The 72,089-nt window shown below is 45.4% G+C and overlaps 1 protein-coding gene and 1 long non-coding RNA gene across 3 annotated transcripts; one reads left to right on the top strand and one right to left on the bottom strand.

Annotated features, from left to right (window-relative positions):
• Nucleotides 1–6,891: 6,891 nt before the first annotated feature.
• Nucleotides 6,892–7,745, bottom strand: LOC114765363 (uncharacterized). Of its 2 annotated transcripts, none has more exons than XR_003742604.1 (3): nt 7,548–7,745; nt 7,134–7,236; nt 6,892–7,068 (listed from the first exon to the last, which is right to left on the bottom strand). It is a non-coding gene; the product is annotated as an uncharacterized LOC114765363 (long non-coding RNA). The 2 variants fall into 2 exon arrangements; XR_003742603.1 differs by lacking the exon at nt 7,548–7,745 and adding an exon at nt 7,335–7,369.
• Nucleotides 7,746–35,786: 28,041 nt separating this feature from the next.
• Nucleotides 35,787–69,325, top strand: hs6st3a (heparan sulfate 6-O-sulfotransferase 3a). The gene is made up of 2 exons (XM_028955318.1): nt 35,787–36,659; nt 67,478–69,325. Exons 1-2 carry the CDS (start codon nt 36,151–36,153, stop codon nt 68,229–68,231), a joined length of 1,263 nt encoding a protein of 420 aa, XP_028811151.1. The 5' UTR covers nt 35,787–36,150; the 3' UTR covers nt 68,232–69,325.
• The last annotated feature ends 2,764 nt before the right edge of the window (nt 69,326–72,089 follow it).

Below are 72,089 nucleotides of genomic sequence, written 5' to 3'. Positions count from 1 at the left end.
AGCTGTCATCCCTGTTGGACAACATCTCCCACCCCATGCAAGAAACTCTGACAGCACTGAGCAGCTCCTTCAGTGGCAGGCTACTGCACCCACGATGTGGGAAGGAGAGGTTCAGTGGGGCAGTGGTGGCCTAGCGGTTAAGGAAGCGGCCTCGTAATCAGAAGGTTGCCGGTTCGAATCCCGATCCGCCAAGGTGCCACTGAGGTGCCACTGAGCAAAGCACCGTCCTCACACACTGCTCCCCGGGCGCTGGTCATGGCTGCCCACTGCTCACACAGGGTGATGGGTTAAATGCAGAGGACAAATTTCACTGTGTGCACCGTGTGCTGTGCTGCTGTGTATCACATGTGACAATCACTTCACTTTATAAATTGTAAATTTGTACATATATACAGATACATATTTATGTTATTTTTTGTGATGCTATTACCTTCTGCTTCTGTCCACTTTCTGCCGTGACAAGTGCAATTTCCCACTTGTGGGACTAATAAAGGTTTATCTTATCTTATCTTATCTTAGCTTTATACAATTATATAAATATACACCAGGTGAACACGATCAGGGAACATTACACAGGACGAACATGAAACTCCGGTCCGCGGTCCGGACAGTACTCCCACCTCAAAGGCACTACCACTGGGAGTGCCCCACAAAACAGTCCATGAAAGGGGGGAGAAGTCCATAAGGATGAGTGGCGGCTGTCCTGCACCAGCGGCGTCAGGCCCGGGCCAAAGCACGGCTCGTCCGTGGGGGACTGGCATCCTGTCCGCCGTCCACAGGCACCCGTCGCTCCGAACATGGACAGCGTGACAGATCCTCTCGACTCCACGGTAGCTTTCGTAGGCCGCCGAGAGTCTGTCACGCTTGGGGAACCGATAAAAACAGGACATGGATCATGGCGGGGAACTGGTGATTACTGGAGGTGCGTCGCTGGAATCCGCACGAGATGGCGGCGTCAGGGGACGTCCATACATGGAACCTTGAACATGGGTCTGTGGGGCAGACGTCCTCCCGACCAACCATGGCTCCCTGGATCTCAGCGGGGCGTAGATCGGCTGCATCCACATGGTCGGGTCATTCTTCTGTCATGGTTGGGCTGGACATGGCGATGAAAGAGGACGCATTCACACGATTTCACGCGACAGGGGTTTAATACAAACTACACAAGACAAGGGAACATTAACACGCACAATGACCCGACGGTGAACAGACACGAACAGAATAGCTTTATACAATTATATAAATATACAACAGGTGAACACGATCAGGGAACATTACACAGGACGAACATGAAACTCCGGTCCGAACTCCGGATCCAGAGTCACCCCTGCCGGTCTGGATCATGACCGCCACTTTGTGATCGGGTGGCACAGCTATTGCTGTTGACCAGCTCCACCACAAAACGGGCACCGGCGTGGTTGAGTACCCTCACTTCCGCGTTGCTGACGTATCCAGCCTTCATGGCTGAATTAAAAACTACGTTCTGCCATCCGGACGTCGTGGAAGACGTCACGTCACAGCTCTACCATCTGCGGCAGGGTTCCTCATCCGTCAGTCAATTCACCGCAAAATTACGGGCCTTGGCTGCCAAGACTCTGCTGGATGCAGAATTATTTATTATGAAGGGCTGGCCCCGCAAAAAGAGATGCCGGACCCCCTCCATCACCACCTCGACCCGCTGTCACTTATACAGACAATCGGGGGAAACCCATGCAGCTCGGGCCCTCACCAATCAGTAGAGAGTGCGGCAATTTTGGGAGGGCCTGTGTGCATTCTGCGATTCCCCTTTACACCATCACGCAGTCTTTCCCATCCGTCCGGGAAATGGGGCACCCAGTTGATTTGAGCAGCACAATCAACTGGGTCTCTTCCTCCCCCCTCATTGACGTCGACATCCTGACTTAGGATAGACCATACCTAGACCATACCTTCGTCAGACTGCATAAAATCCCCACAGAACCCCTTTTATCTCCAGTCATCATCACCTCCGTGGACGGTCGGCTCGTTTCTTCGAGACCCATCATTCGGTGGCTCTGTGGTTTGTGTCTATTCCCATGTCCAAAACATCCATTTTCATATCACCACCATCATCACCTCACCATACCGCACTTCTCTTGGTCATCGGGCATGGTGTTGGAATGGGGAGCACATTGTCATCGACATTGTCTGCCACGGCCCTCTCCAACCTCCATGTCAACATCAGAGTCATCACATCCCGTCCTAGACACCATCCCTGCCTGTTACCACGACCTATCTTCAGCCCGTCCAAAGCTTCCCAGCTACTACCTCATCAGACAGGCAACATGGCCATTGACCTGCTACCAGGAACCACGCCACCTAGAGGTTATCTGTACTCCCTCTCTAAAGCAAAGCAATTCCATCCATGTGACCGGGAGCAACGCTGAGATAAATTGACAAGATGGCCACTGCCAGCCGCTCAGTCATTGATTGGCATCCGTCAACTCGACTCAACTCCTTCTTCACCTCCATCCAGTAAGACTTATCCTGCGCTCACATTCTTGTCCTGTGCTGGGACCATGGCAGAAGGCAAGAGACAACGAGGAGGAGATAAACAACACAAGGATCAGTCTTACTTTGAACAGGTGAGAAGGGATGGAGTTGAGTCATTCTGAGTGAAGTGGAACAATGACAGAGCAATGCACTCATCAGCTCTTCCACATTTCACACTTCCACATTCTCCGGGTCCCGTGAGCATGATCCTGTGACAAACATATAATGACTAGTTGGAGTAAGTACTTACTTCAGTAGTAAGTTTAAGTGTGGTAAGTGCTATGAGACCAATGGAACTAACCAAAATAACGAGTCTGACTTGAGATGAATAACAAGGTTGAAACTAAATTTATAACCATATCCTGTGTTCTGTCTAGACTCAGTATATGATTTTTTTTATTGGGTTAGTCACGATGCCTCAAGGCAACCCATGCTCTTTTCCAGGGTCTCATGAGCCATACAAGGTCTTTACTAGTTTCATGATAATATAATTATCAATTTTTTTTATTTCAGAACTACATTTTAATCGGGTAGCTTGTAACAAATGACATTTCCTAAATCATCTTCCCAACACGGTTGATTAATAAGAAAGATTAGTAAGATTAATAAGATTAATAAGAAAGATTTTAAAACAACAGGAGGTGAACCTAGAGTATTTCAGGGTTATTTTTCCTATATAAAGAATTTAATAATGATTTTGCAGCAAGGTATAAGTAAGAGTGACCGAGAGTTAAGTGCACTTTTAAAATTACACAGGTTGCTTTAGGAGATGCAAGAAAATACGCAAATTAAAACAGAAGTGGCTGAGCAGGGTTGGATCCTTGAAAGTCGACTTAATTAGTATTAAAATAATCTGGAGAAAATAAAAGCAAAGATGCAGGACCTGCATGAGGAAGTGTACAAAATGCATGTGGTGAGACAGTGGTGAGTGGTCGAAGGAGGATGTTCAGCAGGACGCAGAGGAGGCACAAATACAGGGAATGTATGATGAAGACATTGATCAGATGAAGCCCAACATCTTGTAGATGCACAACATAGACATAAAATCCCCAGTTTAGGACTATGATATTGTCACGACTACGGATTTACGAGGGAAGAAAGCGCAGAGGTCTGACATTCTGGGAATGGGTTTTTAATTATTAAACAAACAGTAAACACAAAAAAACAATGGCGCGGTGGCCAAAACGGGAAATACAGGGGAATAAACTTAAACAAACCCGCAGGCGTGTGGCGATTGCCAGAACTCAAAACACACATGAAACAAAACCAGGTCAAGTTCGTGCAGAGAGTCCACGAAAATGGCGTCCCTCCTGAAGGGGCGGAAAACAAGGGTATTTAAGCACAGCTGCAGTCAATCCTGACAGAGCCCCCCCTCCAAGGGCTACGTCCTCGGAGCCCCAACAATACCATCAGTGGAGGCGGCGGGGTGGACGGCGGCAACCACAGGGCTCCTGACCTGCTGTATCCTCCCTTTGGAGGACCCGGTCCCTCGGACTGGCTCCCCGGTGAGGTCAGGCGTGGCGGCCCCGGTCCCTCGGGCTGGCTCCCCGGCGAGGTCAGGTGTGGCGGCCCCGGTCCCTCGGGCTGGCTCCCCGGCGAGGTCAGGTGTGGCGGCCCCGCTCCCTCGGACCTGCACAGAAAAATCAGGGCTGATCCATCCGGGTACGTGCGGGCCCTGTCTCCGCACGTCCCCTCTGATGCGTTTTGCGTCTTTCCCTGCACCGCACAGAGAGGTGGTCCTGGAGCCTCCGGCGACCATTCCAGGCACCCCAGGCTGGTGCCTTCTGGGACCATACAGCCCCTCTCGCTGCACGGCACTGGTGCGAAGAGGGGGGCATTGCCGGACCATCCGGCTAGCCCCTTCTGCGTCCGTTGGGACAAGCAGACCCTCTTCCTGCCTGTCCCAGCTGGGTCCTCATGCCTACCTGGGGGCTCTATGGTGCTCCACCCCTCTGGAGGCGGACCCAGGCCCATGCCTGGCCCGCCCTCCGTACCAGCTACCGGAGGATCCAGCTCTGTCGCTTCCCCACCTACCCTCCCCTCAGGAGGAGCCCCCAACCCAAACTGCACCCCCCCAAAAAATTATTTGGGGGAGCACCCCCCCCCGGCTGGACTTAGGGGTACCTTGGGGCTCATCCACCTCGCCTTGGACCAGTGCAGTCAGGTTGGGAACTCCCTCTTCGGGGTTCGGCTCTGCTGCTGGTTCGCCATCTGGTGGAGACAAAGAGGGGAAGTGGGGGCAACATACGGACACATATGCCATGCACACACACACAGACAGTGACAGACAGAAAAGAGGGTCGTCTGGCTCCCTCTCTTGGGTCTCCGGGACCTCCTCAGGGGGCACAGCCAGGATCTCGGGGGGTGCGACCTTCTCGTCGCCAGCCAGTGCTGAGTCTTTTTGCCCCGGATCCTGACTGGCGCTGGATGTGGTGGGGGGGCAGAGTTCGATCCCTGGCTCAGGCTCTGGCCGATCAAACTCCACCCTCAGTTTCTGCAGGAAGTCCCGAAAACTCCATCTGTCTGTCTCTCCCTGTTGCCAGAGGGCTGTGCCCCAGCCCCATGCTGGGAGCCATCCCGGCACCGACTGCCCAATCGGCGTGATCCTCATCGTAGTCCGTGTCGATCTCGAACCCTCGGAAGTCACGTGGGTCTTCACGGATGTTGCGACAATCTCGGACGCGCCTGCTGGGCGGAGCCATCCCGGCCCCAACCGTCCAACGAAAATCCACGTCATTGTCGCTCTCATCATCCGTGTCCTCCCACCTGTGACTCCGAGGGTCGTCCACCCTGCGGACATCCTGGACCCAGGGTGCGATCAACTCCCATGGGCAGTACTCTGGCCATTCGGGCTGGAGCCTGCCCACCTGCTCTCTGGAGGGACGCCGCCGTTGTCGCTTCTCACCCCCCTGGAAGTGACGTGGGTTCCCACGGACCTCGCGACGATCATGGACGGGCGCGATGGGCAGAGCCCAACTCTCGTCTCCCGTGCTTTCATCATCGTCCGTGTCGTCCCAGTTCACGGAGAGCCTTGCCAGCAGAGCGCAGAGTTCCTGGCTCGACATGCCAAAGATGGTGGGGGTCGCATCCTCTGCGCTCGCTACCCATGTCACTTCCTCGTTGCTGTCGACGGCAACATCCTTGCTCCGCCCACTCACCTGCCGATGTTGTCGCTTCCGGGTTTCGCGGAGTTTCCCGGGGGTGACGTCATCACACGGCGCCGCATACCACGGGCGCCGCGTCTCTTCCGGAGTTTCATGTTAGTCTTGTGCAATGTTCTCTGATCATGTTCACCTGTGTATTATTATCAGTGTATAAAGCTGCCCTGTTGTGTCTGTTTGTCGTCCGGTCATTGTCTGGTGATGTTCCCCAGTCCTGTGTACTACGTATTAAACCCCTGTCCCGTAACGTTGTGCGAATGCGTCCTCCTTCATCGCCATGTCCAGCCATTGTGACATAAATATTTGATAAGGACATAGTTTCTAGTTTTTGTGCAGTCACACATTCTATGCACTTTTTCAACAGCAAATTAAAGTGGTGCTTAACAAGATGAGTGATCTATGCGTAGATTGGTAGTCAATGTTCATCGTGATGATGCTTCATTAGACAGTATTAGTTGCAGATCCATCCTGATTTTAAAGTGGTTTTCTAAATCAACACTTCCTTCGCAGCAACACGTCTTCTGAAAATTCTGGTATGTGTTCATAAAAGATGACATCATATAGCAACTTTCTAGGCTTTCTAGTGCAAATGTATATTGCGTACAGATATATATTGCATACAATAAACTAAATAAATAAACTACTTTTCAGGGTTAACAGGTAAAATAATGGCTACAATATACAGAAAACCTCATGCTGTGTGTGTGTAAAATGAAATATATTAATATTATTATAAATTCCTGAGTCAAAGTTGAGTCAAAATGTGCATTAAATATTTAGGGTGGTAGTAGCCTAGTGGGTAACACACTCGCCTATGAACCAGAAGACCCGGGTTCGAATCCCACTAACTACCATTGTGTCCCTGAGCAAGACACTTAACCCTAAATTGCTCCAGGGAGACTGTCCCTGTAATACTGATTGTAAGTCGCTCTGGATAAGGGCGTCTGATAAATGCTGTATATGTAAACATAAACATGTAAACATATAAACATGTAAAAACAAACATCATATTTTAATATATTTAATTCAACTGAACCTATTCAGCAGCTTTACTGAACTATTAAACAGATTTGAACATTGTTTTTAGGCAAATCACAAATACAGAAATTTCACAATGTGACAGTATGACAGGGAGATTGTCTAATTTATCTTCTTCTATATGTATGAGTTCTTGAAGAAATACGGATTCGGATCAAACTTTGAGTACTGACTTGCTGGACTTGGAAGACCGCCCTGACCCTGAAGAGTGTTCCGAATATTCCAATTTCCTTGTGGACCTTGATGAATGCTTGGGTTTGGACTGATACTTGACGTTTTTAGTGACCACAGGCTTGGCTTGTGCTCTGAAAACAACTACAACGGAGGACCTTCAGTGGCCACAACAATGCTTGGTGCCCTGAATAGGAAGACAAAATTAATGTCATATCAAAAACATTTTTTTGTCACACAGCAGAACCTTACCTGTGTTTTGCAGACCAGATTTCACACAAAGTGAAATAGTCCTCCTGTTATGTGGAACATGGAGCCACTAAAGCAAAGGAAAATTGGCACCCCCAGGACATACCTTCAACACAAACTGATTTAAATTTGCATATAAAAAAGATAAAGATGTAACAAACAAACACCAGTCGTAATTCCTCCCATCAGAAGTGCTCTGACTACCTGAATGTGATCTGCATTTAAAGCAAACAATTCTCACAAAGCCTGTCACAATACCAAATACAAATTCAGGATGTTACACATCACATGTCATTGCAGGACAATAACAGGAACTTGCAAACCATGTATCTCCACAGCAGAAGCCTAAGTTACTCTACACCCCATCCCCCAAAAGCCTCTCACTTTACCATGTGGAGAAGGAAGATAGAAACCTACCTTCTACTGACCAGAGCACAGGAAAATCGTACCAGTTGGTGACGGCTGTGAAGTAGGCCCTCCAAAGGCTGGACCAGTACCAGGCATGATGGCCGATCCACCCTGGCCGTCTATGGTAGAGACCTTCCAGCCCTCCATAGTCATAGACCGATGAACAGCCACCCAAACATGATGAACAGGAACCCCAAAATCTGTATTGCACAGATCTTCATCTTGATGTGGTGAATGAGGATGTTTGCCGCTAAGATGTGGGAGGGTCTGGTCTAACCAACATTTCTTGCTCTCCAGCCTGTTAACCACTGTGAATCAATGCTAGGTGGTTTTCCCACGGCCTGCCGAGAACTCTGCTGAAAATGCTTACCTCAACATTCAGATCGCATTTCCACAACACACAACAGGAAAGAGAGGCCAAGTCGCACTCAGATTCATGTCACATTCCAGTTTTCCACACTCCAGTTCGGAGCTCCAGAGGGGCAGAAATCACAGGCTTTTTAAAAGAAGTCCAGATTGGCTACAGCTGGCAACATCGGCTGTGGCCAATCCTTTATTTAGCAGACAATCCTGACAGAGTCCCCCCTCCAAGGGCTATGTCCTTGGAGCCCCAACAGTACCATCAGTGGCGACGGCGGGGCGGATGGAGGCAAACACAAGGCTCCTGCCCTGCTGTGTCCTTCCCTTTGAGGACCAGGTCCCTCGTGCTGGCTCCCTGGCGTGGTCCCGCATGGCGGCCCCAGACCCTCGGGCTGGCTCTTATATAGTAAAGGCTGTCACTTTGAACAACTGGACACGATTACAGTGCTTCGGACATAGACTGCATTTGGCAATTGGTATGTTAGATTTTATTATACATTTATTACACTTTACATTACTTAATGTATAATTTACATTAGGACACTTTGTAGGGCATACTTTTTTATTAAGAAACAAATTGCGCAAAGATGTTTAATATGAAAACGTATTATAATGTTTTGTAAAAGTATTTTCAACTTGTACCATAGTTGGTACCATAAGTCTGAAGGAAACCGACTGCCCTCAGAATTTTTTGGATGTCATTTTCTTTTTATTTTGCATGTAATGCCTGATAAAGCAGCCGAGCATTGCTTTGTTCATGTCAGTCCAGCTATTCATGTTAGTTCATTGTGCATTAACTAATGTTAACAATGACAACGTTTGATTTTAATAATGTATTAATAAATGCTACAATTAACATGAACTAACATTATTAGTATTGCTCATTGTCAGTTCATTTTAGCTAATGTATTAACTAGTGTATTAACTAACAAATAGCATTATTGTAAAGGGTTACTCAATAGTTGGCTTGTGCAAAAAGCTAGTGGGACATTTATCCCACAATTTGAAAAAAAAAGATGTTAGCCAAAGCCCAGGAAGAACTCCAGCTTCCCCAACATGCCCTCATAAAATCATGCCCAACAAGATGGGGCTCAATGCAACAAATGATAGAAAGGGTTTTGGAGCAACAGGGGGCACTGTCCCAGGTCCTTTCAGCTGACCGTACAACAAGACACATAGTGCCCCAATGGCAAGACACAGATGTTCTAGAATTGGTAAGTAAGGCATTGGGTCCAATTCAGGAGTTCACGCATGCCCTTTCCAGTGAAAACTACATTGTATGTATTGTACATTGTACCTGCTGAACACCAAGATACAGTGGAGGATGAAGATACTGTCTTGACAAAGACTATAAAATCAAAACTTCTGAACTACATCAAAAAACATTATGAGGATGAAACTACCCAAGAGCTTCTGGATACAGCAACATTTTTAGATCCAAGATTCAAAACCAGCTACACTGATGAGGATAAACTGCTTTCTCCATCCATTGACAGTGAGGAAGATCCCCTGAAATGGTGGAGACTCCATCAGATACATTTTCCAAGAATGAGCAGGGTTGCACAAAAGTTTCTTTGTATTCCGTTCATGCTTAAAACCAGAAATGATGGACATGCTGTTTTTTCTTGCAATCTGTTTTTGGTTTTGATTTATGTTAGTTTTTAATTATTGTTATTAACTAGAGTTGAGGTTAGTTAATCTTCATTTATTTTATGTTGTCTGGCTTAAAACACAATCAACAATAGCAAAAAAACTGTGCAAATCATATTTCAAATTAAAACACAATAAAAAAAAGTCACCTCGTAACACAGCACAATATTATAAATGCGTGATGAACATGACCCATAAATGACACACACTTGGCGGAGAAGCAGAAAAGCGGGGAAACAACAGCGTTTTCTTGGTCAGAACAGAGATCGACAAATATTGCATCTCCGATTGTTTTTTAAGATAAAGAAGCAGAAAAGGCTGCAGAAATGCACATATCCATCCCTTAACAGCAACCCAAATTCACTCGGCTCCATCCAGGATGGAAACATATTCGGAAATTCACAACCAAAGAAAAGACTGCTTCTAAACAACACCTGGTACTAATAAATAAATCCCTGCATGGTATCAAAATATATTCACAAATATGTACAATTATGATTGAGAGGGCAGTGGTGTAATAATGCATTAGTGCATTAGGTGCGCATTAGTGCAACAACTAACAAATATCTTGTGAAGTGCTGTATGTAATTTACTGTTGTAATGTAAGCAACATTTATGGGATGCCTCGCCATGGCAAAGTTAGACAATAAAGGCTAACCCTGCCTAACCTTGTCTCCAGTCTCAACAGCAAAGAATTAATTAGGAATGAATATCAGAACACATTTACATTTACAGCATTTACCAGACACCATTATCCAGAGCGGCTTACAATCAGTAGTTACAGGGACAGTCCCCCCCTGGAGACACTCAGGGTTAAGTGTCTTGCTCAGGGACACAATGGTTGCAAGTGGAGTTTGAACCTGGGTCTTCTGGTTCATAGGCGAGTGTGTTACCCACTAGGCTACTACCACCCATTCTTGTCAAATTTTTTTACCTCAACAATGTATAACCTGCAGCTCCCGATGGAGGAGGAAGACAAGAGAGCGCAGCCCAGAGGAAAAAAAATATTTTATACTCGACATTTGACTCCCAAAAAAGTTGCCACATACCAATCAGGATTGTCCTTTCATGTCTCTGCCTTATCCAGATACAGGAAGACATGGACTTTCTCGTCATGACACCTCAAACCTCTTGTTTGGGGGAGGCTGTAGCTTGATAAAGATACAAGGCACAAAATGCCATGAACCTGGAATTTCCCATCTTAAGTGTTGCAAAAAAATGAACTAAATCTAAATAAAGTGTTTAAAGTTGAGAATTTTTTGGAATAAAACACTGTGGGGAAAAAAATACATGGATTTGGTCAAATGGCTGGGTTGGCCTTCAAAATTTAACAGCTGGGTCCCTGAAAGAGATGTAGCTGACATTAAAAAAAAAACATTGTTCCACAACCTGGTCCTTCATTTACACTGATCCAAGCCATGGGTGATGAGGGATTTTATGTAACACTTCCAAGCAAATCACCTCAGAGCATGTACCCTGATAACACTATTTCCAAGTACATAATTAAGCTTGCAAGACCTTTGATATTAAAGGGTGATTAGGAAGTGGCATTAATCAAAATCCAGTATCTGAGAGCATGGGTGAGCTTTGGAGAGTTTGGTCTTTTTGACCAAAAATATAGGGAGACATCGGGTGTCGCGATACGTGTGGGTTATTACACAACCATTACAGAAATCAACATTCATATGTCGGTGCCCGGTGTTACATTTGGTTATGATGTTATGAATAAAGTTTGTGTTGTAGCAATTACCAATTACCATACCATAATTACCATGGTATTATCCAGTATAGCTGTAGAAGTGAAATATGATCAGAACTGTCTCATACCACTTAAATACAGAAAGGTGAATTCATTATAGCAAAGCCGCATCAAAAAGCAGCTGCTAAAAAAAAAGTCACAAAGTGGTCAGTAACGTCATGAGGCCTGACCACAATGATGGTGGCCAGGATGGTTCGGGTAGTGATGCAGAGGAGGGCTCTGGAAAAACCTCCTGGTATGAGACGCGTCACACACACGCAGAAAAACAAAGTGAAGAAGAAAAAAGTTTACTGTCTAAAGGATGTCTCAGATGTCTAGGGAAAAAAAAAAACTATGTCTATGTCAGGAATGACTGCAGCTGGGCTTATCACCGGTGGCCAATCCTGACGGTGCATAAAGGCCGGACATTTCCGCCCATTCGGAAGGGACGGCATTTTAGTGGACCTTAGTACACGGATGTGAATGTGTGTTTTTGAGTTCTGGCAATCGCCACACGCCTGCGGGCTCGTTTTAGTTATTCACCTTTGTTTCCCGTTCTTGGCCACCGCGCCATTTGTTTATTTGTGTTTATTGTTTATTATATAATAAATCCCCTTCCCAGCATGTCAGACCTCTGCGCTTCCTTCCCCCGTAAGTCCGTAGTCGTGACAGTCTAAGTGACGCCTAATTGCAGGAAATCACAGGAAAGGCTATGAAAAACTATTGCCTAATGCACAGTGACAATGTGGCATATAAAATAATATTCTAGCAGCGACCTTGCTTGTTAAAAAGGTTTCAGTGTCTCACGGAACCAGAAACTGTGTTGCGAATCAGGAAAATTTGTTTTTAGGGACGCTAGTGATCAGCATTTACAGGCACGTATAATAAGAACCCTTTCGCATTCAAACATTATAATTTAGAATTCCTGTCCGTAGTTATTATTATTTATTATTATTTGTTATATTATTATTATTAGTCACATCCATACTGTGTTTTTATCACATACATTTAAAAAGAATCATTTGTCCATGTAGAAAGAATGAACAGTTGTTATATGCAATGCATCATCCAGATAAAATGTCTTGGAACTAAAATAAATTTGATGTCAGCAACAGTTTTCTCCTGAAGCTGCATTTTTGAGTTGATAGCGCCCCCATGTGGTTGTAACCTCGCACTAGATGTTTTATTCTAATACACAGGCCACAGCAAAATATAACAACTAAACATACACTAGTTTTTACTGAAAACAATGACATTAGTAGCAGTTGTATTCATTTTACTTTATACATATACAGATACAGATGTACAAGTATCAAGTGGGGCAGTGGTGGCCTAGCAGGTAAGGAAGTGGACCCGTAGTCAGAAGGTTGCTGGTATGAATCCAGGCTGCCACTGAGCAAGGTACTGTCCCCACACACTGCTCTCCGGGCACCTGTCATGGCCTACTGCTCACCAAGGTTGATCGTTAAAAGCAGACAACACATTTCGTTGTGTCACTGTGCTGCAGTGTTTCATAATGTCAATCACTTCACTTTCACAACATAATGTTTTAGATTAAACTTTATGCTCCAGATTTAGATTGAGTTAGATTATGTTGCGTGGCTCAATAAAAGTTCTAGTTTTGAGCTGAATAGGTATGATTCTTCATTCTCTAACATACTGACTCAGCTTAGTCCCAGGACACCGGGCTTAGGGCAGGAACTCATCCAGGGCAAGATGCCCACCTACAGCAGTTTTTTTTTCCCTCCCACAGGATTTGCTCCTGCACTCTACACTGCATAAGACCCTTCTCACAAGATGGATACTCGGAAACAACTTTCTTAATTACTTAAAATCCTTAAATACCCCTGTATCACGTGCCTCTCACAGGGCCTAATACTACATCTACGTTCCATATAGCTGCCAGCAAAAGGGGTTCCCACTTGTAAATTCTTCCTTCTCTTTTATGGTTTGTATTAGTCTCTGGTGGGCACCCCAGGTATTGAGTGCCATGGCCATCAAGGTCCACAGTAAATTCCAGTCCTTCAGAGAAATTCAAATTAGGAGCCTCTCTGCATCTCAGAACCTGTTTAAAATGCAATTGCCAGTGCGTGTTGGAGGTGTATTTTTATGGAATTGGGGTCATCATGTATATTGCACTTGCTCAGCATGACATTTATTAAGATAATTCCTGCATTCAAAATCTTTTGATCAGCACCATGAGAAAATTGTATTTATTCCTAATACTAGATTTTTTATTACTATTCTTAAAAAATATTCCTGAAATACCAAGAAGAACTTCCAAGGACAACCTATACTATACAGAAAGTATGTCATCCACCTTGTAAACATTTTATAACGTTTTTCTTTTTAATTAATTATTATGAATAACCATGAATTTGCAGAGGAAGTCTGCTGCAGACACACTGCGCTGAAAAGCTCCAACTGGTGCCACATTTCCCCATAATCCGATCTGATGACATTTCCATAGCAATGTGCGGTGCCCACTGGGAATTGTTTAATGCCATCCTGTAGCTCTCTGGAGATTTCAGACTGGAGAGCAATTCGCACGTCTCTGCAGACTCTTGCTGATTCGGCACTCTTGCTCCTCATCAGCTCTGAGAGCATCGAACTCTGGTGGTTTCCTCTACATGAGCTGAGGTGGCAGAAATTACAACCAGGAGAGCAAGGGGCCTGTGCCGGGGGGGGGGGGGGCATCACCAGCAGCCAGAAAAGATGATTCTGAAGTCTGAGCGCCATTCTGTCTGTGAGGGGTGCGCATTTGTTTGAGAGTTTATGAATAAATGCATTTCAGCACTGCGCTGAGGAATATCTCTGGAGTTGCGGGTTGTATTTTTTTTTTAGCAGCTCTGCTGCAGAGACGTCCATTGAGAGAATGACACTGGCAACACGCATAATGTGTGCTGGCAGCTTAGAGTCTGGAATTGTAAAAAATTTATTTCAGGACACAGAGGAATGGATCAGAGCATCACTCGAACAAGCAAAAAGTGTGAAGAGTCCTACTTCAAAACAGTTAATAAGCTGTGAGTGATCAAGCATGTCTACATTATTACTTTAAATACGCTGCTCAGAAAAATAAGGGGGAAACAACAATCAGACATATTGACGCTGAATGAATGAAATATTCTAAATACTTTGTTCTTTACATAGCTGAATGTGCTGAGAACAAAATCACACAAGAATTATCGATGGAAATCAAATGTGGATTCGGGTCTGGTGAACCAGTGGGCCAGTTCATAACATCAATGCCTTCATCTTGCAGGAACTGCTGACACACTCCAGCCACATGAGGTCTAGCATTGTCTTGCATTAGGAGGAAACCAGGGCCAACCGCACCAGCATATGGTCTCACAAGCGGTCTGAGGATCTCATCTCGGTACTTAATGGTGACCTCTGGTGAGCACATGGAGGCCTGAGCGAAATAATTGCCACCCCACACCATTTACTGACCCACTGCCAAACCCGTGGGAACCTGCTTTCACTGGCTGGTCTCATGGTAGCGTCTCCATGCTCTGGACACTACACTGACAGACACAGTAAACCTTCTTCCCACAGCTTGCATTGATGTGAATTCCTGTATGATCTGCACTACCTGAGCCACTTGTGTGAGTTGTAGACTCAGTCTCATGCTACAACTAGAGTGAAAGTACTGCCAGCATTCAAAAGTGACCAAACCATCAGCCAGAAATCATGGGAACTGAGATGTGGTCTGTGGTCACCACCTGCAGAACTACGCCTTCAATGGGGATGTCTTGCTAACTGCCTATAATTGATTGTCAAAAAGTGTTGCTTCCTGGAAAGTTTGATTACACAGAAGTGTGATTGACTTGGAGTTACATTGTGTTGTCAAGTCCCTTTTTGAGCTGTGAATGTACATATATACACATTTATTCAAAATATTAAATGTCCCAAGAGAGAGGGAGGAACAGGTTGCACTGGATTAATACCAGCAGTCCAATTTTCTTTCTACAATATTGGTTCTGAACATAATGACCTGAGTCAGTAAAGATCTATGAAAGCGCTGCAAACTGCTGAACCCTGAACTCGTGGTGGACGTCCCTCCGCTAAGAGCACTTATGGGTTTCCCACACGCGTCTGTCTTTCGAGGTTTGTTGCGGTCAGTGGTACGTGAGGAAGCCCTTTGATGAATAGTGGTTTTAATTTGGCCTGATGTGGCTACTCTGGAAACACACTACAGCGGACGTCGCCTCGGGCAGGAAGGAGACGTCTCCTCTGCAAGGCAGTTCTCAGATCAGCTAAGAAGTAGGTATGAGAGGCATCCCAATGAGGATTTTGCTCAGATTTCTGGCTCTCCAGAGTCTCCAGAAGGTCACAGGTTCAAAACCCACAACATGCAAATTATACACATCTTAAAACCATTTGTGCTTTGAAATATCAAGACATTCAATAGGAAATAGTGCATGGAGGACAAGTAAAGAGGTAAACAGTCAGTGTCAGTATGTTAAAATTAGGATGTAAAATTAGTATATATACAAACACACACATATACATACATACATACATACATATATACATATATTTATTTATTTATTTACGACCGCGCTATGGGGGTCTCAGTATTTCAATACACTGTATACTGTGTATACTGTTGTACAGACAATAAATATCTCTTGAATCTTGAATGCTGCATTTAAGTGCTTTTCTTCCCACTTCATAATGACGACCCATCATGAATTCAAGCGCTTCACCGAAAAAGTCAGTTAAACGAGGAAGCAGACTTTCCAAGAATTGGTAACATCTACAAAGCTTTAGTGACTACCTGCTAGTTAACTAGGCGGTTAACCATGCTGTTGGTAGTGACTTGGCTTCAGCATGTCATTTACCATACACCAAGTTACCAAGTTTTTTTATTTTTTTAAATCTTCTGTCTACTGACTGCTAGCCCTGCATCACATTCCCGACACAATTTGGCACCTCTGAAACTTTTAATTTCCAACTAGTAATACAACTTTGACCTTTTGCTGGCTCAGGATTTGTAATGAGGACACATGAAGGCAGCAGAAGTTCCATGGAGGATCACGCAAACGCATTCAGGCATGCTTAGGCTCGCAGAGACGAATCAGGAAAAGTCGAGCCCTTGACCATTTCTTGCATTTTACTCTCACATTTTTTCTGGTGTTCCGTCCTTTTCCTCATTTGACTCACAGACCTTAACAAACCCTCCGTCTCAGCGGAGCCGGCTTCCAGGGGGCAGCTGTGGGGAAGGGAGAACAGAACAAATTGGATTGCTATTTCTGACTGCAGCAGCCTTGGAGGTGAGACTCGGCACAGGCGAAGATATTAATTAGCGCGCACGTCAGGGTGGGTGGGGGTTACTCATGGCACAAGTCATCTGGATGGAGCACGCGTTCGTCGCTCAAACACATGGATCCGCCAGGACACAGGCCCAAAGCGCAACCTGCCAGCTGTGTTGGCGAGACTGCGTTTCTTTACTCCACCTCTCCAAGTATATCGGTGGTAGCACGAGGACGGGCCGTTTGCCTTTCATTTGTAAGGAGTTGCGTGTCACTGTGGGTGCAAAGGAAAAGTTGCCCACATGTAATTATAAAGACTGTAGCAGTCCACTGGGGGCTTTTGTTGCTGCACTTACTTATTTTTTGCTCCACCCCTGCAAGGTTGGTTAGTACAGCAGCTCGACAGCGGGAATGCTTGGGTTTGATTTATCTCGAACATTTCCCAGCGTTAAAGCGTGAGGAATGTCCCCACTGCAGCGAGAGGTCACCGCAGCACCGTCCCCATAATTCCCTGTGAGGGAACGGCACCCCGGTGGCTGATGCTGTGGCAATGCGCAGGTGAGTAATGGCCATGGGACCTGACAGTGGTGGGGAAAGGGCTCCCTCCAGACATTTACATTCAAAAGAAGGTCTCTGTCTGTACCGCAGAGATCAGAGTGCCGTGTTCCTCAGCTAAATGAACTTTACGTCCTATATACTGTCTATATAAACAGTCCCGGTCCTTTGTTCCTTGCATTTCGCTGTTCTTTGTACTTTGTTATGAATAATCTGCACGGAGTATTTTTTCTGTGAGTCTGATACTTGCTCTTGTTTGGGGCCACGGCCCCTCTTTCAATTCAAGCAAAGAGCTGTGGTTTCCTTTCATTTGTGTTCTGTCCTGCTCCGACACGTTATTTCTCAAAGAACGAAAGCACACAAGTTTCTCCTTTATTTCTTGAGACCTGGGTGATTGTGTGGGAGGGATCTATTTTGGGTGTTTGCTTCAGAGCCGTGCTGATTTCGCTGCTCCCCTGGGTGGTCGGTTGTGGGGAGGAACAGTCAGGCGCGGCCCGATCCTCAGCATCTGCAATCGGGCTGAGAAACAGACCAAAATGTGGTCTTCGAATACTTTCGAAGAGGCATTTTGTGGTTTTGAAACAAAGTCTCTTTCTTTCTCACGTTTTCTTGATGATCCGGAAAAAAAAAACGTCAAAAGTGCAGATTTATTATAATGCATTTTTTCATTTCTCGTTCTGTTTTTGAGTTTCCTGTACTTCCGCCGATGCATTCTACGGCATCACAAAGCTCCACACAGCATTCTGCCAACGCATCTGTGGGCACTTCTTATGCAGCGCGTCTATTGTTTATTTCGGGATGGCCAGTGCCGCAGGCAAGTGGGCACCCGGGCGGACGGGGATGTTGCATTGTGGGCAGTTCGAGAGTAGTTAGGGTTCATGGGGCCATCCCACAACTCTGAAAACAGGCTCTGGGGGCCCTGAAGAGGCTTTGTGAGTCCAGTCCCGAAGGATTGGAAAGCTTTTCCTGAGGTTGGTTTTTGGTTTGAGTTTGTTACCTTCAGAGAGAAAAGGGGGATTTAACGATCACAAATGGAATCCTTGATGGAAAGTGAGCGTGTAGGAGATATGGCAAGAGCAGTGGATAATAAAATAACATATACAAACGCCTACCTACCAGCCAAAGGTCTTCCCAGAGAGGGGAATTTCATTACAAAAAAAGAAATTCTCTGTGAAGTGATAAACACTTAAACTCAGAATATGTGTTATTTGAAAAAAAAAATTTTTTGGAGAAGAAAAGGTAAAGTCCTTTAAGTAAGTTGTCAGGTTGAGCCTATATGGATCAGCAGATCCAACAGATGCTTGAGATCTGACAAATTTTTAATCAAACCCATGTTCCTCAAATCACTTTTGCACTGTAGCAGGGTGCAATGTTCAGCTGCAGGATGCCTGTTTTCTATGCATAGTGCATCTTGCTGGCATCTTTTCCTCATGTAAATGTCGCCCATGCACCAGCTGTCCTCATGATCTTAACGAAAATGGGATTTTTTCAGACCAGGGCACTTTGGTCTCTAGCTCCATTGTCCAGTTCTGACACCCTCATGCTCACTGTGACTGACCTGCAGCTTCACATGCTTCTGCCATTTATGTTACGGGAGCGATGAGATGGATTGGTCTTCCTCATGCACATCAGTGACCGTTGTGTATCCGTGAGTCTGTCTCTGGTTAACTGGTGGTCAATGTCTGCTGTTCTGGAGATGTATCACTATTTGGTTCTTGAAACTCAATTAGATCCATACTGTTTTTTTTTTCTTAATGTTATTTCTTCCAACACAACAAATTGAACGAATGCATGCCAACCAATGAATTCACTACCAATACAGCAGTAATGATGTCTGTGGTTTTAATATTGTGTGTGATCAGTGGTATAAATTATGCCGTGTGTGCTTATATAAAGCTCTCCATGTTATCAGATACTGTCATCTTAGCAAATTTCCCCAGCAGAGTCAAGCTGAGATCCTCGCTGCCTCTACTGGAATTATTCCAGGGAGTGAGAGATCCCTCCTCATTACAGCAACACTGACGAATGCAGCCAGCTATCATTTCTTAAATGGCCCTTCCCATCTCTCTTCCAGGAATACTCAGCAATCCATCCTTTATACAGGAGGGGGAGAAGAAAAAAAAAAAAAAAAGCAAGCGCATCACAGAGTGCATTTTAAAAAGCATCACATCACAAAATGGGTTCATCTTTCACATGTGTGTACACACACACACACACACACACACATACCGCTACACACCATCTACTTATGCACACCAGCACCTCCCCATAGATCCCAGAGTCTATTCTAGGCTACTCATTATATAAAAGCTTTCGACTTCTGACAGTTACCATAGTGTTAGTGATGGAGCTCCTGTTCTTGGCCTGGATTGGATATAATAAGAAAGTATGTGGACCGTGGTGATTCGGTGGGCATTACAGCGCCTCACAAGAGGATCCATTAAGTCCACCTGCTTAAAAAAAGGCATTCTACAGGAATGTCTTTGAAGTGCATTGCCAATAAGGAAACATCTGACTAGGGCCTTCAGAAACATTTTTCTCAGCAAAACATGACTCTGTATACCATCTATTATAAGAAAGGATGAAAGAGAAACATGAACGATAGAATACCTTCGTCTAAATCATGTGCGCAAGGATGCGAGCGGGGCTAATTTGGAGGAAAGATACGCTACAGCAACCCCATCACTGCTTTACCAGACCTCCGCTCTGACAGGAACTGCCTGCTTCTCGCCCACATTTGAGCCTCATTTCATCCCCTGTCAGAAGTCTGCAAAAGTGCATGGAGATCTTCTTGGGGAACTGATAACGTTCACTGAATCGGCCACATCATTACAAACCTGTTCCCGGATGCTGTAGCTCCTGTTACTTTTAGCCCATTTGGTTTCTGACCACAGGCTGGGTGATCCTACATAAAAAAACAAAAAAGAGGGTTAAGTGTCTTGCTCAGAGACACAATGACCCACAAGGGTCACTACCAGACATGTTTTTGGAAGTAGCTCTCTATGATGGAATTCTCTGTGGAAATATGTATTTTCAAATATCATATTAATTTATGTCATGTGACCTGTAAATGGCAAAAAAGCGCCCTTCATGCTCTCCACCAACTGAGGACGTGGAATTTTTTTAACACTGCGAGCATACGAACTTTTTCCGTTACATATGTGAAACATTGACATGTTTCCATCAGGTGTATTTTCTATTTGCAATTTTAATTTGCACAATTTGAATGTTAATGTAAATGCAACCAGAACAATGTCTGTGTTAAAAAAAGGCATCACAGGAACATTGTAGGGCAGTGGTGGCCTAGCAGTTAAGGAAGGGGCCCCATAATCAGAAGGTTGCCGGTTCGAATCTTGGCTTTAAATAAAGAGCTTGATCCGCCATCGTGCCACTCAGGTGCCACTGAACAAAGCACCGTTCCCACACACTGCTCCCCGGGCGCCTGTCATGGCTGCCCACTTCTCACCAAGGGTGATGGGTTAAAGGCAGAGCACACATTTCGTTGTGTCACCATGTGCTGTGCTGCAGTGTATCACAATGACAGTCACTTCACTTATAAACTGATGATGGGGAAAGTACATGAGCAGAGGGGCAGTGGTGGCCTAGCGGTTAAGGAAGCGGCCCCGTAATCAGAAGGTTGCCGGTTCGAATCCCGATCCGCCAAGGTACCACTGAGGTGCCACTGAGCAAAGCACCGTCCCCACACACTGCTCCCCGGGCGCCGGTCATGGCTGCCCACTGCTCACTCAGGGTGATGGGTTAAATGCAGAGGACAAATTTCACTGTGTGCACTGTGTGCTGTGCTGCTGTGTATCACATGTGACAATCACTTCACTTAAACAGATGCTAAGTAAGCACATCTGTAATGTAAATAAACCTAATAAAGTGGCCACCAAGGGTAGATTCAGGCTTTTCAGTGTTTATTTTGCGAGTGTATATTTTTCATGTCATGATTAACACAGTGAACCGCTAGCGGGTGTTCGGAGCTGGGGAGGGTGATAGCTGCTGTCCCCTGCCCGAGCGTTATCACTCCGACACAAAGATCTCCTGAGGCGCGAAAATGCACTAATACATTAACACTTATCTAAATCTCACCGCACAGCTCTTTATTTAAAGCCATTTAAAGCCAGTATAGGAACACAGAATTACCAAGCAATTGTCATTGCAGAATTATGAACAAATGAATACATTTTGGGGGGAAAAAACAAAACATGCATTATAGTTTTTCACTGATCGTTAAATCTTTTTTTTTTTATTCTGCATTCTTAAAATGTTTTGAACAACAGATAGACATAAAAAAAGTAATTATGTTCCATGATGAGGTTTAATTTAACAGATCTAAATGCACATACCCATCTCGATGATTTGGCTAAATAATCTTCTATTATGCACAATAGAATGATTCTCTCCCACCACTGTGCCCACGAGAGAAATACATGCCAACACATACACACACACACACACGCAATGATGGATTAACACAATGCAACCTGGCATGCTCAGGCAATGCCATTATTCTCTTCCCACCACAGCAGGAGTGGGTTTTTTTTCACCCTCAAAGTCAACAGCAGCTCATAATTTAACCACATTTCTCTTTCATTCTACTCCATTACTTTGTGAAAACCTGCACCAAGGGACTCTGACCTCCATCACCAAAAAAAAGAGGAATGTCAGAATAAAAACACACAAGAAAAATCTTTTAAATCATCTTAATCGGCTGCCCACAGATGACCAAAAGGGAGATTAAAATGAGTCCAATCTCATTTGTTTCAGGGATTCTGATATTTTTGGGGTGAATAAAGAAGAGGGAGACGCGACTAAGTAGCGTCCAAAATCTCAACATTTGTTGCCATGTCCTGGTCATCTGTGAAATCTTTGTGAAAGAGGGCTCTGTGAGAAAACCACCATCCACCTGTACATGACTGTCTGCAGGACATTGCGACGGGTCATTTTTCAATGCCTCAGGCAATTTTGACTCTGTCAGTCAAAGCTGATTCAGCCATCCAGGATCTGGAAACCACAACACAAGACCACCCTACAATGATGACAGACTCGTTTTTTACCCGTCCTTTACACACTCAGCAAGCACTTATACACTTACAGACAGCACATCATTTAAAGCATGTGTGCGTGTTCTTTTTTTTCTTATGGAGACTGGAGTGTGTCGGCGGTCTGAGGGAACCACCGCTACAGGCGACTGAATGATGGCGGCTGTCAGGGCACCAGCGGCACCCCCTGACTTCAGCGTTTACTGTGGGCAGACCCCTGCTATGACAAATGCTAGCTCCAGAACCCATGCTCCATTGGTGCTAACAGCGTAGCTGAGGCGTAAGAATGGAGGCGATTTGTTTGGCGTGGATGCCAGGGTGCTCATGACCTAATATCATGGCTTTCTTATGGCCACCAGAAGGCTCGGCTCCTGGACCTAATATTGTTGCAGAGAATTTTGAGTTTGAGCTTAAGTCCAAGTCAAAATCTTCTTCAGGAAAAGATATAAGACTGAAAATACTTGAAGTCAAAGAGGTAAAGCAAGCTTCTTTAATCAGGAATACAGCGTTCGCTGTCCTGTGGGCACAGCAAAATATTGAATTACAATATTGAATAGGTACATCCTACAATGGGCATTCCGCCACTATTTCAAACAGTATTGATTTGTCCCAGATCACCGATATTCTCAAGGTGTGGCCAATCACCAAAAGAGGAAATGGTCACACAGACTGCTCATGCGTGCAAATATGAAATCTGACCCAAACGAATAAATGTTTATGCGTGTGCACTTAGTGAATGTTATCACCAAACTGTCGTCATTAATTGTGTTCTGTTCACGAATGGCCATAAATTATCTTGAGCTGCGTAACCATTATCTTTTTAATTAGGAATACGCGCCCTCAACCTGTCAAATATTGCTGCAAAAGCTGCAATTAACAAGGGCATTTTCCCCCAGTTTCCAGGCCTTTTCTGGGCCCTGGTCCAACATACGGGCCATGCTGGGGCCTAATGGCCTACAGCAAGCTTTTCTAACGAATACAGTAAAATCAGCAAATATTGGTTTGAATACAACATTGTTTCTTACTTTGTAAATGACTGCTCTATGAACATAAAATTACAAAATGATTAAGGAATAGTGTCCCGGGGGTTTACATGGGTTATTCTTAGTTCCATTCCACAGGTCCAGCATTTCCCTCCCCACCCAACTCACCCTTGTAATATACAAAGCACAAACATTGAAAGACCTTATTTTGTAGGGAAAACCCAAGCCAGCAGTGATACCAAACATCAAGTACCCACACAATAACCAAAAGAACAAACAATAAAAAAAAATTCCCTTCTCACACTTGGCCATAGACAAAATCAAACCTCAGCAAAGTCCTACTCAATGCGTCACTTCCCCCGTGGTCTCTTACATTTACATTTACAGCATTTATCAGATGCCCTTATCCAGAGCGACTTACAATCAGTAGTTACAGGGACAGTCCCCCCTTGGAGACACTCAGGTTTAAGTGTCTTGCTCAGGGACACAATGGTAGTAAGTGGGGTTTGAACTTGGGTCTTCTGGTTCATAGGCGAGTGTGTTACCCACTTTTTTTGTACACAAGCTGCCACACCCACGAACAAGGTCCACGCTTCATCTGAGGGACTACGCAGTCGGCTCCTTTCGCCCGACTCCAGCTGCTGGGTGTTCTGTCAGAGCTCCAAGCCCCCATCCTTCAAACCCAACATTAATTCTGGATGCCTCTGAGTGCCTCTCGTGAACGTCCTGCCCCACTCGCTGGGAGGTGCGGCTTGAAAGTTTTCACCTGCAGCTTGTTGGGGAAACAATTCCAACAGAAATCACACATACACAATCACCCGTGCAAGCTCACACCATACGCTTACGCTATTCAAAGAGCCGAGCATCTTGCCCAGTCTCTTGATTTCTTATTTCTACAGAAGTGTTTTCTTTTCATTTTACTTGATTTACTCTACAAAGGGATTTTACTTACGTACTTTCATATTTTAAATGCTAACACAATGTTGCTGGTATTATATCAGTAGGACCCTAAAAACATATGAGTTGCTGAAAAATGGCCGCGTCAGTGAAACTTACCATGGGTGCCGTAAAATCGAATTACCAGTCTGACACTACAGGTCAAAAGTTTGGACACAGCTACTCATTTATCGTTCTTTCATTTTTTTACATTATAGAACTAAACTGAATACACAGGACTATAGATACGACACACATGATGTTATGTAATACACAAAAACACATAGCAAACAAGGCAAAACGTTTCTCCAAAACAGGGAGCTTTTGCAGCATTTCACACTCTTGTATTCTTGTACTTGGCTACTAGGGTGGTAATAGCCTAGTGGGCAACACACCAGAAGACCCAGGTTCAAATCCCACTTACTACCATTGTGTCCCTGAGCAAGACATTTAACCCTAAGTTGCTCCAGGGGGGGACTGTCCCTGTAACTACTGATTGTAAGTTGCTCTGGATAAGGGTGTCTGATAAATGCTGTAAATGTAAATGTATTCTGTCCACCACCTTAAGTTGGACTACGAGGATGGTTTCGTTCAGTCGTGAAGGTTTATACTGAACACGTTTTTATCCTTCACTCATGTTGACGAGCGTCTCATGATGATGACAATAGTGAACAAAGCAGCGATGAAGGTAAAAAGAAGCAATTCAAAAATATTAAATATGTTTCTTGCGTTGGATTCTTCATCTTAGTTTCCAAGCTCCAGTAGTTCTAGCCAAACATTTGACTTGTAGTAATCATTCTTTAGATTTTACAAAATGTTCTTTTCTCCCTCATGGATGGGTGTTCCAGTCATGTGACTGGCTACCCTATAGATCCAGACCTGGTCAGTAACAACATAGATCGGGGTAAAAAAAAATAATCATAGGAAGATAAACCAGATGCTATGCACTGAGAAGACAGAAACCATCTGGGAAATGTTATAAATGTCTGTCTGTCCTCGGTGTGTTTCATCAAAATCTAACACACGGAGTCGATTGTTGAAATGTAAAGCCTGCAGAAGAAACAACAAAAGCCAGTTTTTTTTTTTTGCTGCCTAATCAGGGACTGCTGTTTCACACCCCCACCCTACCTGTTCACACATGCGAACAAACAGTTTTCATCATCACTAGTTCTGCTGCTATCACACAGTACACAGCAAAATATCCATATTATGGATCTGCAAATGTCTGTTTGCACCATGCTGTTATCATGATTGTTTACTGAAAGTGAGATATCTGGTCTTGAGGAAGTTTAGTTGGTCATGAGTTGAGTCAGATATTATGCAGATATTATTTTACGTGGCTTATTAAAACCAGGCTGCTCCAAAATACACACACACACAAAGTAAAACAGCATTTGCAGGACACTAATGAATGTGAGCTTATTTTTGGATGCTACTCTTGCACATTTTCTCACCAAATCTGCCATCACAGCACGACACCACACATTTTATTAGATCTTAAAAAAGGGTAGAGTGGGAAAGTGTTGAGAGAGACTAATCAATGGCCATATTTAATTTTAATCTTGCAGTTTTTATTGTCACATAAACTACAGCCATGTACACGGGGGTGTTCTATTTCTCCTTTTTGCACCCACCCATGAAACCAGTGTGGGCTACAGATTGACATGTTGATTGAATTCAGCCGCTGGACACCGTGTGTCAGATCGGCGCGAGGTGCTGAGCGAAAGCGGTCAGGTTGTTATGTACAATGGATGATGAGTAATGAACGCCTTTCACCTCCTTCCATTACACTGTAATGAACACACGCAGCCCTGAGCAGAAATAGATACAATTTTGTTCTGCTTTTGTTCTACTTTATTTACTGCAAATTTCCCATTTAAACTCTAAGTGGCCAATTGATTGGTGAGCCATGCAGTGCTCAAAATCTTGGACTTGCAGGAGACGTGTTCCAGAGAATAAAAAGAGATGCTTTTAAGAAAGGGGGCACAATAAGAGCCTGTAGAAAAAAAATTATGTTTCTCTATGTTCACAACAAGAAATTTGTAAATGTATACTTTTATGTCACTGTCAGGATTTTTTTGTACAAAGCTACCCATTGTAACCTCTAACAATAGAAAATGAATATGTGATTATAACAAAATTATAACAAGTAGGTTCAATTTTAAATTTGGATACAATTTGCCACAATTCTGAGACCCAAAGGAAGTTTAGAACAATTCTCTACTAAATGAAAAAATACAGGACCAGCAATAGTTTTTGTAATAAAGATTTGTACCATTTCCTGAATTTAGTATGAAAATCTGATGGTGTCTTATTTATGCAGTTGATTTAAACCTCCAGGTCAGGGATTGTTCTGATGCCCTGCTTAACAGGTCCTGATCGATCCCAGTGGAGGCTAATTGCTAAATACAGAGAGCAGCCACAGGACAGGGCTGCGACATTAATGTGGATGATCACGAACCTTGTGTTTGTGCTTTTGTTCCTTTCTTCAAGACACGATCCTTCACAGCAGATTCTGTTTGTTTTCTGTTCTTTTTGGCCCTCGTGCCAGTGTTTATTTTGTATTATAATAAAATCGTCTGACCCCGAGACTTGAAAATTGTAAATGTAGCAAAACCAGCTCTAATCCCCCATTGCTACAGCACACATTTTGTCCCAGAATATTGATAATAAGGCAAATATATTAGAACATATTCAATATTTGGGGGTGGACTTTATACCAGTATGTTAAGGCAGGTTATTTGCTCATTGGTAATATGTTTCCAGTGTGTGTGTGTGTGTGTGTGTGTGTTGCTTGCATTTATTGAACACCACTGTGTTTGAAGACTTGAAGGAGGTGCCTCAGTTGCAGATGACTCAGTGATCGCGCCCCCGGGAATAATCCATTTAGAAATTTCTCTCGTCGTTGCTCCAGAAACAGTGCTCGCAGGACCTTTGATGTGCACTCGTCCGCCTAAGCACCCTGACACAACAGCCCCTTTTCAAAGATTCCACCACATGTCTGCTATTTCAGCTGTGTGCCTGCATTCACTAATAAGGGCTCCGTCTTCAAGAGTCTCTGCAGGTCCTCCAGGGACAACATCCAATGTGTTTTCTGAAGATAATGAATTCAGAAAGAATGTAGCAGGCGCTCACCTTGCTTTTGGCATCTTCTACTGTGTGTTATTAGAAAGGGTGCAGGAAAACCCAGGCTGAGTTTCGTCAAAAAACACTTGCAGTGAAATTAAAAATCAAAACACTGATTCTTGGTGCAGACTGACAACTTTTGTGCTTACAAACTGGAGCATCTTGTCAACTCAGGCTACTGTTTTAGCACATTATTGAAACAGACAGACTGTGCAAAGCTGGATTTTTTGGAGGGCACGCATGACAAGATGTGAGCAGGACATGATTAACGTGTAAGTTAATGAAATGTGACAATCCAGTTGATCCAGGGTCCTACTTTGGCAATACGACACAGAAAAAAAAAAAAACATTTATGGGCGGGCCCATTTTGATATTTGGCTACAAACAAACTGACTTTGCACCAAAGCAAGGAGGAAAAAGCTTGCCGAAACTGATAAATTTTCAGGCAAGGAACCAGACTTCATGGGTCCATGGGGCATGAAGAGCAACGCTTGATCAGAAGCTTAGCAGACAGTGCAAGATGGTGTTCAAAAACAGACAAAACAAGGACCGTCACCTCTCATCAGTTTGTGACGTGCATCCTCACCGAACAGACATATCACTTCAGCATACCACACCTTTAATATGATTTTAAAGAGATTAAGACACCTAAAATCAATAAGTCAAGTAGAAAGAGGAAGTGAAGAAAAAGAAGCTGTACAATATTGATTCACACCGAAGCAGACCATGATCCGGACTTCAGGTGTGGGGAATCAAAAGGGGTGTGGCCTGCAACCCTTGCAACCCAACCCAGGAACCCTTGTCAGGTAAGCCTGGTTCTCCCGGAATGCACCGTGACATGGTGTCAGATCAGAATCAGAATCATATTTATTGGCCAAGTAAGTGCAAGCACATACAAGGAATTTGATTCGGGTAGATGGTGTCTCTCAAGTACAATGTATGTGCAAGGATATGACATGAAACAGCACAATGTATATATATCGAAAGCACTTTTAAGATCTTATTTACAGAAGCACGCAAACACTTCCGTTTTGGAAGCTCTAATGCCTGTGCCAGAATGTTGGACAATGCTGCCTTGCCTAATCCATTCTTCTCTTGTTCTCCAAGCCCAGCTCTGGCCATCATTCCATCACAGAATCAATGAGAGATGAATGGGATGGCAGCGGGAGGGGTTCAGGTAACCCGAGAGAGATGTTAGGGGTCACCGCGGCAACATAATCTCTCCTCATCAGCCCTCAGCCCATGGCAGTCTTGATATCCCAGGCTGCAGCGCGGTGTGGTGGCGAACGCGAGAGGGCACGATGCCTGAGGCGCTTGCTCCTGCACTCGTCTGTTCCTGTAACGTCTGCCAGAGGGGAAGCGACGGGGAGAGGAGGAGACATCTGGTGAACACCAGAGCACTCAAAATGCTCCGTAGAGCTCCTTTGAAGCGTCAGGCCAAATCATTTGTGGCGTGTTGCGTCGTTAACGTCAGATGAAACCCACTGGTTATTCCACCAAAATCTGTAGATTTATCCACGACAACACACTGGCCTTTCCAACATTAAAATTGCATGCTGGTACAGAGGACTGCACAGGAAATGCATCTGTTCAAAAACGGCCTCTACTTTTCGTTCTGAAATATGAAAAAAAAAATAATGTTGTCGCTGAGCTTTCTTCCTTTGTTGCTCCCAGTGTCATGTTCCCCCTGTGGTTTTACTCTCCCTCTGACTTTCAGTCTCTGGCAGAAAGCTTTTTCACTGATAGCACTGGCCCGAAGTCAAAACACAGCTGGACAGGAGGCTCTCAGCTCCACCCAGAGATCTCCGCCGCAGCGCCTGCCAGCTCCTCACTTCCTGTGTGGCGTGCGTCGCGAAAGCAGACGCGCTGATCCCGCAACCCCACCGGCCCAGGCTGGCTGCCACCTCATCCCCACAGGCCCGCGGGGGCCAGCAGGGCTTTCATACGGGGCCAAGAGCAGGAGAAGGGGTGCCGGAAACGCTGGCAGGGCCTGAAAAGGCGCCGCGGCCACACGGAGACCGGCGGGCGTGTGGCAGGCGGCCAGCCAGCCGGCGAGAACCGAGCCTGATTCCCTCTCTGCCGCGTAACGCCGCCTTTTGTTTCTCCGCTATTTCATCCGCCTCTCCGTGTAGCGTTGAATGGCCTGCCATATTGTGATCGGCTGAGACTCCACTCTTTTTCTACACTTTCTCGGTGGACAGCTAGATTGACCCGGCGCGTGACTTGTTTTGCCGGTTTAGCGGTCAGAGATGCTGCGTTAAGGTGGCGAAACTCACACTCCGATTGGCAGTTAGCACACCTGTCACCTTGACCTGAAGCCATCAATCTCACAGGGACAGCGTGACACAAAGCACCTCAGAGGACTGGGCCAAGCCCTGCCAGCCACTGCACTGTTGTGCTGGGCTGAGTCAAGACTTTACTGTCAGATTGTGGAATACAGCGCCGGTTAGGCTGATCAGTAATCCAAAATGTACAGACGAAATATAATTTTCATAACATTTCTGCAAGAGGCACACAATGCACACAACCACAGCGTTAAGCAATGCTTTTCTGGCCACTAAATCAGTGAAACAGCCTGTGCACCGTATGGCCAGGGATCAACATGACTAAACTGATGTGATGTGAAGGAGCAGGCTGCTCGATATGTGAATGTGAAAAATTCAAGAAGCTTATCGCCACGTGCAGAGTGAACGAACAGTGAAATTGGTTGTCCCTTTATGCAAAACAATAAGAAATAGACTAAAAGTAGACCACAGGAGTCAAATGAATATTAGGCTAATGTCAATATGCACGAGAAAAAAAAAATCAAATATGAAATGAGACCAAATGAAAAAGGGAGAAGAAGCAGAGTAATGAAGTGGAATGAAGCTGCAGGAGCAGTCGTTGGGAGTTACGGAGGCGGTGGGCAGTGCTGAATGTACAGTGAGTAGAAGCTATTTGTGGACGCAGCTTTCCTTTAATAATGCCGTGTGGAACGTGTGATGACCGAGGTGGTGTAAAACGTTTCCTGTCCTGAGCAGAGCGGCTTCCGTGCCGTGGTGTGATGGAGAAGGTGACGACACGCTCATCTGTAAAAGTTGCTGAGGACAAATTTCCTGAGCATTCGTTATAAGGAAAGAGCAGGAGAGATCCTCACTAAATCACGCCGTGACAGGGTGATGACGATGTCTCCGAACTAAAGATAAATGTCAAAATGTTTTATTTTAAATGTAGAAAATATTTGTGAGGACCATATTGTGGCCTGGAAGGTAAGTGATATGCTCACCCTGTGTTGGTGCAGGTTTCCTCCAGGTTCTCCAGTTTCCTCTTACTGTTCAAAGTTATGAACACTAAGCGAACTTTCTGTAGGTGTTAGTGTGTTTGTGTGCGTTAAATAATGATTTTTATATTTTCCTCATTTAGCCATTTAATACTTAAAAAAAAATTATGTGCTAAATCCAACGAGTAAGAATTACAGAGAATGCTTCAGCAGAATATATTGCCCTGTCTCTTCATGGTTTCACTATGCACAGCTATAAAAAGCTAATCACGCTCCCTCGATGGTGGAGGAAGAAGCGCGATGATGTAAGTGCAACCAATTTCTCCTCCTTCAATTATTTGTCCTGCTGTAATTTCCTCCGGTGCGACTGTTGTCCAGGGAGGTCACGCGGACAATGACTCTGGCTGCTTATTTCCTGTTTTTTTATGGGTGTCCTGATCTGTGAGGGCAGTAAAATAGCCTCATTAGCTCTGCTCTCCCCTTCATTCCTCTCGCCACCTCTTCCCTCCCTCGCACACACCCCTCACAGCCCAAATCTCCGTCCCCTCCGTCCGGGGCTGTATATCTGTGGTGACGCGTGGCGCAGATTCAGCACTTCTTGCGGGAGTCGCAGTGAGCTGGGGTGTGTGGTGTGACGGGTGAGTTTGTGTGTGTGTGTGTGTGTGTGTGTGAGGGCGGCCATTCCTCCTGTCCTGGCAGCCGCCTTTTGGGCATCATGGGAAATGTTAGCGTACGGAGCGAATGGTGCTGATGAGACACATGCATGAGTGTCAGTGTCAGCACTCTGTCCTCTCCATCCATCTGCAGACATTGCTGGCATGGTGAATATGATGAGATCAAGGTATGCAGCAAAGTTGCTCCCTGACATTTACAGTCAGACGCCTCACACAACCTCTGCAACAAAGTAAATATGGTACAGTGCAGTCCTATAAGTTTAAAGGATTTATTATTGTTCAATAATAAATAATGGGAAAGTGCATGCATTGAAATCAGAAAATAATTCATGCATTTTTAAAAAACATAAATGTATGACAGCATGATGGCCCTGGTTTACCAGGTGGCACCAACTCACTGTTTAATGGTCCTGATGGATCCTACTTGGTTTTGGCATTTTAGGATTTTTTCATGATCCCTTGTCCATTACAGGTAGGGTTCTAGTGAACCAGAACTGATTACTGTCTCTGGTTGTAACCTAATAGGCCTTCACCTCATCCTTCACCCAGCATGGCATTTACAGACCTTCCCTGCTCCAGATTGGATCTCTGTAGTGGAAGTGATAGTGTAGTGACTGTCATTGTGATACACAGCAGCACAGCACATGATGACACAGAGAAATGTGTCCTCTGCTTTTAACCATCACCCTTGGTGAGCAGCGGGCAGCCACGACAGGCGCCCGTGGAGCAGTGTGTGGGGACGGTGCTTTGCTCAGTGGCACCTCAGTGGCACCATGGCGGCACGGGATTCAAACTGGCAACCCTCTGATTATGGGGCCACGTTCTTAAACGCTATGCCACCACTGCTCCAGGCCACCATTGTAAGAAATGGTGTTCCCAGGGGTCCATGCAATGAGTCCTCACAAATTTTATATATATATATATATATATATATATATATATATATATATATATATATATACACACACACACACACACACACACACACACACACACACACACACTAGAACTATATACTAGAACTACTTACTAGAACTAAAACTGGGGAAAACCGGGGGAAAAATTGCTCTGTCTCATCAGTAACTTATTGCTGGATCCCTTCAGGAAATCTAGTCTACACTTTTTTTCATTCAGTACTATCAAATAAGCCAAAGTTCCCGAGAGGATTCTTCAAACTAGGTACTGGGTCTGTTTAAATCACACACACACACACACACACACACACACACAGAGCAATAAGACTGATGGCTAGTCTCATCCCAGGCAATGCAGCGGGATGCTGTGCCTGAAGCCCAAGACTGCACCATTAATCAAAAGTCCAGCTTTCCTCACAGGCTTTGGCTGCCGCTGGCTCCAGCCCATTGGCGGACTTCGAATTGGCTGGGTGAGAGGATGCATTCCCGTGCCATTATTGACCCAATAATCTACATAACCATACACACCCACTCACATCGATGCACTCTTAACAAAGGTTAGATGCAAAACAACGAGATTTTCTAAATGTATGGGGAGATACGGTGACCTTTTTTACCGACAGGCAGCAAAAAAAAGGCAGAGAGTTGCTGATTTGTTATCTGTAGTCTACATGACTCTTATCTATGGAGCTGGGAAGGTCAGCCTCACCGTTCATATTAAATTATGGTTTGATTTGCAGTAAGAATTTACGGTTAGAATGTCAAAACCCGCCTCTGACTCAGTAACTCTGGAACGTTCTCTTTAACAGGAATCTTGTGTTCTCACCAGTCTGTGTTTTAATTCCCGTTCGATTACTGTAATGGAAATCTGCAGAGTCCTCTGAGGAAGACGGAGCGCTTGATTATTTCACCTCCAGTCGCCGCCTAATGACAGCCCTGTGAGATCCATAGCAGAACTGAAAATGTGCCCCCAGACCAGCTCGGTCCAACAGCTTTCCCGCCTCGTCGTTCACTCTGCATGGAGCCCGGGCCATGCTGGAGGTCTCCATCATCAGACTGCTGTAAACCAGGCCCTACCCGGCACAACCGCTTCGGTCAATCAGCCTGACGTTCATAACAGCGAGCGGCGGCCCGCCGTGGAGCCTCCAGCGCCAGAGCCCGGTTCCTACTTTCTCCGAACGGAGCGCCGGCATCAATCACCCGGTTCAGAAGTGTCATCCACCCCTCCAACCAGTTATTACTTACCGGCCCACACCAAACACTCGACAGGCAGGCTTTGTTGACAGCCTCCAATAAGGAGCAAGATAAATTTTCCTCATTCAGCAAGTCTGAGGAGCTTTCATAAATAACACACACACACACATTTAGAACTGCACACCACACACACACATTCTCTTAAAGTTGAATTTGTGCCCCAAAGTGCTTTTTAAGTGACAAATTATGCCTCAGCTCACCTCATAATGTGGAATGCGGGGTTGGGTTTGTGTCTTGTGTACTCTGATACAGGTCACCGTGACAACACATTCACCTTGCTCGGAAACAACAGGAACACATTAGGTGACATTCAGCTCAATCAAATGTCTCTGATATGGACAAGCATTGTGGGGTGCCCTCTTTGTATCATGTCTTTGTCTGGTCAGTGTGTGTTTAAGGTGTCCTATCGTTTCCGGCACCTCCAACCATGACGGTCTACCTCAAAGACACAAGGAGTGTGGATGAGAAAATAATTTTAAAAGTGTTAGAATGTGTGGACAGAGAAAAAAAAATGTTTAAAGTCACTGAGGGGCCAATCAATTCCAGGACATTTCTACAGCAAAAGAAAACTGATTTTAGCTGTAAAAGTGTCACATATATTTAAAAAAAAATTGACAATACAAATCAAGGCCTCATGATATTATATTATATTATCATGTTGAGGCCAGCAAAGGCCAGCGACCGCAGGGCACACACACACACACACACACATAGACAATTCAAGATTTGTCACAATCATAGTTACAACGTCCGTATCCTTAACCAGTTGTGCATTATTAAGAAAAAAAGTGAAAAAAAAAATATCAAATAGAACAAGGGGGGGAAATAAAAGAAAATAGAAGAGGAGTAAGGCTAGTACAAAAATCAGCAAGCTAAAATGCAAGCAAATACTGATGTTCAAGGACAATATAAGACACAGACAGACAGACTGGGCACTAGGCAGTGGCATCGGATACTGCACTGTCACAGAACGACGCAGGATTGTAAATACAGTAAAGAACAGTAGTTGGTTAAAGTGCATTGGCCCGGCGTAGCAGATGAAATGAACAGACAAAAAGAAATGGGCAGCGGTGGCCTAGCAGTTAAGGAAGTGACCCCGTAGCCATAAGGTTGCCGGTTCAAATTCCGATCCGCCAAGGTGCCACTGAGTTGCTCACTGCTCACCAAGGGTGATGGTTAAAAGCAGAGGACACATTTCGTTGTGTCACCGTGCACTGTGTTGCAGTGCTTCACAATGTGTTTCACAAAAGTGATTGTCATTTGTTTGAAAATACATATTTTGAAATGAAATCTGTAGCTCTGCAGCTGAAAAAAGCACCTGATCAGTCAGATATGATCCTGCAACAAACAGGGTCATTCTTTCTTTCTTTCTTTCTTTCTTTTTTTCTTTCTTTCTTTCTCCGGGTACGAGTCCACACCATGTATGAGTGCAGGTGAGTCAGAGTCTGCATTCTTCTGCATTGCCTGTGGGGAAATGAAGCAGAGGCACTAAATTACAGCGCTGCTGCCTGTCTGTGTGTGTATGTTTGATAGAGGATAATAATCATTTTGTTCACGCCATTCATTATTTTCATCATGCTTTCATAGGGTGGTAGTAGCCTAGTTGGTAACACACTCGCCTATGAACCAGAAGACCCAGGTTCAAATCCCACTTACTACCATTGTGTCCCTGAGCAAGACACTTAACCCTAAGTTGCTCCAGGGGGGGACTGTCCCTGTAATTACTGATTGTAAGTCGTTCTGGATAAGGGCGTCTGATAAATACTGTAAAGGTAAATGTAAATATATGGTCCGTTTTGATGCAATCTTCCACCCATTCGCTCAGTGTGTTTTCTCTTCATTCTACCTATAAAAAGAAAGAAAGAAAGAAAGAAAGAAACTCCCCCGCACCTCTCGCACCCCCAGAAGATGGAAAAGGGCCGAGGCGACAGAAAAATAGCTCAGCAGAAGGGGGTGTAACGGTGCCACACACGGCCTGTAATTAAATACTTACGTCACAACTACACCCTGTTACGTCACTACTACACCCGGGGTCCCTGCGCATCGGCGCACGCTGTCCTCGGTGCTGAAAAGTTCTGAGACTTGGGAGGGTGGGGGGGGGGGGGGGCAGTGCGAGTCACTGTGGACGTTTCCTGCTGGGTGCTGATTGGTCAATCTGGTGATAACCTTCACGCAACACTTCCAGACTTCCATTTCTTTTGTGCTAGAAGATTAATTATTTCCTACAAGCAAAAGTGTGTCATTGGAGAACTATGTTGTGTTGCTGCTTCTCCACTCAATGCATTATAATTGTTTTATTAAAGTAAAGATAATTGGTTTAGATAATTTGGGGGGTTTTGAGGGGCTCGCCTGCCCATTGGCTACTTCGTGAGCGTGTTGGTTTTAATTGGTTGGCGGGACGGCAGAGCTGGTCGGTGATTGGCTAATTGCGGCACGCTCGCGCCGCCCCGCTTTCAAAATCCCGGCGACAAATCGGCACGCGCCTGTTCTCCTGGAGCGGGGAGGGGGGGACAGCGGCGACGGCGACGGCGACGGAATGTCGGCTTCGGGTCGCCGGCGTCCCGCCTGGAGCGACTACGCACGCGGTCCGCGGACCTGATGGAGCGCGACACAAATCAACTTTCCTCGCGGAAATATATATATATATATATCGCAATAAAAGAAAATGTGTGAGACGGAGTCGGGAATTCGGACGGTCCGGGCAACTTGCACAACTCCTCGGAGCAGAGTTTGTCCGCGCCGCGGTGAAGCTCCGCGCGTCCCAGGTTCGCGTCCGGAGAGAGCGCACGGCGTCGAGACTCAAGCCCGCTAGACGTCCTCCTCCGCGCCCATGGCGCCGGGGTCCCTCGTCTGATCCGCGATGGACGACAAATCCAACAAACTCCTTCTGATCCCGGTTCTGTCCGTCCTGTTCGTGATGATCGGATACCAGTACATCTGCCCGGCGGGCAGCAGCTCCTGTCGCTTCCGACACGGGGAGGGTTCGCGGGGCTTCGCGGTTAAAGAGCGGGGCAGGTCCGCCTTCCAGCTCCGCTCCAGATTCAACTTCACCCTCGACGACCTCGAGCGCCACGTGGATTTCGACATCAGGGGCAACGACGTGATCGTCTTCCTGCACATCCAGAAGACCGGCGGGACGACGTTCGGCCGGCACCTGGTCCGGAACATCCACCTGGAGCAGCCGTGCGACTGCCGGGCCGGCCAGAAGAAGTGCACCTGCCACCGGCCGGGCAAGGCGGAGTCGTGGCTCTTCTCCCGGTTCTCCACCGGCTGGAGCTGCGGCCTGCACGCCGACTGGACCGAGCTGACCAACTGCGTCCCGGCCGTGATGGACCGCCGGACCAGGAAGGACGTGCCCAAGAACCGCAGGTACCGAGTCTCCTGCTTCCAGCTTCGAACTTTTTATCCCATTCACTTTTCCTGTTTGGCTTTATACTTCACCTTTACTTTCCATAGACAGTAAAAAATGTATATAATAACAATAAAAAGTTGCTAATAAGATGTCATTCAATGAGCGAGAGATGAGGCTTCTCAGAATATTGCGGGTTCTTTTGGCCGACTGAGGAAAGGAGAGCAATGAACAGCGTGCCGGGGTAGTGGTGGCCTAGCGGTTAAGGAAGCGGCCCCATAATCAGAAGGTTGCCGGTTCGAATCCCGATCCGCCAAGGTGCCACTGAGGTGCCACTGAGCAAAGCACCGTCCCCACACACTGCTCCCCGGGCGCCTGTCATGGCCGCCCACTGCTCACTCAGGGTGATGGGTTAAATGCAGAGGACAAATTTCACTGTGTGCACCGTGTGCTGTGCTGCTGTGTACCACATGTGACAATCACTTCACTTTGGAGTTAATTAAGGGAGTGTGAGGAAGGAGGGCGTACAGCGTAAATCCATTACGCCCTGAGAGACGCGGGGCATCAGAGAGCATTTTTGAAGATCAATATCACTTACGCCGCCAGTGAGACTTTTCACCCAAGAGCCTGTGGTGCGAGGGGCAGTGGTTCTGATCCATGCCGTGCAGCCAGCGTGCGGCCACGAGGCACGATGCCGGCATTTTACCGGAGGTTGACCTTACGAATTACGGCAAGATTCAACCTGAACAACTTTACACGTGGAGATCCATTCCAAAATGTACAGTCAGGAAGGAACGCTGGCAAACACACAGAGGAACGGGTGATGATGGGCGTGGTCAGGTTGGCCTCTTCGGAGGAGCCATGGTTATAGCCAGACTCGGACGACTTGCTCCTGCTCCAGTATAGAAGCGGCGGAGGGGAATGGATTTATCGGGTCGCTCTTCTTCTGGTTGACCCGTTACAACAGGCAACAGGCGCGGCGTTTAGTCGTGACAAGCACGCGCCGAGCCGCGAGGTGGACGGCAGGTTCGGCTCCTTCTCTAAGCTTCTCATTCGAACGTGAGACTCGAACTCCGTCCGTCGTGGTCAAAGGCGGGACGCTAGACTTGAAAAAGTTGGGTTTTTGGGATCTCGCCCACATGTGTCGTCCTGGGGGGAGGGGGGCGCACCGCGGGAGATCCAGAGGTGCGAGAACCCCACCGATCGACGCGGCCGTGGTTATTTCAGCGGGCGGGCTGTCAAGGCTGTCAAGGCTGTCGGAGACGGCGGGCCTGTGCCTCAGAAATGCGGCTGATTGGTGTGGTGAGCCTTGACAAGAGGTGCCGCGGAGGCGAGGCGAGGCTCTGCCAGGCTTATTATAAGCGAGAGACACGGGTAACGAGTGATTCTCACCGTGTAAACAGCATCGCACCAAACTACCCATTAAAAAAGACAGGATCCTGAAATTGCGGCGTGTTGCGCTCCTGGGATCCAGACGGGAATCAGGGGAATGTCCTGGTTTCTCGGCGAAGACGCGCCGTTATCCTTTGATATTTTGTGCTGAGTCGCGGTGTCCTTTTTTTTGGGGGGGGGGGGATACTCGAGGGGCTGTCTGATGGAGACATTTTTCATTTAGCAAAGAGCCTGCGGCGGCACTCAAGTTGAAACTTCGCACGGACCCCTAGCGCATTATCAGCGGCGTTTGATAATGAAATTGGTTACGCCTTCGGGGTGCACTTCACGCAGATAGCGCGCCCCGAGAAAGCTGACACTTCGGAAACAACAGTGCATCTGATGTAGGATCGCAGATGCGAGCACCTGTTTTATTGTATGGAACGTATCTGAATATCGCACACTTTCACCGTCTACCACATCGGCTCACCGCGCAAGCAATACTCGTAATGGCTTTTCTCAAAGCACTTACACAAGCAGAAAAAAAAACGGAAAAAGGGGACATTTTGCAGCACAGCATAACATTCTTCTCTTTGAAATTGTGCACCTCAACATTTTTCTCCAGGTTTATTACCAGAGCCACAATAGTAGGTTCAAATCGATCCGCTCCAAAAAGACTGCAGTGTCTTCAGTGGTCAGAAATCCTCAGTCACTCCCCATGTAGTATGATTTTGAATTATATGATTATGTGGATAATATGATTATCCACAGTACTGATGCATTAGAAATATATATGTAAATAGTAAACCCTAACATTAACACACAGTTTGTAATATAGAATAGTAATATAGTGCTGTTTTCGTATATTGTAATATGGATTACTTGATTTTTTTTTTCTAGCAGGTGGGTGTTATGTGCATGTCCGTCTATGATGTGAAATATGTTCTATCTTCAAAGTGGGTATTTATTTGCATGATTCATCTCAGTAGTGGGCCCGGGGTTGGGTCCACCACTCCACACTGCTTCCAGGCCACATTTGCTCCCTACCATCTCCTCTCCTGGCCTTCCCGCAGAGCCTCCTCCCGGTGCATATTTATGCCCGGAGGTGCAAACACAAACCATACAAACCACCTGTGGTGTTCAAAGCGTCCCACCGGGCTCTGAATTTGTCCTTTTTTTTCCATAGGTGGGCGGCTGTGATGTGCTGGTCGTTGAGTCTGATGATTCACTGCAACCTGTTTGCTTTAGGGGGGCTTGCAGTTATTTCTGTGATTTTTGAAGCTATTTTACTCTTAATCAAACTTGCCGTTTTTTATTAATCAAGCACCCATAATTGTATTATCTGTATGTTGCCGCAGAATTATTAGTATTAGCAGCTCCGTATTGCAGATAAATGTTACTTGCTGCTTTTAGCCAACATGAGTCTGCTGGCCGAGTTCAGGGTCGGGGTCAGCGTCTGGAGCTTTTCAGTGCTTTTACGTTCCATCAGAAGTTATTTATCAGTCCTTTCATCCGCCGTGACTTACAGTCCTTACAGACGCGGCGCGGCGCGGCTTCTTCCGCCTACGGCTCTTGCGTAAGGAAGTCCTGCAGAAAGTGTTCTACCGGCTCTGCGGACGAAGTTGCTGGAGGATGGACGCTATGACTTTTATGACTCTCAGTCCAGGTGAGGCCTCAGCCTCCCTCAGGGTCACTTCTGTCACATTCTGTTGTCAGCCCTGTCACGCCGCGGCGTCACCTCTGTAGCACTTTCTGGGTCACCCGTCACCCCGCGTGACCCCTTTTCTTCTCCCATCCGGGGCACAGTTGCCCCGGCGGGACTGGACGCGTGGCATTTCCAGACGGGCACGTCCAGCACGCGGCAGGACGTCCCGGGAAAGGTCAGATGTGCTGGTGCTGATGTCATCGCTGCTGAGCCACTCCAGTGGAAACGTCTGGGCTCTTGAGGAGACCGCAGGCTGGTGCTCTACTTCGGAAGAGTTGAAATGTTGTAGAACCTGAAACTGGAACACAGAAGTCAGAAGAAGTACGGTATTTCCGCGGGGATAGGTGCGGGACAGTCAGCTAAGACTCTACATTTGACACAAAACCCGTTTCCCTGTGGCCGCCTGAACCGTGGAGTCTTCAGTCCAGTGCGGCGCTGCTTTCTAATGTCATCGCTTCCTGTTTACGTGCTTTCGACACCTCTTTGATGCATGAAACCTCGCGGTGTCACATGAAATGCAGATTATGAAATCGGTGGCATTTCTGCTCGGATTCATTATGTCTGGGGGCTTTGAAGGAAGTGCAGACTTTTATGCAATGCAAATCTGTCATGGTGACCCATATTTCCTGCCTGGCACGGCCTGCCAGCTACAGAGGTGGGCTGAGTGATTAAAATGGAAAAATATGAGAATATATCATACGGGGGAGCTAAGTCATGCCACATAATCAAAGGGAGTTAAGCAAATGGCTGCGTCATTCATCACCGCTGGCCTTTAAGTCACCGCGCTATTACTCCATTTACTTAATCACGTAAACTCGGCGCATAGGAATGCCGGCGGCCAGGAACCCGGAGGATCGAGTCCGACCCGGCAAATGCAGATCGCTGCACCGCAGCGCGGCAACGCATTTTAAATTAATAATGAGCATTTCTAACTGCAACGTCGCATTATCCCGTTGCGTCGTTGATTAAACTGCGATGCAAAAAGCAGCCATTATCATTGTGCCACTCCACTGCTTGGATTATTGTAAACAACGAGAAAACGTAATGCAGAGTGGACTCCGAGAACGGGACGCTCTGTATGTGCCATTGCCCACGAGCTTAAAACTCTTGCAAATAGGTCAAATCGGCTCACTGGTCACGGCAAAGCTGACTCTGTCACGGGGAAGACGCGGAAACAGTGGCGTTATCTACACCGTAGTGGAAAAAGTGCTTCACAATCACTTTACTTTGTTTTCCATAATCTTAGAGCTCCACGGAGTGCTGTGTGCAGTTCGCTGATAATAAAAAAAACTAAAAAAAAACTTCATAATTCAAAAAGTTGAACGTCGGAGGTCTCCGTCAAGCGCGCGCATGTTTATAGAAGATGACGCATGACTCGGCTTAAAATATTCTTTTAAAGAATCGCATTTTATGTTCTGCTTGATCTTGAGGCGTGGGAACAATGGCCGTGGTTCCGTTTGCCGAGATCACTAGGATTGCTGCTATCGCATATTGTGAGTGCTAAAGTTAACAATAATAGATACGGCTCTCCATCTGTCCCCATATTTCAGGACGTTAATCTTTTTTCTTTCTTTTTTTTTTTTTTTTGCTGCGCAGAATATCTCATCCGCTAAATCCCTCAGCTCAACAAGCCGGTGTCAAGGAGGCGCCACTTTATCTTGGTTGTGGAATGGCAAGGAATAAAAAAAGGGGGGGAGCCGCGCTGCACCGCGTGGAATTTAGATTCTATCGCACGAATAGGACATTTTGTATAAAGCAGTGAGTTTCATTTCTGCACGGCTTGCAGAAAGTAGCTCCATTTGGACCTAAACGGACACTTCATGATGTCTAAAGGATTCCTGCTCTACAAGTAGGGACTAAGTGCTGACTTTACATTTACAGCATTCACCAGGCGCCCTTATCCAGAGCGACTTACAATCAGTAGTTACAGGGACAGTCCCCCCCTGGAGCAACTTAGGGTTAAGTGTCTTGCTCAGGGACACAATGGTAGTCAGTGGGATTAGAACCTGGGTCTTCTGGTTCATAGGCGAGTGAAAGTGTTCTCTGTATTTAACCACCACCCTTGGTGAGCAGTGGGCAGCCATGACAGGCGCCCAGGGAGCAGTGTGTGGGGACGGTGCTTTGCTCAGTGGCACCTTGGCGGTTCGGGATTCGAACCGGCAACCTTCTGATTACGGGGCCTCTTCCTTAACCGCTAGGCCACCACCGCCCCAGTGTGTTACCCACTAGGCTACTACCACCGTACATCGTACGTTTCTATTTTGACACGTGGAGGTGTGGTGTAAGCAGATTATTAAGAGATGTCAATGACGTGAACGTGGTCGGTGTTTGAGGCTGATGACTTTCATCGTTTCCTTAAGATCCTGATAAAACTCACTTATCTGTTAATATGGGTTATGAATATTTCACAGTGGCATCATTTGCAGGACCTTCAGAAACGAGGATGGCACCTCGGTTTTTGGTGGAACCTTGCAGACAGAGACGTTTGGTCCCTGGCGGGAACAAATGCGGACGTCATTGCACGCCCCACCTGCGCCACCAACCCGGGCCGACAAAGGGAGGGGCCAGAGGAGGCGGGGTCATGAGCCGAGGTGCGCCGAAGGTTGACTCTCGCCGCGTGGTGTGACCTGCGTGCTAAGACCCTGCCATCTGATCACTTAATCCCCTTATATCACAGTGTCTGGAGCTTTGCTTATTCTGCCATCGGGAGCTATTAAAAATGAGCCTTTCGGGTGCTAACGGGAAGGAAATCGATTCGCCGGTCTCGCGGGTAGCTGGCCAGCGAGCATGATCGGCATCGCAAGCTGCCGTAATTGCCGCCTGGCATCTGAGGAGCGGCCATTAGTATGCGTCATCAGACTTCCGGAAGCGTGGCTGCGCAAGTGTTCTGCAAGCTTGTTAGCGGCATAATGGTCCTAATACAACTGAAATATTTTTCGGAAATCTTGTTGTGTTGCGTGAAGGTAGGGTAGATTTGCGGAGACGAGACGCACCGGAGCTGCGGTTCAAGCCACGGCAGCACAGACGTCTTCCAGAAGGTGCGGAAATGCGGACAAGGCCTGTAATCTGTAATCTCCTGCTTTCTTAAGCAAGATTAATGTTGGTGACGGGGGGGGGGGTCTTATCATCCGGAGGGGAGATTAGGGTTCAGAATAACAGCCTTGAAATGAGTGGCACGTCACTCATGGCGACCGGTGGCTCCCATGGCTGAACTGAAACAAAGAAAAAGGATGCTTGAGAGGAAATGTTTCAATATAAAGTGTGCGCATGACAAGATTCCCCTAAAAAAAACTCTTTTTATTTGACAAATTTGTAGCCGTGTTGAAAGAAAATGCTGCACAGGATGCATTGTGGTCTCTGCTTGTCCAGCTCTCTAAAAGCAAACCTATGCAGTTTGTGTGTGTTATGGGGGGGGGGGAATGCAGAGTAGGGGAGATGCTCTCAGTTCATAAGCTACACACATGCATATTTCACACTGGGTGCCTGAAAACTAAGAAGAGAAGGTTAATGTACTCAAAAAGGTTATTCTGGTGATTTTCACACCCTGCCTCATTAGGTACGATATTGGCTATATTTAGACATATGCATGTATTATGTATGCTCTTGCAAAGTTCCATTTCAAATGTGTGGACAAATATGCAAATGCTGAAATTAACACATTCAGAATCCCTGCAGGAAAAAGAGCATTTAGTCCAAAAAGCAGGTCTCCTTAATAATAGCTACAGTGCTTCTACACACTCTTGTCTACGTGCTCTTCCAGAAAGAGATTAGGCCATTAAGCTCCAGTAAGGTAATGACAAATGAGTTTTATAAAAGTTTATGCTAGATCATTGTCTTTGTTATAGTTTTAAATATTATAGCAAACATTTGTCGGTCGATTATGATTGATCACGATCAAATGTGTAATTAATATGTCACCATTTAAAAATACAGTACAGGCCAAACCTTCTCATTCAATGTGTTTTCTTTATTTTCATGACCATTTACGTTGGTAGATTCTCACTGAAGGCATCAAAACTATGAATGAACACATGTGGAGTTATGTCCTTAACAAAATGTGGAGACCTGACCTCCACAGTCACCGGACCTGAACCCAATCCAGATGGTTTGGGGTGAGCTGGACCAACAAGTGCTAAACACCTCTGGGAACTCCTGTTGGAAAACCATTTCAGGTGACGACCTCTTGAAGCTCATCGAGAGAATGCCAAGAGTGTTCAAAGCAGTAATCAGAGCAAAGAAACTAGAATATAAAACATGTTTTCACTTATTTCACCTTTTTTTTGTTAAGTACATAACTTCACACGTGTTCATTCATAGTTTTGATGCCTTCAGTGAAAATCTACCAACGTAAATGGTCATGAAAATAAAGAAAACACATTGAATGAGAAGGTGTGTCCAAACTTTTGGCCTGTACGGTACATGCAGTTTAATGTCCACAGTGTTGTACAGCTAATATCCTCACTTGCTGAGTGTTTGTAGTATTGAGCTGTAGGCAGAGATTGGTAGCATGTTTTAGTAATAACGTTGCTTTTACTTTTGCCGGTCTCATGACCTTTCTGAAAAGTAGGGGGTTTGATGATGAGGATCGCTGTACCCTTATGAGCGCCGTGACGTGGTGTGCCCTTTCTGGAAACCTGTGGGACCAGGACACCTTTGTCCCTGTAAACAGCCCACATGAGAGATCAGCGATAAGAAGGTGTGGGAACTGCGAGACACTTTCTCAGACATCCTGAGAGCTGATGAACCCAGAGAGACTCCGGTCCAAGAATCGTGGGACTTTACCGGTCTGTGAAGCTTAGCGCTGATCCAATTTCCAGGCTCTTGTACCACACACACACACACAAATAAATACACAAGTCAAGGTACTTGTGCACACACACACACACATAGCTTATTTTCTCACAGTGAAATTCTCATTTTACCCTGAGCCCTGAGGGCCCATTCCCGCAGCCGGACACGGGCCGCCGTGTATCAGGTGACCTGCTCTCGGGCCGGCCGGCGTGCTGTACGAATGGAAGCCAATTCCCGCGGGCCTGTCCGCCGGGGGTTTACGGTCCGTACGCCAGAAGGAGAAAAGATAAACGAGGGAGCGTTCTGGCTCCCTTCCCTGCCTAAAGGCCTGATAAAAGGTGACCTGAAGATCAGAAAAGAGGCGTGAAATGGATGTGTCTTCTCATCTCTCCCTCTGCATTCCTTCTCTCGTTTTTTTTTTTTGTTTTTTTTTTCATTTGTTTATCTCACTCTTTCGCTCCGTTTTCTCTCGCTCTCCTTTTTTTCCGTTCTGCAGAGATTGGGATTGGTGAGTGTTGTTTTTCATTTCTCGACACCACTTAGGTATTCAGTTTTCTGCAGTGGAGGGAATAGCACAATTTGTCTTGCCAAACACTCGCCGTTCGTCTTGACTTTTCGTTCCTTTTCTGTAAAGTTTCCAGACGAGGCCAAATGAACAAGGGCTGCTGGGTAGTTAGACAGCTCGCTGCTTCGGTATTTATTTCACAGTGTTAATTCACCCCCACCTCTGTAATCACTCAACAGACATAACCGATACTTTAGCCTCAGTCAGATTGTCCTTTTTTTGGTCCTTTGTGGCATGCCTCATCATTTCCGGCCTGCCGTAAAAATGACTAATTTCCAGACGTTTTGCCATAATCACATAAGCGCTCACCTACATCGTAGGAGCCTGCTGTCATCGAGCGTCATTCCCATGGCAACTGGCTAAGAAACCAGCCATGAATAAAGAATGGTACCAAATCATCCTCCAACAGGAACCTCTCCCAGCCATCCAGGAACAGTCTGGTGAAGAACGATTCCTTCTCCAGCATGATGGAGCACCGCGCCACTAGGCCAAAGTGAGAACTAAGTTGCTCGGGGAACAAATCATAGAAATTTTGGGTCCATGGCCAGGAAACTCCTGGACCTTAATCCAGTTGAGAACTTGTGGTCAATCGTCAAGAGGCGGGTGGACAAACAAAAACCCACAAATTCTGACAAGCCCCAAGCCCTGATTATGAAGGAACGGGTCACCATGACTCAGGATTTGGCCCAATTAAGAAAAAATCAGCTCTGCCTGCGTCAGTCGCTGCTTTTTTCTCCAGCTGTCTGTCAAGTCGCCGCGTCCCCCGCCCACCCCGAAGATGTGACCGTAACGTTCAACATTACGCCCCCCGCTGCCGGCTGACCTGGCTTGCTCGCCAGAGTCTTTTGATATTTAAGACGTCCCTGCAACCGAGCAGCTCATGTCTGATTTCCCCGCGAACGGCCTGACAGATCACAGGCCAGGGAGGAAATGGAGACTCGCTCCTTCCTGTCTGACTTTTACTGATTGCCAGCTTGGCACCTGCCAGAAGACTCGCTGTTTCTCATTCGCCGCCGCCGGGACAGCGGGGGACAGGCATTGTTGTGGGTGCCGGGCCTGTGGGGAGGGGTGTGACGGAGTGGAGACGGCTTGACTCGCGTCCACACGGCCTGAGATGAGCCTCCCTCTCTTGCCCGTAATAAACATCCATTTTCGCTCAGTTTCTGAGGCGGAATGAATCAGGTCGGGCCTCCTGTTTCGACACGTTGTTCCATAATAGGCCTTTTTTATGTAGTGATGAAGGATGCATGTGCCAACAAAGGCAATTAAACAAAACAATAAGGTGCACAATGACGTGGTCTTTGCGCTCTCCCTGTGTCGGTGTGGGTTTACAGCGTTCTCCAGTTTCCTCCTATTGTACGAAGTCGTGTTCACTAGATGTCTTGGTGATTCGAAGTTGGCCGAAGGTGTGAGTGTGTGAGCGAACGGTGTGTGCGTATTTGCCCAGCGGTGGGTTGGCACCCAGTCCTGGGTGAGTCCCTGCTCCACATCCAATATCCCCGATTGAGTTCCAGCAGCCGCGCCCAGCTCTGAATATAAGATTAACTTTAATGATGCTTTTATAGAGAAAGCTGTCACACCTCTTCCTGGAGAATATTTTGGGGTTATAGTATCCTAGTGGGATATTTGCCTATGAAAAAGTCAAAGTCCCATGTTCAAACCTCACTTACTACCATTGTGTCCCTGAGCAAGAAACTTAACCCTGAGTGTCTCCAGGGGGGGGACTGTCCCTGTAACTACTGACTCTTTAAAGAATATTTAGATTAACGTGTAACTTTCTTATTGTCGAACTTGTGTACAGAATCTACAACAGAGTGAATAAAAAGATTGTATTCATAGTTGGGGGTCCTAGTGAACCGGAATTCGATGGTAACTTGAAAGCACGTTGTAAGTCGCTCTGGATAAGGCCGTCTGCCAAATGCCTTAAATGTAAATGCAAATGTAAATGACTGTAAGGCGCTTTGGATAAGGGTGTCGGCAAAATGCTGTAAATATAAATGTAAAAGCCAAACAAGGCAATGAGTTATTGTAAGAGTAAGATTTCTGATTTGCAGTCTATTGAATATGATATTTGTGAACACTTCATAAAGCACATTGCTGGATAAAAAAAGAGAGAAAAATGTCACATCTGTGCAGGCTCCACCCCCCACGACACGGAGTATTAGGGTGTCGAGTGTAACTGCGGGTTCCGGGGTAAGTAGTGTGCACTTGCCGTTAAGTCTCTTGTACTTCCGGGTGGCGGGTTCCTCATTACGTAGACCCCCTCGGTCCAATCGGCATGGATAGCGGTCCTCTCCGGCGTAACCAGCGTCAGGTGCGGCTTGTTCTGTCTCATCCGCTCTCCCGTTAAAGCCCCAGGTGATCCGGAGCCTACAGACGGGGTATCCGATGCGAATCCTGGGGCCCCCTGTGTGTCTGTGTGCTACGTGCCTGAACTTTAACCTTTGTGTGTGTGTCGTACGTTGGACTCCTGCACCCTGCGAGACAGCCCTCACGACACCGGGACTGGACTGAGCACCGCGAGATGCGGCCTGGCACAGACACAGGACAGAACCCTCCCCGCTTTTCAGCGCTTGGCGGGGCGGTTTAGTTCTGCCCGTGTCTTCTCTTGTCCTTTGTGAAATAAACGTCGTTCTTTATTTGGTGGCGTCCCTTGCTTTCTCTCCGTCGGGCCTCAGGCGTGACTAAAATAATGAAATCGAACAACAGATGTTTGCCTTTGGCTGTATTGCCTGTGCAAATATGTCATTTTACTCATTTCTTTGTGACTTTTCAAAAGAACAGAAGAATTTTCATTCATTCCACACAAAAGTGTTCCCCCCTTTTCTTCATTTCTGAAGATGATTCTGGTATTCAGCTTCTTCTTTTTCTTCTTCTTTTGTCCAGAACAACAATAACACACACACACGTTTTCTGTGCATTACCGACCAAAGTTGTTGCTGAGATCCAGATGATGCTCCGGACGATCAATATCAGGCCTTTTTCCTGAATCTGTAGGGGGTTCCCTAATGGAGTGATGGCCCTATCATAACTCACAGTGCGGAGAGGACACTCCAATAAAGCTACTCCGTCTGGCAAGGTCAGTCTCAAAACAAGTGTTAAGTATTTATAAGGCACCACCACTACTAGTTAGTTGGAAAGCACCATCATATCACCTTTAATCCCACCCAGCGGGTGGCCGGTGTCACCTCAGACACTAAGGCAGTCGTCTAATCTGTAACTTCAGGATTTGTCCCTGACTCATTACAGTATTTACCTTTAAGGAAAGTGGCTTACTGTCCAGTAGAGTAAAAAGGGGCTTTTTTCATGACTGATATTGTTTTATCAAGGACTGTCAGTTGGTAGATTGATTTTCCCGTTTTAATCAGTTTTATGGAGTAAGTTCAGTTGTGCAAGAAATCATCTGATTTAATAGCAGGTTGATAAATAATGACGAAGCTGACTTGTTGTCAGCTGGAAAAATGAGTGGGAAATCCACCGGGAAAACTAGAGCCACAAGACCCCAGAAAGCTGACACATGCATGCTGGGAAAGAGCTTCATTTGTATGTGTGTGTGTGTATTGGAAGGTGCATTTCATATCCCTGCAGCTTGTGTGATCAGAGCACTACGTCTTGTCTACTGGCCTTTATAAATGAACATGGATCAAAGGAAAAACTCTTCCTGGGCGAGTCTTCTCTTTGAAAAAACTGCTGTCTTGAAACCAGACACAGACATGAAAACCCCCTCCTATGGTTCTCTACATTGTTAAATCCTTAACTCTCAGCGTGATCCTACAAGGGCTAATTCAGCGGGGTTCCACAGCACCGGGCATTGCTGGTAACGTCCGGCTTTTTTTTAGAAGGAGAGGTCAAGAGTTGAAGCACCACGCTGACGACACTAAGGCCCTCAGTGGAGTCCATTTTCATTTCATCTGAAAGGGGATATAGCATCTGGTTCTTACTAAAGCTGCTTTTGTCTCTTCCAAAGCCACCATGCAAATACAACTGAATTCCAGGCAAACTGAGTATCTATCTATCTGATTAAAGATGAATGGTAAATGTGCCTTAACTGTTCCTTAATAAATAATAATCAAATAAATATTCTAAAGAATATTTGCATCCATCCAAGGACACTGAACAATAGAGCAATGCATGATACTGCCCACAATCATATTACATTAGTAATCAACTAGAAATATATAAATAGAATAAAACAAAGTAAACTATAATAGCTCAATATAAAATGCTGAGAAAATCATCATAGACTGAAGAAACACAATGAATGTCTCAGCGTGGCATTTTCATAACCTAATGACATGTCAGCTCGTGAAAAGAAAAAGCCGTTTTTGAAAGCGAAGTGATTGTGATTGTGATTGTGAAACTGCAGCACAGCACGCAGTGACACAACAAAATGCGTTCTCTGCTTTTAACCATCACCCTTGGTGAGCAGCGGGCAGCCATGACAGGCGCCCGGGGAGCTCAGGATTCGAACCGGCAACCTTCCGCTTCCTTAACCGCTAGGCCGCTGGCGAGTCTCTAGTTGGCTGGCTGTTACTGGAGATACAGGCAGCGGCATGATAGACAGGATGATGGCCATCACAGGGACGACACCTTCAGAGGGTGTCGCCTCCTCAAAAAAAAAGCACTGATGAAATATTGCTGTAAAAAATGAATTTCATAGCAACGTTGCTAACAGATTCCAGTATGGGGGAAATTATCGGAGGGGGCTGGACCGGTCGAGAGGTGTAATTATAGTAGGATTACGAGAGGTTAATGCCGGGGGAATTACAGAACACCTTCAGAGGAACCACGGGTTCAACAGGTTTACACCACACTACACTGTTGATTTAATATCCTCAGTTTTCTGGTCTAACAAAACCTTCTGTGAAGACTAGCCATTATTTGTATTATTCAGTTTGACGGTAGCTTTTAGTCCACAAAATAAAGACAGTACAGTGTTCTGGAATGTTTGAAAAAAAACATGAGAATTACCAAAAAAATGTAATTCAGTTTGCCCTCCTCGTCCTTATGCTGAGCATGTGGTTTAATAATATATACAGATGCAGTTCTACTCCAACAGCAATTTAATAAAGTGTAGTTTTATTGTACAGTTTATTTAAATGTATTTTTTTTTTTTTTTGTCTCAGCCAAAAAAAAATTCAAGAATATTAGATCCTTACTGATCGATCATGACCTTATGTTGCCCAAAAGACTTCTTCAGTCACAGGAAAGGGCTTTTTATTTTTTTTTGTTCAGCTGAGCTTCTTTCAATTTCCCCAGACAACTCTGGCCATTTCCTGACACGAATTGAACTCTTGAAAACCAATAGCGAACCATGTCCAATCCGTGCATTTCCTCCAGGCAGCGTTGCACAGCCAATAATCACATTATGTTTGACTCTGCGATTTCCAAAAGCAGTTGAGACAGGAAAGACTTCCTCAAAGTGATGAACTGGTGTGCTGAATGTACTCAACTACCGGGCCGCTCATTTCCTAGAGATGAAATGTCCCCTGGTCCAGCCTTGGTACGTGGATGTATGCTCCCAAGGCTTCTGTTACTGGTTATGGGACTTTAGTGGGTTATGCAGCCTGATGCAACCTACCGGGTGATTTTGCATTTTAAACACATTTAAACATTTCTTGGACATGACTGTGAAAAGCTGCCACAGCAAAAAAAATAAAAGCAATTATTGCTATAACCAGATTTTGATACATGCTATAACAAATTTATAACAGGAATTACATATTTTGTGTTATCGTAACATTCTGTTTACCTAGTTTACATGAAGTCAAATTGTGTTTCAATTTACTATTTGAAAACATGCTAATGTAAATATTGTTATAATTTTGCATGGCAAACTAAATACTAAACCAAATTTGATTGGAAATGGCAAACTAAATACTGTGATTTCAAGTGATATATCATAACTTTTATTCAAATGTCAGTTTTACACGCCCTGCAATACTGAGCATCACAGAATGAACAGTGCTGTGATATCGTCATTATCATAGCTTCACTCCTCTCTGATCAGCGGGAGTGGCACGGATGGATCTGCCACCAACTGAGACCAACTGAGCTCCTTGTAGATTGCAATATGTATATATGTATGTGTGTAAATATGTATGTATGTATGTACAGTATATGTGTGTGTGTCTGTGTGTGTCTGTACAGGCCAAAAGATTGGACACACCTTCTCATTCAATGTGTTTTCTTTATTTTCATGACATTTACGTTGGTAGATTCTCACTGAAGGCATCAAAACTATGAATGAACACATGTGGAGTTATGCACTTAACAAAAAGTGGAGACCTGACCTCCACAGTCACCGGACCTGAACCCAATCCAGATGGTTTGGGGTGAGCTGGACCAACAAGTGCTAAACACCTCTGGGAACTCCTTCAAGACTGTTGGAAAAGCATTTCAGGTGACGACCTCTTGAAGCTCATCAAGAGAATGCCAAGAGTGTGCAAAGCAGTAACCAGAGCAAAGAAACTAGAATATAAAACATGTTTTCAGTTATTTCACCTTATTTTGTTAAGTACATAACTTCACATGTTCATTCATAGTTTTGATGCCTTCAGTGAGAATCTACCAACGTAAATGGTCATGAAAATAAAGAAAAAACTTTGAATAAGAAGGTGTGTCCAAACTTTTGGCCTGTACTGTATACATATTCTAAAACGAGCTCAGTTATCTTATAATGTCTTATAATGTCATAATGAGAAAGGTTTCTTGTAAGATTGCGGTACTTTTTTATATGTTATAGTAATTATTACTACAGTATATTACAATTTAAATTAACCCGTAAACTGAAAAAGTGATTGATCTCAGCAAGGAAGGAAACTATATCAATTATTTCTTTAACTCAGGAGCTGCAATCTTCAGGTCCATCTAAGCAGGACTGGGCCGGACCTTCCTTGAGGAAGCTGGGCCACCTGCCAGTGACTCAGCGCCTTTTGTGGGGCGGTGCTGGGGGGGGGACACGGCTGAAGCGGTGGGGGTTCACGCTTTGGGCCTGTGCGATAATTGGCAAGCTGTTCTTGGCTGGGCGCGGGCCTACTGTAGGCACACGGTTGATGAAGAGTTTGACCTCCCGGGCTGTCTGATTGACTGTAAAATTGTCCATCTGCTGCGTTAGACTGTAAGTGCGAAGGCAGTTGCAGCATGATTTCTGGCCCCACCGCCTGCGCGCTCAGTCAGGGGTCGTGTTTCATCCCTCTGGCCTCGTCTAGAGCTTTCCCACCTCGCACCCGCTTTGTTCTGCAGAACTTGCTGCTATGCTTTTTTGGGGCGAATATCTGATTTGATCTCCTTTTAATGTTTTGATGGTGGTGGAGCTGCTGTTGATCTATAGAGGCCCTTTCTGCTAAGGGCACAATTACCAGCTAAATCGCAGCAACCAGTCATGTCTTGTGTAGTTTCCATTCTGCACCAATGTGTTAGAGTGTATGCATTGTTCTTGTTAGTAATCCGGTGGACAGTGTTGGGGAAAATGTGTGTGAATGTAGGAAAGAGAATGCTTGTGTCCACCTCTGTCTCTTGCCTTTGTGTGTTTGTGTGTACGTCTGTGTGTGTCGTGTTAGGGGGATGAGCTGTGGCTCTGCCGAAGGACAGGAGGGGGTATAATCCGTCACACGTTTTAGGAGCTGGCAGCCGCCTGCGTACGTCTCACACATGCACACACAGGACGACGGCAAAGTGAAAGAGGATAGAGGAATATCTGATGGACATTTAATTCTTGCCCCGATCGTGGCCTGTTGAAAAACCCGGCATCTGTACAGGAGCAGCATTAGTGAGGAAAGCAGCATGCAGTCATCCCCTAAAAACATGCTGGAGATGCATGCGGAACGACAACATCTCGGAAATGTGGACTCTCGGGGGGCATTGCTGGAAAAGCTCCTATCCAGACACAGCGAGGGTTTGGCAGGAAGTATGTGACAGATTCCCGGCCCATGCCGTCTGTCAGGACCAAAAATACTTTTCTGGCGTTTGGTCTGGCAACATGCATCATCCTATCATCACAGCGCTTTCTCCTTTTGAAAAGCCGTAATGGCAGGATTATGTACAGCAGTGGCTCTCAAATTGTTCATGATAAGTACCACCACCAAAATATGTGGCTCTAAAATTACTGTCATTATGACCAGCCTGTGGAATATAGTTGTTTTTGGCGGCCTATCTTAATTTTAGTTTTGCCGTTGTGTCAAGCAAGAAGAATCCGGAAATCCAGCAGAAGAATCCGGAAATCAAATTTATGCTGTGATTGTGTATTGTGGAAATGACGTCATCTGTGCGACCGGATGGGAGATACAGGAAACAAAAATCATACAGCCAGTCGTTGTTTTCATTCATTACATGATATATTTATTTAATTATCGTCACATGACCAGTATTTACGTTGCATCTCGTCTTCATCATGTCAAAAAGGTTTGTTGACAAAGATATTTTGTCATAAATTTGATTGATGAAAAATATGCTACTATGGAACTAGTATACACATGAAGGAATTTTATTGCTAATATGAAATTTATATTACGTAGCTAGTTTAACACTGCACCGAGATTATACGAGCCCACTCCGAATCAGAGTTAAATTTAACATTAATTAGTGTTAAATGACAGTGACTCCGCCCCTTCCCAGTTAACAAGCCCATATGGGTACCAGACATTTGGTTCATATCAGCCCCATCTTAATATGAACCCAAGTTCCCAGATGGGGAGCAAGAGTCCATAGCCAACACATTCATATGGGGCCATATGTGTTGGAGATGGGCTGGGGCAGATTTACCCATCATCATGAAAAACACTTGGACCAACATGGACCTAACTGGCTTTTCTCTCTTTATATTAAAGTTGTGTGATGGTTGTTCTGCGTGTAGAACTTAAGGACTGAAATAACTGATTATTTCATTACTTCTTGTAGTTCAATGCTAAAACCACCAAGGTACTTAAATGCTTCAGATAGTTTATATTGTCTGTATCAGAATTATATTTTTAAAACTGACTCTAATTAGTTTTAAATTACGGTGACTCCACTCCTCCCCTGGTAACATGTAGGTGGTCCATATCAGCCCCACCTTAATTTGAACCCATATGAGGAGCAGGATTTACCCTGATTAACCCACCATCATGTAAAAGACTTGGACCAACATGGACCTCACTGGCTTTTCTGCTGTAAGTGGTCAAGACAGTTGATCAGTTTTATAATCCATCACACATCTGTCAATGTTTATTATCTGTCACACATCCGTCTGAACTGGTTATAATAACTATACACACACAATAAGGTGATTTCATAAATGCAGATGGTGCATGAACGTATCAAACTAAGGAATTTGTTAGAGCTTGATTTCAAATACAATTGCACAAATACAAGAGCTCCACCTTTTTATCAGTGCTTAAAAAAAGCGTAATTTAGAATGGACGTTTCACCCTTTATTGGAAGCAAACTTCAACAAGTTAACAAAGAATCAGCAAGAATTGGTTTGGCTTCTGATATTCTGCAAGCTGAACAGAGCCTCCAACACACAACTTTAATATTAAAAGTGAAAAGCCAGTGAGGTCCATGTTGGTCCGGGCCTTTTTCATGATGGTGGGTAAATCCGGGACGCCTCTTGCTCCTCATCTGGGTTCTTGGGTTCATATTAAGATGATATGGACCACCTGTCTGGTACCTGTGTAACACCCATATGGGCTTGTTACAATGTGTCATTTAACACTAATTAGTGTCAGTTTTACAGGCTTCACACAGAAAATGTTAGATATAACTCATATGAAAGTGAAGTGATTGTGATGCACAGCACACGGTGACATAACGTGTGCTGTGAAATGTGTGCTCTGCTTTTAACTCAGTGGGCAGGCATGACTTTTGCTCAGTGGCAACCGGCAACTTTCAGATTACGGGGCAGCCTCTATAACCCGCTAGGCCACCACTGCCTCTATAAATCTCTGTGTGGATCCCGGACCGGAGTAACCCCATTTCGGACCGGATCGTGAGAGTACGTTTATCTCACAATCATTATTCTGGCATACCATCAGTGGTCTCACCATGTGCCATAGTTTGAGGACCAAGGGGACAAAGTGAAATGGATGAAGAACCCTAGTCCATTCAGTGGAGCCGATTATCAGTGGTCCCATGGAAACCAACACGCCTTTCTATATTTCACAACAAAGTAATTGATCAGACGTCCAGAGCTGCATGGCTACGAGGATCCATCCACAAATGTAATTGCAGCCAGGGATTGTTTTTCACTTTACCGTAATAGAGCACTTTGTGCTGGGGTCTGGTGATAAGAGGAATCAATTCTGATTCCACGTTGTGACACCAATGTGGAACATGTTATTTATAGTGACGGCACTTTGGAATGTATTATGGATGCGCCTGCGATGTTTTATGGATTTCGACTTCATTGCAAGTCTTACTGTGGAGCCTTGAGAAAAGATTCAGGTCTAAAGCAAGCAAGCAGTCATGGTCACCCATCTGTGTTGGGTGAAGGACATCATCTCCAGCTCCCCCCCCGTGGGAGCGACAGGGGTTGTGAAAGGTGTGTGTGCGATGTCTGGCATCTTTTCAAGGGTAGGTAGAAGACGTGTTTTGCACACGGTGGCCCTCGATGAGCGTGAAATCAGACAAGAAAACCACAAATAGTCAAAAACAGCAATACACAGCGCGCCGCCATCCAACCGCAGGACAAGTCCGACCTTGCACTCTGTAAACCCCGGAGGAGACGTTATCAATCCGAAACAAACACCGACGGTTTCCAGCAGATGAAAGAGGCACTCTGCTGCTCATATTATAATGATTTTCTCTCCTTGCGTGTCTATCTGAACACGATTGAGACGATGACGTATCTAGTCTGAGTGAAGGTTCCTATAAACCTGCGGTCCACTGCACCTTATCATGCTTAATCATAGATAGCATTTTAAATTTTTTTTTTTTCAAAGTCGCTGGTGAAACAAGCGCGGTGCGGTTAAGCGTAGGGTACCTCAGCAGATGCTGCGTCTAAAATTAAGCACTAAACGTCCTTGAATCAACTCGGGCTCCTTTCCAGTTTATTTAACTAACAGAAGCGCAGGGTGACGCTGTGTCTAAATTGGTCCCCCATGTGACGTGAAAGCGCTGTGTGAACTCAATCACGTCTTTTAAGTGTCAGACGCGTCTTGAAGGGCCCTGTCGTGTCTTAGGAACAATGTGGGCGCCGTGGCCTCACGCTGCGTCTGTTTGCCACTCGGGCCGCAGTCTGCATTCAGCCGGCGCCGCGAAAATTTGTTGGTAAACCGTGATGGAAACACAGCAGGGTAGAAATTATTATGCTGTCGTCCCGACAAGGGTCTGAAACGTATTATGTGTGTGTGTGTGTGTGTGTGCGCGTGCGAGTGTTATTATGGTGTACATTATGCTGTATCATGTCAGAAATTGTAATCAAATCAACATTTATTAGTCCCACAGATTAGGTGTTTAGGTGTTAACAGATTAACACCTAAAATAATCATAATATACACCAATTGTTTTTTTTTTTATAATATAACTGAAAAGTCTTACCTTAGTAAACCATAACATTAGCTCCATTATTCAACTGCACACTGACCTTCAACTGACTTTGGAGGGGCAGTCCCTTCGTTCAGCATGAGAAGGTGCCCTGCCACACTGCAAAAAAAACAGCTTCAGGAGTGGTTTGAGGAACACAAGGAGTTTGATGTCATGACTTGGACTCCATATTCCTGATCCCATTGACCTCACAACTACCAGATACCACAGCATATCTCCAGAGGTCTAGTGGAGGCAATTTTAGGTGCGTAGTGTGATTAACTAGGGCTTATCACACTACTCATGGAAATATAGAATGCACCTCAATTTTTTTATAATATTACCTGCTAGAAACGATTCGCAAAACAGAAATGTCCAACTTTTGATAAATGTGCCATTTTGTAGTGGCTACTTGGCTGGGGCTGTAGGGCTTTTTTTATTCAAATGAGGAAAATTGCTTCTTTGGCCTGGCTGAAGCCTTTCAGGCTGTTATCTGAGCTTTTTGTGGAGTGTTCTGTGCTTGAAGTGGATAAAAAGAAGTGGCAGCTCTCTCTTGTGCACTGGTTGCCCTATGCAAGTTGCAGTTCTTTTTCCGTCTCAAATGATCGGCGAGGAATTTTTTAAGCAGCACTAATCCTGCATGCGACATGCTACATTTCCCTACCCTTCTGGTTTCTTTTCATTCCAATATGAAAGGGACTACACACTGCACAGTGTGAAACTGTGGATATGCATTAAACGTGCCGCACAACTTTGCATAAGAAGTGTGTCTGCATGCATATGTACACATAATTGCCAAGACCTTGTGGGAAATGGCCTATGTGTTGACTCCCTAGTGATAAGGTCTTTTAATGCCACCATTTTATAGGAACTTGTGGTTAATTACGCGAACGGCCATGATGATAATGAATGAAAATTGTCTTTGCTCATATCGATCCTACAGTCTTCTCTTCTGCCCAAGGACCATCACTGAACACAGGCAGGAGCATCAGGGCAGGCTGACGCTCTGACCAATCAATACTTCTTTTTTTTTTAGTTTAGATGAAGGTGACTGGCGGTTTGGGCTGGGAAACAGCAGCGTGACTTCTTGCTGTGTCTGGCCAATAGACGAGTAGATGTGTCTAGACAGACTGAATTTTTGCATTTCTACACCTTTGGTACCGAAGCCACTATCTGTCAGCAGTATGGGAAGTGTGCATGATCATAATTACGTTTATTTGAGGCATATTTAAGGCATTTGGGAGACGCCTTTATCCAGAGCGACTTACAATGTGCCTACATGTTACCATCAATGAAGTGATGAACTATGAATACAATCTTTTTATTCACTCTGTTGTAGTTTCTATGCATAAGTCAGACAATAAGAAGGTTACAATTTAATCTAAATATTCTCTAAAGAGGAAGGTCTTGAGCTGTCGTTTGAAAGTACTCAGTGACTGAGCTGTTCTGACCTCGAGGGGAAGTTCATTCCACCACCGAGGGGTCAAAGACGGAGAAGAGTCTAGATGAGCGTCTTCCTTTTACCTTCAGAGATGGAGGGACCAGGCGAGCAGTACTGGAGGCTCGGAGTAAACGAGGTGCAGTGCGAGGTGTAATAAGGGCTGTGAAGTAGGATGGTGCTACTCCATGTCTGGCTTTGTAGGCCAGCATCAGTATTTTGAACCTGATGCGTGCAGCTACTGGGAGCCAGTGGAGGGAACGTAGCAGAGGGGTGGTGTGGGAGAACTTGGGAAGGTTGAAGAGCAGTCGTGCTGCTGCATTTTGTATGAGTTGTAGAGGTCGGATGGTACATAGTGGTAGACCAGCTAGAAGGGAGTTACAGTAGTCCAGTCGTGAGATTACTAAGGACTGAACCAGTATCTGGTGGCCTGGGTTGACAGATAAGGGCGGATTCGTCTGATATTGTAGAGAAGGAATCTACATGAGCGGGAAAGATTGCTGATGTGAGTCGAGAAGGAGAGTTGTTTGTCTATTGTTACTCCAAGGTTGCGTGCTATGATCATATGTCATGTACCCATGAAATACAAGCAGGGATTTTGAACTTGCTGCATCAGAACACCCTGAAGAAAAATAGCAGGGAAAAAATTCAGTTTAGGTGGCAGACATACTACAGAACTTTGAAAAGTTTCGCCCTAAACCGAGAAGCTTAGAGATATACCAGCCAAATTAGTTTCACTCCGGCTGAAATACGCTGTTATGCACAATCGCACCCCTGATGTAGCTGGAAAAAAAAACTTTATGCAAACGAGGAGCAAACGGATAATGGCGAATCAAATCATCATTCCCTCTGGAATTCATGGTTGATTCCCATCATTCCCTCTTCTGCTGCAAAACATCAGTTGCTTCAAAAATGCATTTTGTAAAGAATTTGCCACAAAGCACCAGAGAAGTCAAACTGTGATGAAACTGAAGTTTGAACAGTTTTACGTTTACGGCATTTATCAGACGCCCTTATCCAGAGCGACTTATAATCAGTAGTTACAGGGACAGTCCCCCCGGAGCAATTTAGGGTTAAGTGTCTTGCTCAGGGACACGATTGTAGTAAGTGGGATTTGAACCTGGGTCTTCTGGTTCATAGGCGAGTGTGTTACCCACTAGGCTACTACCACCCTACTACCACAGTTCCGTGTGTTCTACAGATACACCCTAAACCTTGAAGCACCTGGTTGATATGTCCCGTTTGAAATGTAGCCTTCGGTGAGGTCCTCAAAGGACAACCCACCCCTCCTTCTGCCATTCCAGATCTCTCAGGTAAAGCTGTGTATTAAGCCTCATTAGACACCTCCAGTAACCTCTTCAGCTCCGCCCCAAGCCCACGCCGGGGTTTCTCCGTCATCCCAGCACACACTTAAGCCGTGGCCTGGTTAATGGAGGCCGGGTGGGCATTACTACACCCCCACCCATCTCATCACGTCATTCTCCTGCCTTCCTGCCCTAATGCACGCAACATCTCTCTCAAGGCCTGGGAAGAAACCGCTAAACAGATTATCGTCCCATTCCCAACTCCCTTCCTCTTATTAATCGAATCGAGCTTTAATGTGTTTTCTGCACCATGCATAAAGGTTTTTTTTTTAATCGCAGGATAAATTATTCACTGTTAATCAGCGCATGTGCTGGGTGATAACGACCTGTTCAATATGTATTTCTATTTGAATATGCATGTCTAGAATATTCATTCAAATCAGCAAACGTGGGCTTGTAAGGACTCGGGGTACAACGCCCCAGGTTTGTTATTCAGCAAATGTAAGTGTTTGGTACGTTAATGTTGACACACTGAGGATCAAGGAATTCTTAAAAGCCCCCCAAAACACTCCTGGTTTTGTCTTCAGTCTTTGGTGTCTCTCCTTTCTTTCTGCACCTTGAGTTTGGGGGTGAAACAGAGGATCCCTGTTAATACACACACACACACTCACACACTCACACTGCCCAAGGCTGGAGGTTAACCCTGTAAGTGATACAGTACCCTTTACAGCACAAAATGTTCTTTTCCTCCCTGTTTCTCTCGCCCTGTGTGTGTGTGTGTGTGTGTGTGTGTGTGTGTGTGAGTGAGAGAGAGAGAGTGAGTGAGAGAAGGGGGACAGAGAAAAAAAAAGAGAGAGAATTTGAATTTTCAACATCCTTTTATTCCGGCATGAAAAAAACTGCAATCCCCGCATTTAACACAGTACATACACAGACACATATAAATAATAATAATACATAGAAAAATAATGAATATAATAATAGCCTCACGTTCTATATGAATGAACTATATGAATAAATTACCACTCCGGATCCACTTCAGGATTCATATCTGAAATGAGAACATTAACAGTGGTCAGTCCGTGTCCACCTTTTTGCTAAGCTTACAAACGGCTCTCCAACTTGTGTGTTTGTGTGTGTATAGAAACGAGTATCTTGCCAACAGCCGAATTGCCATATTTGTGTCTGTTTTTAATGTATTAAAAATATGAAAGTTTTGTTCCTGTGTACCTTGCCTGCGTACCTTATTTCAATGAAATAAAATCATATTGTGCAAAGTTATAGTCTTATTTCGGAACTGGCAGATTCTGAGTGTGTGTGTGTGTGTGTGTGTGTGTACCTCCGTGTTACATCTGTGTGTCGGTATGCAGGAACACTTCTCGGCTTCTGTGTTGTTTAGGCTCGCGTTTCCAGAGCTCCGACAAGGCCGCTGGGAGGCTCTCCCTCAGTTGGTAAATGGGAAAAGACGGCTCTTTCTCTCAGCCTGACTAATAGAATTTGAGCTCTAATTAGCCGGTGTAATTGGAATACAATATCGGGCAGATTAATTAGACCAGTACTGAGTCACTGGAGGAGATTAGCAATGGGAAAGCGAGCATTCCTGTTTCATATTCATAAGCCTGTTAGGGGCAGGATTTCATTTTTGCTCGTCTGATCTGTCGTTTGGGCCTGATTTTAACGACCGCGCTGCTATCTTCATCACTTTGGGTTCTAAGTAACTGCTCGCTGACTCCTGATATTGCAGAAGGAGTGCACGAGCATCGGCATCCTGCGGTCCCCTTCTCAAATATCATTTATCCTGCCACATTTTCCTCATTTTCTGCCTAATTAGATTTTTTTTTTTTTCCTGCTGATGATGATATCCTGCCTCTCCTTATCACCAGCCGGATAATTACGGTGCCGGTGTGCAGCTCCGAGTCCGTGTCTTAAACGCTTCCAAGATGGGGGAAAAAAAAAAATCGAATAGTGCTTGGCTGGAGGATCCGCCAGTTCCTCACAGTGCAGCTACGTTTCAGAATTGCCGTTCGGTGAGGCTCTGGCCACCATGCCAAGCGGAGGCAGTTTGTTTCCCTCGGTTGCCAGACAGCGGTAAAGAAAACGGCATCCTCCTCAAGACGGCTTCCAGGCTGGCGAAATATCCAGCAATTAATCACGTGAATGCTGAAGTCGTTTCATAGCGTTGGCTCTGCGTTTGAAAAATATTTACAAGAACGATGATGTGGAATGAATCCCTGGCCCACCGCCATGTGCCAACTTGTTTTGCCCGGTGTTCTTCCATTTTAGCTCAGAATTCCAGCCAGACACAATTCGCAATGTTTGAAGGTGTTGATTTGGAAATGCTCGTGACTGAATTCCTCTTTTGTGCTGTCAGAAGATGATTATTTGCGCTGCAAATACATCTCAAAAAAAGATTATTTCACTGGCAACTGGACTTCACATGGATCCTTGACACACGTGTGGCCTTGTCCTGATGAGACTCAGCAGTCCACTTACACCTTAAAGACAAAGGCCACTCGTTTGAAGACCATGAAGTTAGAATTTTGGACCGGGAAGCTGATTGGGTCAAACGAGGCGTGAGAGAAGCAGTTTACTGCAAGATTGAACGACCCCCATTAAACAGAGGGGGTGGCCTTGGACATAACCTATCACCCACTTACAATGCAGTTCTTTCAACTGTACCCCGGCGGTTTCCCAGTCGTTCACACTCTGGCTCAGGTGGTCACGTATTAACATACATGAAAGCCAGGGAGAAGGACAACCCACAGGTGATCACCAGTTGCCACCTTCAGAATTCCACAGGGTGTATAAACCTACCTCTCCGACCAATCGGTCAGACTTGAGAAAGCCCCCCGGAATGGAAGGGTGAAACTTTGTCCAGGATCAATAACAAGTCCAGTTGCCACTGTAATAACCTTTTCTTAGATAACCATGACCTGGATGACTGAGAACCTTCACAGATATTTTGGTCTATATCACTCACATAAAACGCTTTAAAAAATGATCAACAAAAACTAATAAAATAAGGTGTTGACTGATAATCAGACTACTACATAATTTATAATTGAGATTGAAAAATGTATTATGCTGCCTATGATGTCATGATGTTTGTGATCAGGCACATCCAGTCAAGTAACCAGGGGAACTGGCAATGATGCCGAGAGTTCACTGTGACCAATATGAACTCCCCACTAATGGCAGATGCACAGTTTACAGCAGGTCTGACCTTCACAAACACATGCCCTCCGCGCGGCTCGGGTGAATTGATGAGGTTAGCATTTGTAGTGCTTTTTCGATAGGCCACTGTGAAAGGCCAGATGGATGGATTTTAGAAGAGATCTATCGATCCACTGGGGGAGGTGGGTAAAATATATTTAGAACATCTCCATGATGTGTAGGATCAAAAGACCTTTCCGCTGGGGAACGGAAGGGGCTCTGATTTGTCATGCAGAAAGGCCACGCCCAGCTGAGTGCAGACGTAGACAGGGGCAGCAGTTGGCACGTTGCAGCTGGGTTTTGATCAATCTTTTCCAATACACAGACGCGTGTCTCAAATAATTCTCAAATAACTTCTATAGTCATTTCATCCAAATGACATTGAGAAAAGTCAAGTTTTGCAGATCTTAGGAAATCTTGCCAGACTCTTTTACCCACATACACATGTTTCGGATAAAAAATGTATATGGATGGTTTTGGCTATTTCTCACTGCGCTCTACGAGAAACCTGAATCAAAACGTAGCTGAAACAATCTATGCAAACGTTGTGGTTCATGATGAAATTGCTATTTACTCGGTTAAATAAATCGCAGTAGCCCAGAAAACTGCTTACTTAAACACTGGGTCGGTCTACAGTCTGAACGTTATATTTGAAAGTATCGAACATTCCCCCGTTGGTCTAACTCTTGTGTGGTGTTCTGTGAGTCTGTGGGAACCATTTCAGTGTTCACAAAAATTTTTTAGCAAGTTATTACATTTGTGAACATTTGCAGTGGGCACAAGACCATGTGACCTGGACAGTGCAGCAGTGGTCTACCGTCCTGATCACTGATGAGGATCACGTCAGCGTTGCTGGAGAAGGGGAGGTGAATGATACACGAAGGTCAACATGGTCTCCAGGGTTTGCTTTGGTGGAGGAGGTGCAACAGTCTCTGCAGGCATCTCCAGTCAGTGCAAAACAGATTTGGTTATTGTACATGGCTCAGTCACTGCACGTTCTTACCTCAATGACAGCATAGAACCCATCATCATCCCCCAATTCCGCCAGCACATCCCCAACCTTCTGTTCATGGTTGATAATGTTCCACCACGTCGTGGCAGAATTTTGACTTCAGGAGTTGGAGTGCCTCATATGGTATGAGGCCATCAATGTCCCCTGACCTGAACCCCATAGGGTCTGGGACCAGTTGAAGCAGAGACAGAATGATCATACCCAACCCCCACCTGGCAGAACTATGTGTAGCACTTGTGGAAGAGAGGAACACACTGCCTCAGAACAACATCATGAGGCTGTTGAGGAGCATGAGGCATCACTGTCAAGCTTTCATTGCAGCAAATGGTGGAGACACTTGCTACTGACATTGTCAATTATTGATAATTGGGGCTGTGCCAGTTATTGTCAAAATTTTGGGGGTAATAAATATTAAACCAATGAAAATGGTGTTTCTTCTGATTCATTATTAATATGAAATGGAACTTTTACTTATTTATTAAGTTCAAAGCAACTAGGAAAAGCACTCATTCCTAACTTATTGTGAGTATTGTATATGAAAGTGAAGGGATTGTCATTGTGACAATGGGGACGCACAGCATGGGGACGGTGCTTTGCTCAGTGGCACCTCAGGAGTTCAGGATTCAAACTGGCAACCTTCTGATAACAGGTATGTTTCCTATATATATATGTGTGTGTGTGTGTGTGTGTGTGTGTGTGTGTGTGTGTGTGTGTGTACACACTCACACATACATATGGCTTCACACTGTACACCACCTCCCTCATCTGGACCAAAATAAAACATGAACACCACACCATTTTGAAATTACGTTTGCACAACGGTCGCAGCGGTCATGTCTTTCTCTGCGACATCACTCTTTTACATCAAATGAAATTCTCCACGTGGAACATTCCTCTCATTCCCTGTGATTTCCTCATTAGATTTGGATGTAATGGGCCCGGCAGCTGCTGCTGTGCATTGCAGCAGACTGCATCATGCACCGCTGATTGAAAGTAATCCATTACTGGCCTTGTTCATAGCTGGGGAATGAGGCGAGGTAGGGCCGACTGGCGCGGGCAATAATCCGGCCGGGTCTGTCATACGTCCACCTCCACTGCGGGTTTAATGCTCATAATACAATGATGACGTCCCCCACTCCTGTGAATCTGCAGGTAAGAATGAACAAACCTTTGACTGGAGTTCTTCATTGAACTCGGCGGGGGTTTTCACTTGGAAAATGATCTCAAAAAAGGGCCATATATAAATATATAGATGTCATTCATTTGTAAATGGAAAATCAGTTCTGGCTAAATCATTAGAGCTTTTTCTTTAACAGGTCTTTCAGGATATGCAGCGATCTGCAAAACCAGATTGCAATACCGGGTGGGCCATTTATATGGATACGCCTGAATAAAATGGGAATGTTTGGTGACATTGAACACATTTTATAAGTGGTCAGAAACGTGTAAATAGCTCATGAAAGAAGTTACGTTAAAACCAAGCACACCATTGTTTTTCTTGTGAAATTACCAATACATTTGATGTGTCACATGACCCTCTTCCTACTGAAAAAACAAAAGTTGGATCCAATGGCCGACTTCAAAATGGCCACTATGGTCACCACCCATCTTGAAAAGTTTGCCCCCTCACATATGTGCCACAAACAGGACGTTAATATGACCAACCATTACCATTTTATTAAGGTGTATCCATATAAATGGCCACCCTGTAGATCACGGTTATTTGCTTCCCTCACTTTAACAAAGTGGCTTGTTTTTTTCGGCAGGGAGCGAGGGCTGCATTAAAAGTCCCGGCCCGGCGGCGATCCTCAGTTCGCCTACGTGGGTTTACTCACGGGTGTTGGTTTCAGCGTATTAACGAGTCGAGAAGGAGCCTGAGAGCTGGTGACAGGTGACAGGGACCATTCTCACCGCCACCACCCCTCCCCCCTCCCCACATTTCAACCACTGCTTTGACGTGCGAGCTGTCATCAGAGAGTATTATGCTAATTCACCCAATTAGTTTGTTTTGTAGGCGGAGAGCGGCGCTAGATTTGATCTATTCTGGGTTCTGCGCCAGTTCAGTGAGGTTGGAACAATTTGGTGCTCCTGACCGTGCCAGGTGCAATTTTTGAAATTGTTATTATCTCATTTATTTCATCTGTTGAATAAATGTGTGCAGCTTCTGCACCGAGCTCTCCGAGTTTTCACCGGCTGTACTTCGCAACTCACACGTTTCTTTTCCACAGCTTTACGACAGTCCTGGAAAAACCCCTCCCCAGGTCACATGACCCTCACCTTAAATGGACAGATCTTTTTATTCCTTACTGTGGTTCCCTTCTAATATAAGTAAATGTACAAAATGTACAAAGTGATCTAGATTCCTCTGTATTAATGATTAAAGCGTTAAACATTCTTAAACATCAGACAATAGAACTACGGCAACCATCAAGACCGTCACACTTTATAATGTTTTTCTGGAGGTCTGAGTGCATGGGGGTGTGTGTGACCCCAACTGGACAATCTGCTTACATATATGACAGCCACATACAACTCTTTATTGTCATGTGTCATAGACCTGGTCACCTGTTGGTTACAAGCAATACAGCCACTAGCATTCAGTTTCTGGCCACAAACTTGGTGATCATAACAATGCATGACTAGACTGTGCAGGTCACTGCAAGCTGGTTAGAAACACAGTCTTTTACTTATATCTTCATATTCCGTTGATGACCAACTCATGCTTTACCCTCATTGGGATTGGCTGGAGGTTACAAATTGGTTATTATGAGCAGGACAACCTGCTGCTAGCTGATTAGATATTAATTCATTGAAATAATTAAAATAACAATTCTATATTTAGCCTGAAATTCCTACTCAGACCACTTTAAACTCTGCGTCAGTTGGCACAATTTTTACATAGTAATAAAATACTACTTATTGATATTGTATTTTGTGCTGCTGCTTAGTCCTGTTACTCAGAGCTCATCCTGGGTACACAGTCACATCCACGGTCCGTTCAGAGTAAAGTCCACTTACACAAGGTCCAAACTGTGATTTGAACTCACAACCTTGGAGGTATGAGGCCATGTCTATAGACACTGCACCAGCTTGCAGCACATTATTATGATACGATGTTTCATATATTTCTATATGAAAAGTATCCTGCAAGTGAAAAGTGAAAATTTCTTTCAAATTCTAATTTTCATATTGCATTCTTGTGCATGTGTACATGTACTGAGCTGTCAGGTGATGCACCGTAGTGAAGTTCTTCATTCAATGTTCATGATCAACTCATAGAATAGTGTCACGGTGACATGGACACAGACAGGGGGCTTAATACATTAAACAAGAGTGCACATCAATACATGATATATATTTAGGTCCATGGGAGAACGTGACACAAGAGGCGAACATTTATACATACAAAACAACTGCGACCAATCAGGCTCACAGCATCAACAGGACAAAAACAACAGGAGATCAGTACTTCTCAAACCTGCCTGCCTGACCTTAGTTAGCCTTATGTGTTTCTTGGTGTGCGTTCACACCAGAAGGTCTACTTGATTTTTTTCTATGTTCATAGAGGTCATTGGATGGACATGTCCAGATAAAACGCCCCTGGTAAAGGAGCAGGTCTGAGAAGATCTACATTTACATTTACAGCATTTATCAGACGCCCTTATCCAGAGCGACTTACAGTCAGTAGTTACATGGACAGTCCCCCCCTGGAGACACTCATGGTTAAGTGTCTTGCTCAGGGACACAATGGTAGAAAGTGAAGTTTGAACCCGGTTCTCCTGGTTCATAGGCGAGTGTGTTACCCACTAGGCTACTACCACCCTGGAACAGATGATTCTTTTGTCACTCAGATCTTGCCCTTTTGGCATCTTGATGTATGAGTAGATGTGTGTGAGCAGACACCAGTTTCTGACCCTTGTCTTATCCCCTCTTCCAGAAACTTCTACTACATCACCATGCTGCGCGACCCCGTTTCACGCTACCTGAGCGAGTGGAAGCACGTCCAGCGCGGCGCCACCTGGAAAACCGCCCTGCACACCTGTGACGGCCGCTCCCCGACCCCGGACGAGCTGCCGGCCTGCTACAGCAGCGAGGACTGGGCCGGCGTGAGCCTGGCCGACTTCATGGCCTGCGCCTCCAACCTGGCCAGCAACCGGCAGGCTCGCATGCTGGCCGACCTCAGCCTGGTGGGCTGCTACAACCTCTCGTCCATGAGCGAGCGGCGGCGCGCCGAGATGCTGCTCACCAGCGCCAAGAGCAACCTGCGCCGCATGGCCTTCTTCGGCCTGACGGAGTTCCAGCGCAAGACGCAGTACCTGTTCGAGCGGACGTTCGGCCTGCGCTTCATCGCGCCCTTCACGCAAATCAACGGGACGCGGGCGGCCAGCGTGGCGGTGGGAGGGGCGACGCGCCAGCAGATCGAGGAGCTGAACGCTCTGGACGTCCAGCTGTACGAGTACGCCCGCGAGCTCTTCCTGCACCGCGTGCAGCTCGCCCGGCAGCAGGAGCATCAGGACGAGCGGGAGAGGAGGCGGGAGGAGAGGAGGCGCGCCCGGCTGCAGAAGATGCTCCTCCCGCCGCCGGAAGAGGAGGCGGACGAAGACGAGGATAAAGGGGCCTCCAGAGACGGAGGAAGGGAGGTGGGCGTGGCCACCACGGAGGACTACAGCAGTCAGGTGGTGCGGTGGTAGAACATCCTTCACCTCTTTCCCCCCATCTGTGCCTTTCCTCCACCTCTCTTCCTCTTCACCCGCCTGCCCCCTCGCCCTCTCCCGCCATCATTACCTCCTCTGGCATCTCCCCCGTCCCGGCAGGGCCCGTCGCCCCTCCTGTTATTCGACACGACTCTCTACGTACCGTCAACGAGAGTCAAAGTGCCACCGATTTCCAGCGCTTGTTAGCAGAAAGGGAGGAGAGATCATTTGTAAGGCGCGCCCGTGTCCTTTTTTTCCCGTTGGAGTGACAGTGTGTAAATAACATCAGCTGCACGTCTTTACTTGTCTCGAGGCGGGGTATTGACAGCTCAAGGGAGGTTTTTTTTCCCGAAACCTCTATTATTTCTATCGGGACACACACATGTACAGGAAGTGGGATTTTATTTAAAAAAAATAAATAAAAATGTCACATCTTTTTGCTTCTGTGCACCGTTACTGAAGTGTACTTAAAAAGAACAATGTACAAAAGGACAAATGGAATCTATACTGAAATGTACTGTATGTATGTAAATGTGCGGAGACTGTGTAGGCACTGAGGACTCGAATGTCTTAATGTATGACTGCGAGGCATGCTTGTTCTTCCTTTCACTGGCACATCACAAGCAAGCAGTCCATCATGAAAATCCAGAAAATGTGCAGAAAACCAGAGCTGCGGCTGTATCTTAATATGGGGGATGTTTTTTTGTTTTTTTTTACCCAATCAGACGGCTGCGTTTCTTCAGATCCTTTAGGCTGGAATCCTGATTCAAAAGAATTTCTGTGGATTTGCCAAACATGAACTGCTGCTAAAATTGTGCTTCATATTCATGGTTCCAATGCCCTTTCATTCAAAAATGCAGCAGATAGAAAATAAAATGATAAATGGTTATTCATCAATGATCCACCCTGAACATTGAACACGGCACATTAATAATGTACTGGTGCACGTTGTAAAAAATGAACGATTGAGAGTCTGTGAATTGTTCACTTTGGAAATGTCTTCACTTCAGTTTTCACTAGAGCCACTAACTGTAACTGAGAATGTTAATGTATGATAGGGATTCATTAAATATTTTTTTTTGAAAATCATACACATCTAGCATTTGTTCTGCTTTTTTTTTTTTTTTTAAACTGCCATGTAGAAGGTTTGACCAACAGGGGAGCTGGATTCACTGTATGAATGAATCATTAGAATGTATTTTAGGCAACAAACCCATGAGTCCACAGTGAATGGTCTCTGCAGATCAGTACAAATTGAAGTCACCGCTTCAATCATATAATGAAATATTTCTGTCTTGATGGGATAATGCCCACATACACAAAAGACATGAAAGTCACTACATGGCTGATGGTGCAAAGGCAAGGAAGGTCAGGAAGTGACCAGGTCAGGACTCATAATTGAAAGGTTCACAACTCAGACCACAGAGGTGCCATTGAGGTCCATTGATCAAAGTACCGTCCCCACACTGGTCCCCAGGGACCTTTCATGGCTGCCCACTGCTCACCGAGGGGAATGAGTTAAATACAGAGGACACACTTCATTGGGTGCATCATGTGCTGCACGTGCTATCTATCACAATAACTTCACTTTCATGAACATTAAATTTATAAAACAAAAGTAAATACATAAATATATATGTGTGTGTGTGTGTGTGTGTATATATATATATATATATATATTTTTTTTTTTTTAGAAGTTACGTATTTAGTCATTGTGTCTTTAACTGTTGCTTTAATTGTTGCACAATAACACCACCACCATGACAACACCACTTACTTACTTTAGATTGAGGGACCACAGTAATCAGATCAGAGAAGCACGGTATTTATGACAAAGCAAAGGCTTTATGGAGTCAGACAGCTCTTGTTCTGTCCACTTTTTCTGATCTTCCATCTGATGGAAAACTGCTGAAGTTGGTGTGAATGAACACCTTCGATTACGCGCTCTGTACGTCTGTAGGCATTACAGCACTCTTAAATCAACGCTGGGGCGACCGGCATCTGCATTAAGTGCAGATTGTCGGGGAAATGAAAACCCATAGATGTCTGTTGCCTAACAGATCTATCACCTCGGAGAGGAAAGGCGGCCCGGCGAAGCATCACTTCTTTTGTCTAGATGTTCCTTGAGTGATATGCCTTTCTTGTGGCTTTTTTCATAAACGCTTCTTCTGTGAGACGACAAATCTCCCTTATTTATTAGTCCAGGCTCTTTAATGGGAGCAAACCCACAGCCGTAATAAACAAGTGCCTTTTCATTTTCTACAGGATGGCCTTCTGGGTGCTTTGCTGAATGTGATCCAGACAGTGCATCGGTATTCAGTTTGACACGTGATGCACACGATGACTGAAGAGCTCAACGCATACGATCCAACAGAGCACTGAGCGACTTGTGTAAGCAAGGGTTGTGGCTCTTTCAGTCCTTTTCCTGCACATACATTTATCTATTTTCACACTTTAAAGGTGTCTGAGGCTGCGGCTGTCAGCCACCCACTGCAAAATTATTCCGTGGCCTGTTTCTGACCTGAGATCCAATGTATGGTAGGATAAGATGATCCTTTTTTAGTTCCACAAGTGGGGAATTTACGTTGTCACGGCAGAAAGTCGGCAGTACCAGATAATAACAATAGCAGAATTTTTTGACTGTATAATATAAAAAGTTCAACGTACAAATAAGGAAATAAATAGTCCTAGAAAAGAAAAAATTAATATACATAAAAATATATCTGTGAAATTGGATATATATACACATATTGCACATAAGAAAAATGGAAATGGTGTATTGGATGTGTGTGTTTGTTGGTCTATGTACAGTGTGTATGTGTTATTGTAGAGCGGTTGGCAGGAAAGACCTTCTGAATCTCTCCGTCCCACATTGTGAGTGCCGCAGCCTTCCACCAAAGGAGCTGCTCAGTGCTGTCAGGGTCTCCTGCATGGGGCTGTAGATGTTGTCCAAAAGGGATAACAGCTTAGCCAACCATTCTCCTGTCACACACCACATCCACTGGGTCCAGAGGGCATCCTAGAACAGAGCTGGCCCTCCGGATCAGCCTATTTAGTCTCTTCCTGTCCCCAGCGGAGACGCTAACTCTCCAGCAGACCACACCGTAAATGATGGCTGAGGCCACCACAGAGTCATAAAAGCACTTCAAGAGTGGATCCTTCACTCCAAAAGACCTGGGCTTCCGCAGCAGGTACAACATGCTCAGCCATTTTCTGTAGAGAGCATCGGAGTTGTGAGTCCAGTACAGTTTAGTGTTCAGATGAACACCAAGGTACCTGTAGCTCTCCACAGCCCCAATTTCCATACCCTCGATGTTCAGTGGTTGTAGTGGAGAATGTTTATGCCTGCGGAAGTCTACCACTAGCTCCTTGGTTTTTCAGAGTCATCAGAGAACTTCTGTAGGAAGCAGTTGGTGGAGTTGTGGGTGCATTGGAGGCACTGGAGAAATCAAAGAACGTGATTCTCACAGTGCTCCCAGCGGTCTCCAGGTGAGAGAGGGAAAGATGTTGGAGGTGAATGATGGCATCATCCACTTCAGTGCCAGGCTGGTAGGAAAACTGAAATGGGTCCAGTGATATGCTCACCAGGGGCCGAAGCTGACCCAGGACCAGCTGCTCCAGGGTCTTCATCAGGTGGGATGTCAGAGCCACCAACCTGTAGCTGTTGAGGTCCTTGGGTCGTGGAGTCTTTGGCACTGGTACCACACAAGCGGTTTTCCAGAGCTGTGGAACTCTCCACACCTTCAGGCTCAGGTTGAAAATGTGCTCCATCACCGCACACGGTTGATGACTCTTGATGCCATCTGGACATGCTGCCTTTTTGGCTTTAATCCTCCTGATTCTGGTCAATGATTC

The sequence above is a fragment of the Denticeps clupeoides genome, chromosome 15, assembly GCF_900700375.1.
Source record: "Denticeps clupeoides chromosome 15, fDenClu1.1, whole genome shotgun sequence".
Taxonomy (NCBI): domain Eukaryota; kingdom Metazoa; phylum Chordata; class Actinopteri; order Clupeiformes; family Denticipitidae; genus Denticeps; species Denticeps clupeoides.
Note: the sequence above shows the minus strand (reverse complement) of the source record. Positions and strands in the feature narration are given on the sequence as shown.

Bases quoted from the DNA above. Each gene is read 5' to 3' on its own strand.
- hs6st3a (XM_028955318.1), top strand. From the start codon at position 36,151: ATGGACGACAAATCCAACAAACTCCTTCTGATCCCGGTTCTGTCCGTC. The intron at 36,660-67,477 runs GTACCGAGTCTC...CCCCTCTTCCAG, and splicing joins GACGTGCCCAAGAACCGCAG to AAACTTCTACTACATCACCA.